The sequence below is a fragment of the Andrographis paniculata genome, unplaced genomic scaffold (assembly GCF_009805555.1).
Source record: "Andrographis paniculata isolate CXL003 unplaced genomic scaffold, ASM980555v1 Contig80END, whole genome shotgun sequence".
Classification (NCBI taxonomy): Eukaryota; Viridiplantae; Streptophyta; class Magnoliopsida; order Lamiales; family Acanthaceae; genus Andrographis; species Andrographis paniculata.
In genome coordinates this window covers 5,183,267-5,255,355 of record NW_026137618.1, presented here as the reverse complement: position 1 = coordinate 5,255,355, position 72,089 = coordinate 5,183,267, and the positions used below count along the sequence as shown (strand labels likewise).

The window sequence follows — 72,089 nt, the reverse complement described above, 5'->3', positions numbered from 1 at the left end:
CAATCCATTGACGGGAGATGGATTAGGCGATTCGTATCCGAAACATTGTGGGGAAACCAACGATCAAAAACCGGAGTTTTCGAACTCGTCTCCGAACCACGGGACATCTCCGACCACGAAATAACGAAATTCCAAAATGATTCACCGTCTATGACGGCGTGATTCGCATTGCACCCAACAAACAAACCGTTCGCGAGCTCAATGACCTGTACGGCTAACAAAGGCTTCGACACCCTTTCGTAGTTCGGGGCTTTGCTCGACGAGAATGTTAAAATAAATTATGAAAACTATAAAACTGCATTATTGATCATTAATATAAAAGGTGTATATATAGGCTGTATAAAACAGACTCTATAGACTAAATTAATATTGTAAGAAACAAGAAACTATCTCGGGCACGTACTTCGGTTCCGAGATGTCGGAAACGGACACACACGCGCGGTAGCGTGAGTGAACTCGACTCTGGAGATTATTGACGATCGGCTCGGCTTGATTCGGCTCGGAAAAAAAGAATCCCTTTTAACAAGACATGAAGATATCAGGACAACCTTAGCCTCCTCCATTTTTGCCTCCAAATGTTGGAATGAAGATTGTGTTGTAAGAGACAAGAGGTTCCTATTAATACATGATGTGCTTGAATTTTATTTATTAAATCTTGTTTGGGTCGAAAACTAAAAACGAAATACTAATATTTAAAAATATTAATTATATATTTTGTTATCTAAAGTATTATTATACTTTAAATTTTGTTCTTACTTGTTAATTTAAAAAAACACAATGCTCTTTTTTAATTCTACACAAAAGAAGTGTTTATATTTAAATTTGTTCTCCATAAGTACACTATTATTAATCAAAACATATATTGTGTATTTGGATTTTTTTTTTTTTTTTTATGTAAAATATAAAAAATTACGTAAATAATATAAGAAAAAAGTGTGTAATATATTAATTTTTAAAAATATATATATATATTGAAAATTTTTGTTAAAAGATAAAAGTATTTGCATGTTATATGTCAACCAATAAAGATAAAAATATATTCCTTCAGTTCCTTTGTTCATCAAAATTATATAATAATTTTTTTGTTTATTAAATTTATGCATGATTTTGTTATAGTAAACAATTTTATTTACTTTTAGTTTTATTATCTATACTGTAACAAATAATAAAAAATTCCCACTATTTTTTTATTTACATCACTATTTTTTTTTATCAAATTTAATAAATTTTCTATAATACCTCACTTGTTATTTATCTTATTTTAATATTAAAATATTATTATTTTTTAGTTTTTATACACAATCACACCTATATAATTTACCGAACAAACAAAAAAAAAAGTATATAATGAAAAATATTTTATATAAAAACATAACAATAATATTGAATGTAATTTGGAGGATTTTCCATTTATTATAAAATACGTACATATTATAAAAATAATGATAAATTGCAAACAAACAAATTTTATTACAACTGATTAGTTTTATATTATTTTTTGTTAATGAATTGGTAATTAACTTAGCAGTAAAAGTGATCATGGTCTCGTTATTGGCATCACGTTTGTTATTTACACAATAAAATTTTGGATAAATTATTTTTTAGTATCTTTTTTATTATTTTAGTGTTGTAAATAAATCATATATGAAAATAGTTTCATAATTAAAAAAAAAAATAACAATTATAGTATTGTCCTTTTGCACCAGAATTGACAACACGCAGGGTGGCAAAAATAAGCACGGTCCGAAAGTCCAGTCCAAACACGGTACAAAAAAATCTTGTTTGGGCCTCCATAATCAGGCTCGATAATTTTCGGGCCGCGCCTGGTCCGGCACGCTAATGAACCGGGCCGTGTCCGAGCTCATGTAGTTCGGGCCGTGTTTGGCCCGACACGATTTTTAAAATTAATACAATTTAACTTTTAATAAATTTGTATATATTAATATTTGAAATAAAAAAAAAATTATAACAGACTCAGTTTCAAAACAGACCGTCCTTGGTTCGGCCTTTTCAGGCCCGATTGCAAATCGGGTTGTGCTGGCCAACACGACTTGGAGTCGGACTGGCCCGGAACGAAAAAAATGGGCTGACCCGACATTAAAAAACCGAGTCGACCCGAATTATTACCCCCAATGGCGCATACGTGACTTGGTGTCGCCCACATAATTTGTTTTAATGACACCTTTTTTTTTCATTTAAAAGAAAATAACATTTGTTTTCTTGGTTCAATTAGACCAAATTGTAATTTTCAGAATTAGCGAGAAAAAAAAATTATTATTTAACACAATATATATATATTGTATTAAATAAAAATATGTAAATGTGTTGTATAAATACATTTTACGTGTCAAAATCAATTGTAGATTATATTATATTTTACTATGACATATATTATTTATACACGTGTTGTATTTAGATTATATTAACATAAAATGAACAATACAAGTAATGGTCGAAGACAACACATTATATAGTTGATTTCATCACATATATTACTTTCATATAACACGATTACATATTTTTATTTAACATTCCATTAATTATTTTTATTTATATTGTGTAATACCCATCTTTTTACTATATATATTATCGTATATATTATCGATACTATATCGAAATTTTAAATTAATCAGCACAGTAACTATTTTCGTTTAATTTGCATATAAAAAATTATACTTATTAAATTCTTAACATGTGTCTTTATCGAAACGCTGTCATAATCCTTAATACATCACTTAACCGTCCAAACAATAAAAAAATACCCATTTATTATTATTATTATTATGATTAAAGCCTCTCTCAAATAATTAATCACACTAATTCATTACTAGAAGAATATCATATAATAAAGGAAAAAAATTATTTTTGATCCCAATATAATCAAAATTCATTAATTTTGGTCTCAATATAAAAATTTGGGTTAATTGTTTTTTAGTCCCGTAATTGGACCCCCTTATCATTTTAGTCTCGTAAGTGGAGTCTGTCGCAAACTAGTCCCATAAGTGAAGAATTTTTGGTGTTTTAGTCCTCCGGCGCCGGAGATGCCCGCGTGGCTCGCCAGAGGTGACGTGTCCGCCAGGTGTCGTTGACCCGGACACGTGGATTTTTATTTATTTTTCATTTTTTAAAATTTTTTTTAAATCTTATTTTAAATTTTATTTGTATTTTTTTTATTTGTTACAATTAAAAAAATTAAAATAATAAAAATAATAAAAAAAATAAATCCACGTGTCCACCAGGTGTCGCTGACCTGGCGGGACACCTGGCGGACACGGCACCTCCGGCGAGCCACGCGGGCGTCTCCGGCGCCGAAGGACTAAAACAGCGAAAATTTTTCACTTATGCGACTAGTTTCCGACAGACTCCACTTACAGGACTAAAATGATAAAGGGGTCCAGTTACGGGACTAAAAAAACAGTTTACCCTAAAAATTTTATTAATTTTAGTCCCAATATATAAAATTTAGTCCCAATATAACCAGAAATGATGAATTTTGATTATATTGGGACTAAAATTGATAAAAATTTTATATTGTGATAAAAAAATGACGAGTTTTAGTTATATTTGGACCAAAATTGATGAGTTTTGGTTATATTATGACCAAAATTGATAAGATTTTAATATTTGGCCCAAATTTAATGAATTTTGGTTATATTGGGACAAAAAAAAATCCATATAATTAATATGAGGCTATATTTTTATTTATTTCTTATATTATTGAACTTTAATAATAGGATAATAAGGTTGACTATATAATATATATATATATGTATTGTTAAGTTGGCGTTTGGGGATAATTCATCCTATTGTAGGGTTATTACAGGGTTATTACAAACTTCACTTTGAAATAAATTTAACAATGATTGTAATTTGAAATTAATTTAAATTTTTATTTAAATAATATTTTAATATATTATTTTAAAAAAAAAAAGTAATATTTTTATTGAAAATATTGTTGATTGAACAATGTAAATTTATATTTGAAATGATAAACAATGAGAATAAAAAACTTGACTTTATTCTTTTATATTTTGATTCTCTATTTCGTATTATGAACTTTTTTTCTTTAAAAAATATAGCATATTATTCATTTTTTATACAAAATATATATAAAAAAAATGGGCATAAATCAATTGCTAATCCATTCAAATCATGTTGTTGATTTAATCTTATTAGTATATATATACTTACATTCACACTTCTAAGATTGAGATTTTTCATTCAATAATTATCTTTTTTCTTTTTTTTTTCAATCTTATCTGTCCTTGTTCGAGATTTTTCAATCTCTATCTCTTTTTTTTTTTTTTTTCGTTTCCTTTTTCTTTTCATCATCTCTCTTATTCATACTTCGTCTTGGTCACTTGATCAATTTTATACTCTTAACTATGTAATATATACACAATTATGATATATGTTGAAATGTTGGTGATTTGGGATCGAATCATACTATGACAATGTTGTTGTTTAACTACCATGTTTCGTCGGTAAATTTAAATTTTATGATTGAAGTGATGTTTACAGAGCTTCGATTTTATATTCTATGTTTGTTACATTTGCTACGTATTTTATCATAATATAGTTTGGATCTAATATAAGCTTTTTTGCCTTATTGTGTTTGTTGAACTTCTTGTTATGTGTTGTATTGGAATAAAGGTAGTGTCAAATTATATTGTTATTCCGTATTATTATTTTATCGTTTTTTTTTTAAAATATCATACGTGGGTTCTTTGTTTTCTTCCCTCCGAAATGAAGAAAATAAAGTGTAAATGAGTATTTAAAACTAACTTGTCACTAAAAGATATAGTCGATATAGAGATCTCGACCTTTAAGAAACATTCTCGGTAAAGATGGTCATTGTTAGTTTAGTTACTATAGTTGTGATTTGAGGTTGGTCAATTTTTAAATTTGATTTAATAATTTTTTTTGGCGAGATGTGCATTTATATACCACCCCCAAATGTTATGAAACTTAGTTTTAAGGTAAAAATTTTCATTTGAAACATTCTTTGTATGGGTTGATGTTAGATTATGAAGTCTAATAACAAATAATCTAAATATAAGGATATGGTCAAAATTTGTTAGTATACAAATAATAAAAAATGGTGATAATGCTAGAGTTTATCTTGATATGTCAGAAATAGATCTCGGGTTTCAATCCTATTATCTTATTTTCTATTGTTTTTTTTTACAATCCCTTGATTAAGAGTATAATGAAATTATTAGTTTGTCAGCACTTCCAAACGTAGATCAATTTCGATATGTAGCCAATAAAGTTCATCAGATGTGAAAACTCTTTGACTTTAAGATGTCAGAGATTACTGTTGTAGCTGATCATATCAAAAAAATTCAATATTATCACATCACAGTTGGCCTTTTAAAAAAAGAATTTGACGACGAGGTGAAAGTCCTAATCTTGCTTTCGAGTCTTCTAGAAAGATGGAAATACATTGTCACAACAAATAGTGCTTCATTAGAAAATGAGACATTAAAATTCAATGTCGTCAGAAATCTGATTTTTAGCGAAAAAAAAAAAATTGCAGAAGGTGAAAGGTGACAAAATCTATCATCTGTGCGAAAAATCAAGCTAAAGGTGATTAAAAAAAAAAGTGAAATTAAAAAGTATAACCGTTCTTCAAGTAGAAGATTGTTATATTCTAAAGCTTAATAGCAAACAACTCAAAAATAACGATATGATTAAAACTTTTTAAGATAACAAGAAACTAGAAATATAGCTAGGGATAGAGTTTCTTGTGATATGTCAGATATAAGTATAGAGTTTCAACCATATATCTATCTTACTTTCTATTATTTTTTGTAATATTTTAATTCAGAGTATAGTGAAATTTTCGCCTTGACAGTGCTTGCAAACATAGATCCGTTTAGATTAAATTGGGTAACAAAATTCTCTTAAATTTTATATTGTTTTATTTGGATCCTTGTGATATTTTTCGTAACATCTAAAGCAAATATTTTGTCAATGGAATGAAAAAAAATAAAAATTCTTCTCTCTTTTTCTATCATTTTTTTATGTCTCTATCGTCCATACTTTACTCGCTTCTATGACAATGGCATCTCTAGCTTTCACTTCATCGATTTTATACTTTCGAACAATATAACACATAACTCTAGTTTTACTAGTGTTGCCATACAAGTTCAGATGTTGATGGTTTGAGATTAGATCGTACTCTCTTTGCGGTGGTATTTTACCGGCATGTTTTATCGTTGAACTTTGAGGCCGAAGTAATATTTACAAACTACAATCTTATAATTTGTGTTTGTTACATTTGCTACGTATTTTAGCATAGTGCACTTTTAATTTGATATAAACTTTATTATCTTGCAGCATGTGTTGAACTGTTGAATTTTTTTTTGTTAAGATGTTATATTGAAAAAAAAGTAGTACTCCCTCCATCCCAAAACTATAGTCTGGGTTGTATTTGACACGAGATTTAAGAAATATTGATATTATATTGGTAATGGATAAAAAGTACGGTGTGAGTGTATTAGTGTAAAAAATAGTGGCAATTCTGTAATAATAATAAAAAAAAAAGTAATGGTAGTTTTATAGTGATACGATTATTTATGAAAATTAGACTATTATTTTGGGACGGACAAAAATGGTAAACAGGACTATTGTATTAAGACGGAGAGAGTATTAGATTATAGTGTTACTATGCATTGTTCTTTGTTTCCTTTTCTTTTCTTTTTTTTTTTTTTTTTTGTCAAAATCGAGTTTGTTCATTTAGTGTTTTTAAGTGGAATGATTTCTCATAAATATTGTTGGGGACTTCTATTTGCGGATAAATAATTAATAATGTGTTTTCCTATTTGTTTGAGTTTCCAGGTGACGGTCATTTTGTGCATCCGATAAATATTAGTCCCTCCATCTATAAACTAATGTCCTACTTTCCTATTTGAGACGTCCAACAACTATTGTCCTATTTCATTTTTTAAACACAAATTTTACATTTTTACCTTCGTTCATTTATTACTTTTAATCTCTACCATACAATTAATGACAAATTTGTCAATTCATAACAAAAAAGACAATCACCTAAAAAATCATACAAATATACTTTAGGACAATAGAAATTGGATTAATGGAGTATTAAAAGATACAATATACACATATTAACATAATACAAATTTTTTTTATTCATAAAAATTCAATCATTCAACACAAATTTTTTTTTTTATTGTTAACACAATTTTTTATATTTCACAAAAAAAAAAAAAAAAAAAAAACCACATTTATATCAACAATACAGAACACTTAATTAAAAAAATCTATAATTATTTCCAAATAATTTATAACTTAAAAAAATATCAAAATAAATTAACATGTCGATTTTATAACTAAAATTACCATTAACCCGAATTTTAAAAAATAAATTAAATAGAAAACAGTTGGGCTTTACACCGAAAGAAAAAAAAAAAAAAAAAGGATGTATTTTTTACCCACTTTTATTTATTTATAGATTTAACTTTATAAAAATAACATAAAAACTAAGACACGTGTCAACATATCTAGAAAGTTCCAAATTGCAAGATAAATATCTTTAATAAAATTATTATATTTATGATTTCCACGTATCCGCCACTCAGGAAAAATATTAATTAAAAATTTTATTTAAAAATTTAAAGCTAAATCTAATTAATAACGTACCATGAGATGCCAACGGTTGACTTTTGTTGTCAAGTCGTTGCTTTATCATAAATAATAATGTTTTTAAAAATAAAATAATTGTTTTATTGCACGAATGATTTTATTTTAATATTTTATTGCGAAGCATGAAAAGAAATTAAATAAATATATATATATATATATATAGATAATGTGACTAACCAAACCAACTTTTGGTATCAAAAATAGTGACGTGGCATTAATTTGATATATAGCTTTTACTGAATAGACACTTTTATAATAAAATATTATAAGCAATTAAATACTGCAAATGTTTTAAATAAAAATTTAAATAAATGTGACACGTCGTATGTCTTATTATTGGTTCGAAAACCGACCAAAAAAGTGGTGACTTTTGTCCACATTTTAATATTTATTATTTATTACAATTGACATGGACTTTATGAATTAATTATTTATTAGGCCCAATCACAATTGCCCACCTAATTAATTAAATAAATAAATAATAGAAAATATCTTCCTAGTGTGTCTAGCATTTATTTGAAGGAAAAAAATTATTTTTAGTTTCAATATAACAAAAATTATCAATTTTATTTTAGTCTTAATATAAAAAATTTGTTAACTTTGATATCAATATAATCAAAATTCATCGTTTTTTTTTTTTCTCAATATAACCAAAACTCATATTTTTTGTCTCAGTATAAAATTTTTATCAATTTTAGTCCCAATATAACCAAAAACTCATCATTTTTGGTCTCAATATAATTAAATCTTATTTTTTTTGGTCCCACCGTCAACAAATCGATGGAAAATGTTGACGTGAAAAGAAATCAAACCTTATATTTATATTCGAAAAAATTGCACAATCTTGCAAGTCCACGTCAGCATTTTCCGTCACACATACCGTATCTGCTACACTGTAGATACGGTATTTTATAGGAAATGTGTAACTAGTAAATAATTAAAAATGTATTAGTGAAAATAATTATCTTATAATATAAATAATTATAAATTAACATTAAGATAACTAATTAGTTTAATTAAAATTTAAAAAAAAATAAAATTAAAAAGTTTAAAATGAAATTAAAATGTATAATCATTTTTCAAAAAAAAAAGTGGCATGATATGTGGGACGCACAGAAACAACAATGTGGACATGGTACGTGGGACGGATGGAGTATTTTTTTGGATTTTGGTTTTTATTTTTTTACCATACAATATTTCGATTTTTTTTTTGTAAGAAATACATTTAAATAAAAAAAATTATTAGAAAAAACCAACTATTTTATTTATAAGAAATAACAAAATAAATAATTAAATACATTAACACATATAAGGAAAAGATCCATGATTTCATACATTTTGAATTATGAAATTAAATGTTACATTGAAATTACATAGATAAATAATATAATAAAAATAACTGCTTGATATAGCTAATCGACTTTAATCGATTTACTAAATATCAATCATGACCTCGAAGATTAAATATAATTAATTTTAATGGTTAACGAATCTACTGATCGTCAACTTTCAATTAATTGTTAATCGACTTTAATCGATTTACTATAGATCAATTAAGATCTAATATATATATATATATATATATATCGACAAATATTGTTTGTATTGAAATATAATTATACGATTCACTTATTTATGAAAGTATGTCATTAAAAGACAAAATATATTTTATTTGTTAGAAAATTTAATTTATATATAAATGATAAAAGTCAATTAATAAATACTCCATAAATTTTCATAAGAGGTTTTAAAAATATAGAATGTACATTCATCTTTCATTTAAGATATTATATTTATGACTTATTTCCTTTTAAGTTATTACTATTTTACAAAATATTCAAAATGGTGAAATATTTTCAAAACACAATTAAACTAATATTTTGAAATTTTGAATTAAATTGAAATAGGAAAAGCATATAAAAATAAAAATAAAAAATACTTGAATATACTACCTCCGTCCCACATTGGATGTCTTGGTCACTGTAGACACGAAAATTTAGGATAAGTATAATTAGTAGATAATTAAGAATGTATTAGTGAAAATAATTAACCTATAATATAAATTATTATAAATTAAGATTAAAATAACTAATTAGTTTAATTAAAATTAAAAAAAATTAAATTATAAAATTTAAAATAAGATTAAGATGAGTAATCATTTTTTAAAAAAGGAAAGTGACAGAAACGACAACATGTACATGGTGAATCAGACGGAAGGATTAATATAATTAAATATTGGATAATATGCTTAAAATAGAATATATATATATATATAATTATTTTTTCAATATAATAAAAAAGTACTCCATCTTTCATATATCATATCACACTTTTCATTTTCGTATTTCCTATATATTATGTCATTTTTTTTTTCTGAAAAGGTATTTTACTTTTTAATCATATTTTAAAATTTTATAATTTATAATTTTTTTTAAATTTTTATTAGACTAATTAGTTATTTTAATATTAATCTATAATTATTTGTATTATATTTTAATTAACTTTACTAATAGATTTTTAATTATTTATTCTATCTGTTCCATATCTATTTATCCATTTACTTTTTGCACGAAGTTTTAAAAATATTAGTATTATATTGATATGTAGTAGAAATGAAGTTAAAAAGACTAAAATATCATTATTAGTATTGTATGATATATATAGGTAATGACATTTGTGTAATACATTGTAAATTGAAAGTGTATTTGTAATATTAGGTAGATAGTACAGTTACTAAAAAAGAAATATATACTTTGTTATATTCTTTCTAAATTTTCGTATTTACAGTAACACTGACATCATATATGGTTTCATTTTCCATTTTTGTTCGTCCCAAAACAAAGGTACTATTTTCTAATTTAGTCATTGTACTATCAACCTAACATAATAAATATCCTTCAAACTTATGATATATTACTCAAACATCACTACATTTATAGATATTTTTGTCTTTTTTACTATAATCCAATAAAATACTAATATTTAAAAATTTACGTGAAAAAACAAACGTTACTTTTGATAGAAAAGGAATATAAAAATAAAATTAAAAATTGCAAGTAAATAGTGGTCTAATAATTGGTCGATATTTATTTATTTTATTTTAAAAGGAAAGTCCAAAAAGCCGAAATAAGAAAAAGAACGAAAAGGTGTCGTCCAAAAGGCACATCAATCACAGCCGTCAAAAAAATCACACGGACGCTAATGATGAGCGGCCACGATTGCATCCTGAAAAACCCCCCGCGCTACTCGCGACCAATCACATCCCTCCACGTCATCGGATTAACGGAAGTTCGGTACACCCAACGGAAGTATTCAAAAATAAATAAAAAAGAAATAAATTAAATATTAATATATAAATATACTTGTGGCTCAGAAGAACGGAGGCGTGCTGACGTGGCATCCGGGAGGGTATATATATGGCGCCATGCGGCGTCGTTTCGTTGAGCTTCCTTCCAAAGAAATCAAAATCATTGCAGTTACCATTGCCAGCGCAGCCTAATCCGTTCTTCTTCAAATCTTTATCTGGTTTCCGGTTTTCGGTATTCGATTCGTGGCGGAAATGGTGAAGGAGCCGGAGATTAAGTTGTTCGGGAGGAAGATTAATGTTTCGCCGGAAATCGGCGGCGCCGGGGAGTGTTCTGAGGGGGAGAGCGACGCCGGCGAGGAGTTTTCCGATCAAAGTTCCGGTGTGAGCGCGGAGAAGAACGATCGAGAGAGCGGTGATGAGGTACAGGCGTTTTGGATTTGATTTTTGATATAATTGTTTATTTTGGAACTCTGTTCTGTTTGTGGCTGAGGAGTTGAATCTGTGTTCATTTGCTGGATTTGGCTATATCTAGGGTTTGTAGTGTTTTGTGTTTGGCCATATTGCTTGGTCTGATTTGGAAATCGAGTTGCTGCTATCCGATTTTTGTATTTTTTTTTTTCTACTTTTTGATTTGACGTTTGTTAGGTCATCGCGATTTGGTTCGTCTCTTCGATTGATGATGTTTTAGATTGAAGCAAATAATGCTTCGTATCTTCCATTGATGATAGCTTCGTAACATAAACCAGACTGTCGATTCCAGTGTTCATTTGCTACCTCTTTTTTGCTACTTTAGGAACAAACTGAATCTACCTAACCTCCAAATTCTCAAAACGATTGGATTTTTGCTACTTTACCTCCACATCTCATTTCACGCTAAACATGAACTCCTAGATTCGTATATACTCATACATTTCTGTGACTTCCTGATTTTCTTCGATTTGAAATGCTTGTTTGGATTTTTACATTTGGAAATTTCTACAATTTTGCTCAATTCTGCTAATACTCCAATTTTTTCTGCTCGATTTTGTCATTCAAGCTCAAAATCAGAGTATACTGATCTCTGTTTATGTTCTTCTCTGTTTTTTCACAATTCAGAACAAACCAGATGCAGAAAAGCATGGCGATGCTCAATCAGAATCCGAAGAACATCCAAAACCTCCCGCCAACAAAGCCGTCATCGGAAACTCATCGGAAAATCATCCGAATTCCGAAAACAAGGCCATCAATGGACACAACAAGGCTCTAAAGAAGCCCGAAAAGATCCTACCCTGCCCGCGCTGCAACAGTTTGGATACAAAGTTCTGCTACTACAACAACTACAACGTTAACCAGCCTCGACACTTTTGTCGCAGCTGCCAGCGCTACTGGACAGCCGGAGGCGCGATGCGCAACGTTCCGGTGGGAGCCGGCCGCCGCAAGACCAAGAATCCCACGCCGCCGTCGCACTGCCACCAGATCGCAATCTCCGAATCTCTCCAGGCCACCCGACTCGACTCCCCCACCGGATTCCACCACCTGAGCTTCAAACCCACCGCCGCCTCCGTCCTCTCCTTCAGCCCCAACTCGCCGCTCTCCGGCGACCGTAAGATCGACGGCAAAGTCCCCGAGAAGTCAGACCCATGTCTCCCCGGAATTCCATGGCATTTCCCCTCAGTCTCAGCTCCGGCCATTTACTACCCAGCGCCTTATCCTTGGAATGTGCCGTGGCTGTCGATGCTGCCTCCGGCGACAAATCCGACGGGGTCGAGCTCCGATTCCGGCTCCGGGTCTCCGCTCGGAAAGCATTCGAGAAGCGGCGAACCGATCAAATCAAAGACAACTTCCGCAGAAAGCTCGATCGTGGTTCCGAAAACTCTGCGGATCGACGATCCTGAGGAAGCTGCGAAGAGCCCGATTTGGGACACCCTCGGAATCAAATTCGATTACGACGCATCGAGCCGGGAAGGCCTTTTCAAGGCGCTACAACCGAAGGAAAACGAGAAGAAACAAATCGTCACGGTGTCGACGGTGAATTTGAATTCGCCGCTACTTCAGGCGAATCCCGCCGCGCTGTCTCGATCCATTAGCTTCCGAGAAACTGCCTGATCGTCATCGTCGTTTCCCATTTTACCGTCAGACCACAAACTTTTCTCGAATGCTCGTCCTTACTATTGCTTATTATCGATCATTATTGCTCGAACTTAACTACGCTCGCCGGATGTCTATTTTCCGGCGAGTTTGATTGTGAGACGGGCGCCCCGAAACCGATGGTGAAATCGTCGATTTTCTTGTTCTTGTAACATTTTGTGTTATGTTCTAGATCTCTCTTCATGTTGTACATATTTGGTAGAAAACTACATGGTATTTTGTTGACATGAATAGGGTGAATGATTTGAAAGTGAAATTTGTTGTAGGAAGCTTACATGTTTGGATAGGGTTTTTCGAAAGCTCGACTCAGTTTGGCTCGAGTGAAACTGAAAAACGAATCGAAGAATTTTCATAATGAATAGGAATTATCTTTTAATCGAGCTAATATATACGGTTTGATTAGGTACTTTGACGAATTATGTTTGTTTTGATAATAATTCGATAAAAGTGCAATTTCTAATTTGAATAATAGAGTTACCTTCTAATCGAGCTAATCGACTTAGATTGATAAGATAATTTAATATATTTTCACTAAAAAGTGTCGTCTCAACAAGAATTCATAAAAGTACTTGAATAACTTTTAACCTAAATATGAATTATCTTTTAATCGAGCTAATTGATTTCGCTTGATAAGATGATTTAATAAAATTTCAGATAAGATATTCGTTTCGGTAATAATTTGTAAAAGTACTTAGATAACTTTCAAATTAAATAGAAATTATCGTTTAATCGAGCTAATAGGCTTGGTTTAATAAGATACTTAAATAAATTTTTAATTAAAATACTATTTTCGACAATAATTTGAAAAAAGTGCTTGAATAATGTTCAAACCAAATAGTAATTATCCTTTTATCGAGCTAATAAGTTTGGCTTGATAGGATACTTTAATAAATTTTCAATTCGTAATTCAAAAAAGTATTTGAATAACTTTCAAACTGAATAGTAATTACCTTTTAATCGAGCTAAAAGGATTGATTTGATAAAATGCATTGATATATTTTTTGTTGAGTAGACTCGTTTCGACGATAATTTGATAAAAATGCAATTTTAAAACCACTCAAGCCATTTTCAAAATGAATAGAAATTACTTTATAATCGAGCTAATAGACCTGACCTGAGATACTTTAATAAACTTTTAGTTGAGCAAGTTCATCTCAATATTAATTCGATAAAAATGCAATTCGAAAATTATTCAAATAATTTCAAACTCAATAAGAATTGCTTTCTAATCGAGTATGTTTGTTTGGATAATAATTCGATAAAATTGATGAAGCCAAAGAGTTTATTATTTAAAATTCGATTTGATTTTTATTTAAAAGAATAATTTGAATGTAATATTTTATAAAAAAAATTATTATATAGTAAAAAATTTAAAAGCATATATTCATAATTCTTTTATAACCCTAATATATATATATATATATATATTATATAAATGGTATAAATATTGATTGGAAAATGATTAATTGTAAGGGTATTTAAATGTATTCAAATAATGTAACACTAGCCACTTGATTTGGAAAAGTAAATTTATTATAAATTTCTAAAATTCCAATATGAGTGAGTATTCAAACTATTTAAATTAGTCAACATTTGAATTATTTTTCTTTGCTAAATTAGTAAGGTGGATTTATTCATAAATCTAAATATATATTACTTCTTCCGTCCGTCATGCAAATATGTGTTTATTTGATCGGGCACGAATTTTACACTAAAAAAAAATATATTTGTAACAGAATTTCGTCCCTAAAGTTCACGTAGCTAACGTAATTCCATTACTAATTCCATCTTTAATGTCATTAGTAACGGAAAAAGTAGATTTAGCGATAATAGGGTGATGGTACAATGTAAAATTTATTCCTTTCCTTATTGAAATTTATGTCAGATTTGACTAAATACAAATTTTAAAAAATAGTAAAAATAAAAAAGAAATTATAAGAAATTAAAAATATACTAAAAAGTAGTATTTTATTTATTCCAAATATGGTGCAATATTTATTTTCAGCATGAGAATTTAGGTAAGTAGTATTAAATAAAATAATTTGGAAATTAAAGTGTTGAATAGAGATTAAATATATTTAATTATTTTATATTTTAAAAATATTATAAAATATTTGATGCAAAAAAAAAGAAAAAAATGTTTGAGGGTGTTAAGACGAAAGAGTATTTGTTACTAAAATAGTATTTGTTACTAAAAACAAGACAATTTTTTTTTTTATAACAATCAAAATTAAAAAAAAAAAAAAAAAAAAAAACATAAAATTGGATTGACAGAACAAATGTCATTAATGGACCATATATAATTTTAATTAATATAATATATGATGTATTAATTAAAATTGCGTGTTAATTATTTATATTTTTATAATATAAATAATTATAAATTAAAATTAGATAACTAATTAGTTTAATTAAAAATTAAAAAATTTAAAATGAAACTAAAATTTTTAATATTTTAAAAAATAAAATAAATAACTTAAAATAGAAGATAAACAATAATACTGTCTCCGTCGTTCAAATCTATGTTCACTTTCTTTTTCGATTGTCATTGAAAAATATTCTCATTTTTTTTAAAGTAAAAAATCATTCCACTTTTGTACTGTTTTTTTACTATTAAAAAAAATTAACAATTATTACATATTTTTATTAAAATTCGTATCCGATCAAATGAGCACACATATTTGCATGACGGATGGAGCAATAATAATAATAATAATAATAATAATAATAATAATAATAAGGTGGGCCTCAAACTGAGATATTCTTTTGTTGCTACAAATCACATCCACACATTTTATAAAATTGTGTTCATGTATTAGTTGTTTGTTTCTGTTTATAATCTTCTTATAATAATAATAATAATAATAATAATAATAATAATAACCATTAATGGGACATCCCTAAGTTTTATTTCTTTTTCCCATATTAAGCATGACAAATAATTGGGTAAGGAAGATATATTTCAGCCACACACACACACACACACAAAAAAAAAAAAAAAAAAAAAAAAAAAAAAAAATCCTAATTAGAAAAAATGTTGGGCTACAAATTTGAGGATAATAGTTAAGCATATAAATACAATGTAGTTTGGTATTACATGTGGATAATTTTAAAAATTAATGTTCAGTCACATTCTTTAACTGAAATTTTGCAGTAATCATCTATAATATATAGAAACAGCGCATGTTCTTATTATATACAGCACATATTGTGTGTAATAGAAGTATAAGTGGTTTGTTCAGAATTATATGTGCGTTGTACAAGAATATGTTATGTGTTAAAATTAATTGTTGTGTATGTTAATTTATGCATTGTATTTGTATTATATTAATATAAGGGGTGTGCCGCGGAAATAATAAAATGTGTTGTTTGTTATTACATGGTGTACTGTTAGTTTATGTGTTGTATTTGTATTACTCCCTCCGTCCCACTTCTTATGTCCACCTTTTCATTTCCGTCTGTCTCACTTATTTTGTCACTTTCCCTTTTTTTTTTCTGAAAAGAATTATACACTTTAATCTTATTTTAAAAAGTTTGATTTATAATTTTTTAATTTTAATTATACTAATCAATTATTTTAATTTTAATCTATAATTATTTTTATTATACGATAATTATTTTAATTAATATATTTTTTAATTATTTACTAATTGTATCCCTCCTAAATTCTCGTGTATGTAGTAAAGTGGACAAAATATCCGGGACGAAGAGAGTATATTAATATAAAGAATGTGTTGTCTGAAGTAATATATTGTGCTATTTGTTACTACATAGTGTGTTATATACATATTTCATATGAACTAATATAAGGGTGCGTTTGTTTGGCAGATTTCGTAGGATTTCTACTATTCACTAAATTTTTATTTCCAAAAATATAAAATTAAATATTTATTTTTCATTTTTTTTTTATGTAGTATTATACTAAAAATTAATTTTAGCATCACATCACACTTATTTATATCACATCATATAACTTTGCAGTTCAAAATTTTTACTATTCAAATTTGAACTCAAAATTTAAACTTCCAAACAAACACACCCTAAATAAATAAAATCATTTTTATTACCATGTTTGATGTTTATAGATGTATACTTTTTTGTTTCAAATTTTTATACATTTAATAGTGTTGGTTATGGTTTTGATTAATTCTAGTTAAAGCGGTAAAACGAACTGAATAGCTCGCGAGCCAAGTTCGATCCGACTGGTTAATAGCTCGACACGATTTGTTTATAAAGATAAACGATCCGAGCTTAACCTCAAAAATTATTTTTTATATAAACGAGTCAAGTTCAAGATTGGCTTGCGAATAGTTCAATTAAGCTTGTCAGTAATAATATATTTATATTATTTATATATTAATATAATATATAATCTTTTATATTTATATTTATTAATAAATTTTAAATATTTTATTAAAATAAATTATGAATAAAATTAAACATATTTAATTTTATATATTAAAATAAATATAAAATTCAAACTGCTCAAACTCGAGTCGCTCGAGTTTGAATTTGAGCTAATGAGACGAGCTAAAGCCGCTATTTGGCTCAATTCTTAACGAGACGAATCTGTACCGTTAACAAATTCGAATCGAGCTTGAACAATCAATACTCGAGGTCGCTCGACTCGTTGAACAACTCTAACTCTAATCAACATATGAAGTCGGCTTATATTTTAAATATGTATGTTAATATACTTTTTCTGCTGAGATTACTAGTATTACGTATTGGATAAACTATTGTCATATATAGTTAATTTATATAATTTATTTATATTATATTAACATGCATTTATAATGTATTACGTATTATATTATATTTATAATGTATTTATATTATATCAACATACATTTTATTTTATTTTATTTTATACCTCATGTGATATAGATATACTTATATACCATCAACATGGTGCAGATTAATCTCAATTAGCATAACTGCAGCTAATTTTCATACTACAAAGTGTAATTTAATCCCAAATGTCATATTTCCGAAAACATTTAATTCAATATTTTTTGGAATTGAAAAAAGTATTGACTCTTGTTACTTCAATTTAGTTTTACTTTATTTATTATGAAAACCTTGCAGTTTTTTTTTAATGTTTTTTCTTAAATAAAAAATAATCATCGTCCAGTAAAATTATGTAGGTTTAGTAATATATGAAGACTAAGATATAATGGTAGTATTAATTTTTGATGTGTGACGGGTAAAATGTAAAGAGAGGGTATTATAAAAAAAAATATTAGAGGATTGATAAAAACAATAGTGATGTAAATATTAAAAAAAAAAAGAAAAAAAAATAGTAAATTAATTATTATTTGTTAAAATAATAATAATAAAATTATGGGTTGATAAAATTGTCCGTAAGCTTAACGGATGACTCAAAATAAAATAATGACATAATTTTAATAGACGAGCAATGAAGTACATTATTTGTACTTACAAAACGTGACACCTAAATTCATTGTTTGCTTGTAGGCTTACTAAAATATTTTGGATGGTGTAGACTTAATATCTTTTTTAGTAAATAATAGAAGATCGGATGCTAATAATAATTTATGGGCATTTGGTACAGACAATGAAATTGCAAATAGAGAAAAAAAATTCGTAAAGAATAAGAATTAATTTTTTTGTTTGATAAAATGGATTATTCAATTGAAACACTACAAGAAAATAGTACATTTGTAACGGAATTTCGTTACTAAAGTTCACGTAGCTAACGTAATTTCATCTCTAATTCCGTCTCTAATATCATTAGTAACGGAAAAAATGAATTTAGTAACGAAAAAACTTCGTTACAAAATTGATAATTTCTTGTAGTGAAAATTATCAAAAAATATAGCTATTTTGATAGATTGATCAAGAATAAAACAAAGTAGAATTTTAACGAATGGGAATCCATGAAAAATATTTTTTGCGACTTTTTTGTTTATTTAATAAATTAGATACAATTTAGTGATTTTTAAGTATCGCAAAAATTAAATAGTTGAATAATAAATTAGCCGTGATATTTTGTAAGATTGAAATAACATACTCCCTCCGTCCCACAACTATAGTTTTAATTGGATCGGACACGAGATTTAAGAAATATTGATATTATATTGATAGTTGGTAAAAATATAGGTAAAATACTTTTTTCTTATGAGTGTATTAGTGTAAAAAATAGTGGCAATTGTGTAATAAAAATAAAAAAGCATGAGTAGTTTTACGGTGATATGACTATTTATGGAAATAATACTATTGTTTTGGGACGGACAAAAATGGCAAACAAAACTATTATATTAAGACAGAAGGAGTAATTTTTTTTAAAATATAATACTATTAAATAGTTAAAATATAATAAAAAAAAATACCGCATCAATATTTATTTATCTCAATATTTCTGGATATGAAAATAAAATTGTTTTTTTTTTCTTTAACGTAAGAACCACAGCCGAATGTGCGCATTGGATAAGTCACAAGTTCACTCCCCATACCACTAGGTCATTTCTTACCGGGCAACTTGTTTCTTTGATATCACTTGTATATGAGGGAGTGTTAAGACATTTTAGTAATTTAATTTATAGTTTATATTAGATTTTTAATATTAGATTGTGTCGTCTATCGAATCTCTTTCATGCCGGACTCTATTTCATTACGAACAATATGCTATTTTGTTAGTTTCCGCAAAATAATTTTACATTGAACAATGTAATAAGAAAAACAAACCTTAAATTTAAGGAACAAACCCTTAACCTAGTTTCAATATCAGTTCTCAGACAAAACCCTCCATTGATCGATCCATCCAAATTCTTCACATTCACCACAACATTATCCATCCATCCTTACACAAAATACATACATACATACAATATACGTGTATATATATATCATTACAATATATAGATATATATGTATCCTGGGAAGATCCGAACAGATAAGATTAGATCATCATTAATATCCGCGAATCGAATTGATGATGGTGTTGTGCCATGGATCCGAAACGTGCTGAACCAGGTTGTCGAACGGCCCTTTCCCCGTCACGTTGTGCTGCACTACGAACCCGAGAAATGCCAACATTGCGAGCCTCCCTGTCGAGAAAAAAGAAAAAATAAAATCGTCACAAAACCCTACTGAGAATTCGACGACAAAACAATATTTTTTTATTTCCGTAAGCGAATTTTATTGCAATTGGAATTGGCCCATATGAAATTATTCGAATTTACAACACTAATTACTCTTAAAAAAAATCTAGTACTCGGCGTTTTGACATTGAAGATTGAACACATGAATTTAACTTAATCATTCATTTAAAAAAAAAAACATTTGATTTTGATAGAAATTTTCGAATAATTAGTAGTATTTTAAAATTAAACATGAATATGTAATTTTATCCATACATTTATTTACATGTTTTGAAATTTTGACACCATTTATTAATAGTATTTTTTTTAAAAAAAAAAAACATCAAACATGTTTACTATTTTCAAAGAAAGTTCAAAACTTCCAACATTTTGATTTAAAAAAGTAAATTATAAAATAATAGATGTCCTAAATTCGAACACAAAAATTTAGTTAAAATCTTCATATTTGAACATCAACTAATAGTTACTAGTCGATGTCCTAAAATCAAACATCGTTTATAAAAATTTTGGTTGCTGATTTGGACAAATCAGTATATATTATATGGGTGACCAGTATATGTTTATACATATTTCAGCATATATTGTGCTTGTATTATAAATATACTGAAATAATATATAAATACATGATGGTCACTCCTATAGTATATGTTGAACTAATCAAATTAGTACCCCGGATCAGCAGCATATCCATGTCCAAAAGTTTTAAAATAGAAATATAACTCAGGCGTTCACTAAATTAAAACATAAAACTTTTTCCTCGAAAATATATCGATAAAAAAAAAATTAAAAATAATTGTACCGTTAGCCAACTCCTTCTCCTTCGCCTCCAACGTTGGCTCGAAGTTGAGGGGGTTAAAAATGCTGCCGGGGTAGCCGCACTCGTGCGGCGGTAGGCTATAGTTCTTAAAAATTGGGTCCTGATTTACGCAACCCGGGTTCTTGATGTCCTGCCACCGTCGAATCTCGACGTAGTGGAAAAGGATGAACTCGACCACGAAAAGCGTCGACGACGACGCAAAGTACTCGGATTTCCCGGCGTCGTACCACTTGGGGACATTGATGATCCCGAGAGACGTGAAAACTTCCGGCAGCAACATTCCGGCGACTCCCAACATCGCCCATCGGCCGTTCACGAGCTCCGCCTGAATATACCATTTTAAATTTTCCGGGTCCTCGGCTAGCCCTAACGGATCGAACCCGTTGTCGCCGGGTAGGCTGCGTTGGATCGAATTTGAAGATAAATCATTATGCAAATTCGTTTGACTTTTGCACCCGAATTAAAAAAAAAAAAAAAAAATTAAGTATTTTATAGATATTAAGTGTAATAAAGTAATATAATATTTATTTTATCCTTGAAAAATAACGTGAAAGTAAAAAATAAAAGTATTTTGATATGTATTTAAGAGTTACTTTTTAAAAATATATATATATTTTGATTAAACATACTAAAATGAAAAATAAGAAATTTAGTAATAGCTGAAAATAATATAATTTTTTTTTTTTGGAAATAACATCACATTCAAATTACTGTTTGAATATATTATTTCAACAAAAATATACTACATACTTTCACAAAATATCAAATCAAAATATTATTTGAATCATATACAAATCAAAGCCAAATACACGTAAGTTTGTTTGATTTTGATTTGTAATTAAATTTTTTATTTAAATTTTAATTTTAATAAAATTTTAATTTACATTTTATGAGATGAAAAAAATGTATTTACGACTAAATAGTATTGATTTTTATTTAAAATGCTAATAATGCACACAACATACTAATTTATATTCTTTTACATTGATTCTCATATTTATTTTCTTTTTTTTGGAAAATAATTACATATTTTAAATTTTTTAATTTATTTTTTTTAATTTTAATTAAACTAATTAGTTATTTTAATTTTAATTTATAATAATTTATATTATAGGTTAACTATTTTCACTAATATATTCTTAATTATCTACTAATTATATTTATCTTAAATTCTTATTCCAATGTGGGACGAGAGAGGCCGTATTTAATTAAATTCTACAGTTACGAAATTTAAATATTTATAAATGGAAAAAATACAAAAAAAAAAAAAGAAAAAAAAGATAGATTTATTTGACAACTTTTTTTTTTTTTTTTGCTGAAAATTCAAAATATATCAAATTTTAATATTTAATATTTTTATATACATATTATATTATTAAATTATTATATTTACCTGCCGTCGAGGTAGGCGGGGCTGGGCAGTCCGGGCAGCCATTCGCCTTTCTTGGCCTCCACTTTGAACTGCGACGGAGCTGCGGCCTGTCTGACCGAGACTGACCGGTTGAGTTTTCCGGCGGCGGCGGAGCCTGTAAGGAACCGTGGCCGGAATGCGGCGACGGGGGACTGAGCGGCGGCGACTGCGGCGGTGGCGGCCATGTTTTCCGGCGGCGGCGGCGGTGGTGGTGGAATTTGGGGGGTGAATAGAAGATGATTGGTTTTGAGGGTTGTTGCAATTTTGTATTCGTCGTCTATGGCGGATTTGTGGTGGTGATTCGAGGGTGGATCTGGGCCGTTGGTTTGGGAGATATTTGGAAATGGAGGGCTGAGATTGAAGGGAATCTGGGGATCTTATCGTCTTTATCCTTTCAGATATCCGCAAAATCTGTTTCTCTTATGACGTTGGGCTTTCTTAGATCATGTGGGCCCCTCTACTATTGCCACGTGGCAATAATGGTACCCTATTTGTATTTTTGCGTATCTGGAATATTTTATTTTTTTTCAGTTCTATTAAAAAAATATTCCAGTGCAGAGGAGTTAAATCTTAATTAGTTTATATGAATTATAAATAAATATATATATTTTTATATAAATGTATTATATAAAATTTTATCTTTATAAAATAATATAATTCTTCATTTCAAAAGTATAGATTTATTGTGTTGGACATAAATTTTAAAAATATTGATATTATATTGATTGTTGGTAAAAAATATCAATAAATAACTTTTTTTTTTTTTACCCTTATGAATATATTAGTGCAAAAAGTAGTGACAATTGTGTAATAATAATGAAAAAGTAAGAATAGTTTTATGGTGATATAGTTATTTATGGAATTGAGACTATTATATTGGAACAGATGGAGTATATTATATTCTCTCTGTCCTAAACGAAATTGGCTATTTGGGGTTTTGTAGTAAATTAAAAAATAATAATATTTTATTCGTTATTAGAAGTGTGTAAGAGATTTTGACATTTTTACTCTTTAACTTTTTGTGTAAAGTAATTGTATATGTAATGATATATTTGTAATCTAAATAAAAATTAAAGGGTATTATGATATTAGTATATGATTATTTTTTTTTAAAATAAGAAATGAATACTTCCGAGTGTGACAGACGAAAATGGTAAAAAGAATACTTTAAGTTGAGACGGATGGAGTATATATTTTTGTGAAAATATAATTTTAAATTTTTTTGATCATATATAATTTTTAATTTTAAAAATAATAATAACACAATTTATATATAATAATAATAATAATAATAATAATAATAATAATAATATAACTATTATAATTAACTTATTAAATTATACTACTTAAATACCGTATCTTTAACTACAAGGTCATCTTATACGATAGTGAGAGAATACTTCCCACCTTGTTTAAATTTATAATTAAATAGTTAAACACAATTTTTTACTCTCTCTTATACATTTTAATTTTATTTTAAAATTTTTAATTTATTTTTTTAATTTAATTAAACTAATTAGATATTTTAATTTTAATTTTAATTTATAATTATTTATATTTTAAAATAATTATTTTTACTAATATTTTTTAAATTATTTACTAATTATATTTATCCTAAATTTTTGTGTCTACAGTGACCCAGACATCCGTGGGACGGAGCGAGTATTAAAATTTGTAATAATTGTAATTACAATTATTAAATGATATAGAAAAAAAATGATATATTTTTTTAAATGATAATATAGAAAAAAAAATGATATATTCTTTTTAAATGATCATATTCTTTCCTTTCCTTAAAGAACTATCAAAATATTTTTTACACTTAATTTTATGTTTATTAGTATTATAGTGGTATCTAATAGGAATAAAGTTAAAAAAATAAATTTAATGTTATTAGTGATGTATGATATAAAGATAATTACATTTGTGTATTCCCTCATGTTCAAATCAAACGGCCTTTTGGGGTTTTGTAGTCAATTAGTCAGTGGAAATGTCTAAGTTTTTTTATATTTTTGCACTTTGATTTTACGTATAAAGTAATATAATAGTATGCATGTAATTTTAATAAAAGTCAAGGTTATTTTGGTCATGACTAAATAGTAAATACTATATCTTATTCTGGAAATTGGTTGGGTAAGAAAGGTTGGGTGAAAAAAACAGCATGCGGGGTGTCAATTAGTCATGACCATGACTAAAAGTCACCTTTTGATCTGATTTTTTTTTTTTAAGGAAAAGTCGATCGCGTCTTCGTAAAAAACCAGCAATTATTTTCCAAAAGACCTACACCAAACCGTGCAAAACCATCAAAATCGTTATTTGCAATTAAACAATAAAAATAAATAAAATTATTTAAAGCAATTAAATGATTTTGGTTGTCTCCCAAAAAGCGCTTTTCTTTATAGTTTTAAGTTAGACTTCGTCTCGCATCAATTCTGAACATTAAAATCGGCAACATGTGCCGACTTTATAGGATCAAGTGAGGGTCCCTCGTGGTATGATTTGAAGCGATGTCTATTGGCCACACACTTTTTTTCGGCTTAAAATTTTAATTCTCCTCATGGCACTTTTTCGCGGCCAACAATGGTGATCCCTTGGGAATCCATCTCAATTTTTCAACAATCTTTTTTCTTCTCTTACTATCTCCAGTTGGTCTTTTCTCTAACTGTTTTGTCAAAATAATTGTTCGTTTATTCTCGTTACCAACTTCATCTGTTTTCTACACCACATAATTAATAATAGTAATTGCATATAACGATCCAGATTCAACATGACAATTGATGGGATTAAAAATATTGAAATGAAATTCTTCTTATCAAACTCCAAGGTGAGTGTGCCCTTTTTAACATCCATCTTTACTCATGCAGTGCACATAAAAGGTCTTCCTAACAAAAAAGACGGTGGATTAAAGCAATGTGCATCATGCATATCCAAAATATAAAAATCAACAGGAAAAATTAAGTCATTCACTTGAACTAATACATCTTCTATCATACCATCATGATAAACATTGGTTCGATCAGCAAGTTGAATAATAATTCCTATTTTTTTAGAGACCCTAGATTTAAGGAGTCGTATATTGATCGTGTCATGACATTAATAGCAGGTCATAGATCTAGCATAGCCTTGGTTATCTCAGTTTTTCCGATCTTACAAGGGATAGAAAACATACCTAAATCATCTGTTTTAGGTGGTACCTTTCTTTTGAGAACAGCAGAAACGTTCTCACCCGCTATAATGTACTCATCCCCTCGCAAATTTCTCTTGTTGGTGCACAATTCTTTCAAAAAATTTGCATATTTGGGGATTTGGTTGATAGCTTCTAGGAGCGGGACATTAAGTTCCACCTTCTTGAATATCTCTATCATCTCTTTTCGCTTATTTGTCTTTTGTGGTTTTTTCAACCTGTCAAGAAAAGGAGCCGATTTAGTTTCAATAGGAAGAACAGAATTATGATGTACCTTTTCGTGGATCTCAGTTTTCTTTCCAATCTCATTTTCAATTTCTTCTTCGTTTTGCTCATTTGAGATGGGAGTTGGACCATCCATTTGCTTCCCACTAGGTCGGGAAGGATATTCAATCATCGTGTCAATGCAGATAGTGATGGCGCTGACATTTGTTGGATTTGGCTCAGGCTGAGCGGGCCACTTTCTCCTTTCACGTAGTTGTCTTACCTCATCTGACACTTGATTGATCTGACCTTGTAATTTGTCAATCTCATTTCTTGTAGGAACTTTTCGTCTCTTGTTGGAACTGCAGGGTAGTGATAGCCATAGACTTCACCAAATCTTCCAAAGACGGACTGGAATTGCTTGTGGGTGCTTGGGGCGGCTGTTTCTCATAGAAACGACGTTGTTGAATATGCTGCATAGCTCCGAATGGTTGAGGAGCATTACTCTACTGTGCATTTCCATAGCGCAAGTTCGGATGATCTCTCCAGCCTGGATTGTAGGTGTTGGAGTACGGGTTGTACACTAGAGGTCCATTTATACCATAATTTGCAGCATTTACATACACTGTATAGCCTTCTTGGAGGGTCGGACATGCATCCGTAGGGTGTCCTGCACTTATGCATATTCCACACGCTTTGACTTGGACACTCGAGTTAGATTTTTCCACGACTATCTTACGAACAAAGTTCGTCAACTCAGAAAGTTGTTGCTGCATCGATTGGATAGAATGGTCGTTAATGTTTCCACTCGTGTGTCCAACATCCCTCGAGTCAAATTGCTGCGTGTTTTCAGCCATTTTCGCAATAAGATCCCAAGCTTGTGCTTGCGTCTTATCCACTAGAGCTCCACCACTTGCGACATCGATGATGTTTCTGTCCATAAATGACAAACCATCATAAAAAATATTGAATCAACAATTGAGGGGGAATTTGATGTTGTGGACATTTAATGATAAGCTTATTAAATTGATCACAATATTCATGGAGCGTTTCACTTGATTGTTGTTTGATGCCACATATTTCCTTTCTTAGAATCGCAGCTCTGGAAGTTGGAAAGTACTTCTCCAAAAATTTCTTCTTCATGTCATTCCACGTGTCAATGCTTCCAGGTGGGAGATAGTAGATCCAATCATTTGCAGCATCTTTGAGCGAGAATGGAAAGGCTCTGAGTTTGATTTGTTCGTTAGTAACACCCGATTGTTTCATGCTGGAGCACACGATGTCGAACTCTTGCAAGTGTTTGTGAGGTTCTTCACCTGCAAGTCCATGAAAAAAAAATAGTAAATAAATTAAACCATATTTTAGTTCAAAAGTAATAGTGTTATTCAGAGTTGGAAAGTTAATGCATAAAGGCTGTTGCGCCAAGTTGGGAGCAGCCAACTCTCTTAGAGTGCGGGTATCCTCAGCCATGATAGTCTCTTGATCACTTTTAGAGTCGCTAGAGCTAAAGATTCTAAGGTAGTTTAAAGATTCTGCCAGCTTTGCAACTTGAGCAGCTTTTTGTTGTTTGACTTCCTTTCGCTCAACTTTCTCGATCTCAAGATTAAATATTAGTTCACCTGTACGAGAAGAACGGGGCATAAACATGAGGATAAATTAAAATAGCACAAAAGAGTAAAACAAAGCGTCAATCCCCGGCAATGGTGCCAAACATTGACCTGTCGCGCGGTCAATCAAATAATTCACCTATTCCGTGATCACAATTTAATATAATATAAGGGAATAGATCGTCTCCACAGGGATTGCGTGATTCACTCTTTCGCGTTCTAATGCAGTAAATAAAGGAGTGGGGGAATTTTCTTTTATTATCTAATGAAGACAAAATAACAAAATAATTAAATTAACGGAGAACAAGCTATCAATGGGATGTCTGGCTCAAGGGATGATGCAATTATGGTACTTGTGTTTTATCATTGATTCAATAAAAATGTTCTTATTAAAGTATCAGTAAATTGGTTATAGTTATCAACAAGTTTTGACAACCAATTTTTCCTTACAGTGTAGGTAATTAAGGTACGCCTATTAACTACCCCTAATTAAGCTAATAAACCTAGGTGCGCCCATAAGTAATATTGCCTAATCGCATTCTAATATAGAAAAACTCAATTCAAAACAGTTACTACCTAAGAGGAGCAATTATGTTTGATTGTCTAACCCCGGGAAGGAACTATTCAACCCGATTGTCACCTATTCAAGTGCGAATAAAATTACGGATATCCTACTTGAATTGACTTTAGATTATCAGACCAATTTAAATATCGGTACCAAAATATCCAATCAATCTAAAAATCACAATCATTATTTTCAGGATTAAACAAATATTAATAATAAAAAGAACTTTTATAAAGAATATCAGGAATCTCTAAAACATAAGAACCAAAACATTATCATCCCTAAACCATAAAAGTATTTACTCCATAATCAAATAACAAAGAACAATATAGAAAGATAAAGTCATAGTGGGATTGAAAATCTTCTATGTCGATTTGCTCCTGCACGATTAATGAGTCTGCCAGTCTTCTGCTCATGTGCGTATCTGCTCTGGCCGTTCTCCATTTTTTTTTTGCGTGTGACTACACCCCCTTTTATTTAATTTTTGCCCTAATTATTTTGTAGCTGGGCTTTTGAGCGTTTAATTAAATTCTCATGTTAGAAGGGTATAGTTAGTCGTGGCCATGACTAATGATGCTTATTTTTTTTCTTTTATTTTTCTCCAAATTCACCAAATTTGTCTTTTCTTTCATTCATGTCGGAAATCAACAATATACATAGAAATTAGGTAAAATCCTATCAAAATCAACCGAATATTGCATATGATATGAACGTAAAACGCATGCGATTTCTAACTATTGATATAATAGTATGTGCGTAATTTGAGTAAAAGTTAAAGTTATTTTTTATATTAGATAAATAGTACAATTACTCAAAAATAAAATAAATATATTATTATCGTACAGACTAACATACAAAAATAAATAATTTGTTAAAAGACATATGAAATATTAGTTTTATGATAAAAAAAAACATAAATTTAAATGATATAGAATGTATATATATAATATAAAAATCAAAATATTAATAATTTGATACCAAATATTATCTTTTTATTCTTAACACAAAATATAATTAAAATTTAAAATAATAAACAACTAATAAAATATGAATAAACACTCATGATAGTATTATACTAATACTCATGTTTAGTGAAATAATATGAAAAAATATTATTTTATTTAACTCTAGAAAATTGGATAAATAATATAAAAATTATATATATATAAAATATATTAAATTTTTTTCAAAATGTAATTTTTGAAAATTATCATTTTTATTAAATGAATACACCTTCAATATTTACAAAGTTGGTAATCCAAAAATATGGAATTTCAACAATCTTCAGGGACTGCATTGCAAAATATACATTTCCAAATCCTGAACTCACAAAACCCTAGCCTAACAAGCCGCCGAATCTCCTCTCACCAAAGCCCTAATCTCGTGGCGCTATAAAGCGCGATCTTGCGGACAATCCTCAAGCTTTTACAGGTAAGGCTTCGTTAATCTCTATAAACCTGTTTTTGTTTGCGATTAAGTTTATCCCTTTTTCATTCTCTCCTAAATTCTTTGATGTTCAAGACATTTCTTTACTGCGATCCGTGTATGAACTTTATTGTGTTTTTTGGGATTTAGCTTGTGCGCAGATGATGATTCGTGATATATTCCGCACTCCTTGTGGAGATTGATGATATAATTATAAATTTGGAAATCAGAATCTCTGATGCATTTGTGCTTCTTAGCACTAGATCGATTTTCTTTTTTTAATTTCTTGTTCTTACACATGTTCTTAGCTTTAGTTTCGATTTGTTGCTTCGTGATTGTGTTTGTGTGATTTTGATTGTGCAAATGATGAGGAAACAGACAGGGACATCAGATCTTTTATTGGAGAAAGATGACTTAGTCTAATGGGAATCTCTCTGATGCATTTGTTGCTTGGAAAGATTCGATCTATTCCAAAATTAATATTTTTTATACAAGTTTTTCATATTTTAATTTTGTTTGTTTAATTTGATCCTAACTTTTGTTGCTTCGATTGTTGAGACGTATTGGGAAAGGTTGATCTACTGCCAAATTGATTTCGATCTGATCCAAGTTTTTGATTTGTTAAGTTGGTTTATTAATGATTCAAGTCTGTTCTTTGATTTGGTTCGTTTAATTTGATCCAAAATTTTGTTGCTTTGAATTTTGAGACATACGGGGAAAGCTTGATCTATTCCCACATTGATTCGATTCGATCCAAGTTTTAAATATATTAAATTGGTTTGTTTATGATTCAATGCCATTCTTGATTTGGTTCTCTTAATTTGGAGCTTCGATTGTTGAGACATACAGGGAAAGATTTATTTATTACCAAATTGGTTTGACTCAATTTTTTCATAATTTATTTTGGTTCGTTTATGATTTGAATTTGTTCTTTAAATGTTGTGTGCTATGTTTAGCTTGAACCTAAAGTAGTTTGAGCAATCTCGATTAACTTGAACAAGCCTAACTTGGCGATCAAGCTAAACATTGAGGGCGAATCATTAGGTTCTACATTTTGTATATTCTTTTTGTATTTTACGGAAAGATAATTTTATCTCGGTATTAAAGAAAAAAATTGTGGGACGAATCATGCCTAGCAATTGATTTTGGTTTGTTGATTTCCGAAATGTGATTTTATGGAGCTTAAGTAAGCCTAATTTAGCTGATCCCTTGAACAAATTGTATGTTCTACGCTTACTTTGTTGTTTATTTGTTGCGGATTGTTTTTATATTTGATTTTTTTTGTTGAATGTGATTATTGAATGAAAATGGGTTTTGGACGGAAATATATATTTTGTCCGATGGATTGCATAGTACCAATGTAACTTCCAAGGCACAAAAGAACACTCTTAAGCTAAATATTCAGTGATTATAGGTTTAAGGCTTTGATAGATGTTTTAAGTTTTAGAGTTTTTAAAAAATTTAAGAATAATACAAAATTTGAGTATTCGATGTTATGTTTTTATGAGTTGATAGATATTCGATATGTTTTTGAAAAGATTACAAAAGAATAGATATTTGATATGATAGGTTTTGAAAAAGAGTTAAGGTTGGCGTCAAATTTTCTGCTACTTCCGTCCGAAAGAAGAGAAATGTTTACTTTATATACGTAGATTTTTGAATATTAGTATACATTGGTTTATAGTAAAAAAGAACAAAAATGTTTCTATCATATTGTTATGGACGGAGGGAGTATAAAAGGGAGTATACATTGGTTTACGATGCTTTCTTGTCATATATAATCGTATTCATATGATTGTGTTACCGGTTCTTTTTTTACGATTCTAATTTTGCCAATATTTTGTGTGAGAAAATTGGTGATTTTTTTTTTCTAGGCATAAACTTACTATTAGGGTGTGTTCGGTATAAAGAATTGACAACAGATAAATATACATGTTTTTATTTTTGTCGTTTGTTTGAAATGAATGTTGTTGTGTGTATATATATATATATATATATATTTATCGTTATTTATACTATTTAATTTTTATAATTTTTTCAAATTATATTTTTTAAATTTACAAAAATCACATTTAAGTGAGATAAAAAATAATAAAAATAATATATTGAATTGGGATGGAATCATGGAAGAAATATTTTGTAAAATTTGTTAAATAGTAAAATATTGAGCATTTGTTGTGTTTTATTAAAAAAAAATAAAAATACTTACTCTGGTACCATAAGAAATGATACTATTTTTCAATTTTGTCTATGGCAAAACAAGAGGATTGTTTACTAATTTAATAATAATACTACTTATCTAATATAATAAATATATTTATAATTTATAATATATTATACAAATATTATTTTTGTCAGTTTTACTAAAAATCACTCCCTTCGTCCCATAAATATAGTTTTAATTGGGTTGGACACGAGATTCAAAAAATATTATTATTATATTCGTAGTTGGTAAAAAGTATGGATAAAAATTTTTTTGTTCTTGTGAGTGTATTAATATAAAAAATAATGGCAATTGTGTAATAAAAATGAAAAAATAGAAGTAGTTTTACAGAGTTATAGAGTTATTTATGAAAATAAGACTATTATTTTGAGACAGATAAAAATGGTTAACAAGATTATTGTATTGGGAATGAAGGAGTAATATAATACTAATAATAAAAAAATTTACGTACAGAAAACGAATGATATTCTTATTACATGACGGAAGAACTATTTATTTGCTATTTTCATAAAAATTACTATTAATAAATATTGATAAAAATTTTAAATAACATATGCTCCTTCCGTCCATCAACAATCTATCCATTTTTTTATTTTAGTTCGTCCTATAACAAAGTATCTATTTTTTCTTATAGTAATTATACCATATATTTAATATTACAAATACTCTTTAAATTTACAATATATTACACAAATGCGATTATCTTTATATCATACAATACTAATAGGGTTAATTTAGTTTTTTTACCTTTATTTTTATTTTTATTTTAATATAATACTAATATTTATAAAATTCGGCACAAAAAAATAAATAGATATATAGATATGGAACGGAGGAGAATGTGAATTGAATTAAAAAATTTTAAACGTTTTAAATTAGAAATAATAATTAAAAATTATTATTATTAATTTATTATTGTGGGGCAAGTGGAGATGACATCCTCGTCAGCTCCACCGCATACGATGATGTGCAAAGTTAGGAAATCATTTCCCTTTTTAACCATCCATTATTGTTGTTACTATTTATAATCGTGTGTGTTTTTAATGTTTTCTATATTTGTCTTTTCTATTTTAATCTGGTAAAATTGCACAAATTTTACATTTAATTTTATGAAATTGTGCTAAATTTTTTATATTTTTAAAATTGAATTAGATTTCTTTCTAGTTTTATAAACTTTGTCTCATATTTTTATTTAATAATTTTTTATATGCATGAACTCAAACTGCAAAAAAATTTCATTTTTTTTTAAACAATAATTATAAATATACTCGTTATTTATAATTTAACCTCAATGTGCAGTAAATTATACTCAGACATAGTTGTTTTCTATTATTATTATTATTATTTTATTATTATTGTTATGTTGAATCTAAATACGAGGTTTGAATATATTTGTAATTTTTTAAGTTTAAAAATAGAGATTTTGAAATTCATTTGCAGTTTAGATGCAAGTAGATCAAATATCGTTAGATAGGACGGCCGAGGGGGTTGGACGTATAGCTTATAAAATCACGAAGGAGTTTGACACAATTTTAAAAGTACGAAGAATTTGAAGTAATTTTATAAAACAATAGGTAAATTTTGTACAATTTAGCTTTTTAATTCTTCATTTACTTAAAAATAATATTCCTTCCGTCTCATAGTTAGATATCCATTTGTTTTTTGCACGTAGTTTTAGAAATATTAATATTATATTGGGATGTAATAGGAATAAAATGGAAATGACTAAAATAACCTTATTAGTAGTGTGATATAAATGTAATGACATTTGTGTAATATATTGTAAGTTGTAAGGATATTTGTAATGTTAGGTAAATAGTACAGTTACTAAAAAAAATGAATACTTTGCTATAAGACGGACTAAAATGAAAAAATAGATACTTTGTTATTGTTTTTTGACGTAAAAGTAACGATGTGATGATAAATTTTTGAAATATTTAATTGAACAAATCAAAATTAAAATATGTTCACTTTGTGAGTTGACTGAGGTAATATCTTTTTTATTTGGTAAGTATGAACTCACAAAATTGATAAAGTATCTTATAATTTCCCAGGCAACGAATAATACTACGATATTAAATTATTAGTTCATTTAAAAATTTAAATTTAAAAGAATACGAAAATCAACCAATAGTCTATCTATATTTCCTGGAATACATAATTTACTTTAATATAAAGTTATAAGAATTTTATAATCAAGAAATTGAAACTAAAATTCAACTAAACATAAATAAACAAATTGCAGGGCCTTCCCAAAATAGTCGGAGCCCTACTTCTTAAAAAATAAATATATAATTACACATACAATTTCTTTTTAATAATAATAATAATAATAAAAATAATAATGATAATAATAATTATCATTATTATTTTTATTATTATTATTATTAAAAAGAATAATAATTCGATAGAATATAATTTTCCGGTATCAAATCGAGCGAGGCCAATGAAGCCATCTCTTCGTCGTCAAGACCTTTTGCCGGTCCGAGGCTGCATCGATCCGTCCCATGTTTAGCCAATGCATCCTTAAATTTACCGATCTATAAAAAAATAAATATGTTATGTATCGAACCAAATAATTTTAATTTTAATTTTATTTAAAAAAATATTTTATTATCTAGAGAATATATTATTATTTTTATTTTAAAATATCATAAAGTTTTTATTTACATGTCAAGCCTTTCCCTTTTTTTTATCCTTTAAATATAAAATTTTAAACCATTTTAACCAAACATAAGAATAAAATAAAATAAAATAAAATAGCTAAAATTATAATAACTAAGACCAATAAAAAGTCATAGAAAATAAGATAGTATTATTATTTAGTAGATAATAAAATTCTATATAATACAAATAAATAAAAAAAATATATTTATTACTTTATAGTTAACTTACAACTAATACTCCCTCCATTCCATTGGAAGGGTGACGATTACTTTTTGCACATAAATTTTTTAATATTTGTATTATATTGAATTGTAGTAAAAAAAATAAACATGTCCATATTAGTATGGTATAATATAAAAGTAATGACATTTATATAATATATTGTGAGTTTGAATAATATTTATTATGTTAGGTAGATAGTACAATTATTAAATTATATTTTATTATTATTTTATAATATTAAATATGTATAATATATAAAAATTAAATATATTAAAATATAATTAATAATTTTAAGTTTTTTTTTATATTAGAATATAATATTTTTTAATAAAATATTAAATATATATAACAAAAAATATATCAAATGTTATATTTCGGATTTCGGATTGATTCGGATTTTAAGTATACCGATCCGATCCGATTTAAAAATTCAAAATTTGTCAAAAATTTAACCCGAACCAATGCGAATATCCAGAAAATCTTAACTAAATTTTAAATTTCGATTTGATTTGAATCAAATATTTAAATTTCGAATATTTTGCTCATCATGAATAAAAAAAAAAAAAAAAAAAAAAAAAAAAGTCGAGCGACGGAGGGAGCTCTATAATTAAAAAAATTATTATTAATATTAATGGATATTATTAAATTTTTTTAAACATGTTTTAAACTTAGAATAATTTGAGCAAACTTACTGTAGCATTTGTACAGCTGAAGCTACAGAGTCTCCCCTGAGATCCTCTGTACAATTTGAAGAATGGCAGCACGCGGACATGGAGGCCACGACATAGCTTCCCCTGCCGATCTTCATTAATATTCACGAAAATCGCCGACGGATTCGCCGCCGCCATCTCGCAGATCTGCGCACAATCGATTTCATTTCTCCGGTAAGAAAAACAATCAAATTACATTGTAAGAACATATATATATATAATGCCTTGGGTTGCAGAGCTCTGCAGCCGCCGCACGCGGCGGAGTAGAAGCTTAGGACAACCAGAGCGTCGCCGGCGGTCCGAAGCAGATTCACGAGGTGGCGCGGCGACTCGATTTCCGCCATGTTTGGGGTAAGAAAATTCTGATCCTGAAAAATTTCCGACAAAAAAATTAGGGCAAATTGAGGAATTGTGATTTGAGGAAAAGTAAATTTGAACTGGTGATTCAATTCGTACGATTATTGGCTCTAATTTGGGGGTTTTGATCCTCAAATGTTTGATTTCGCGGTGATCGGAGAAATCTAGGGTTCCGATCGAAGAACAAACCCTAGATTGGGGTCCACGTGGCTTCACCCGATTGGCTGAGAAATTGGCCTTCAGATTCATACAAGACATTATCGTTCTTTGTTTCAATTTTTTTCAGACGAATCCAAATAGAAACCCCCAAATCAAGAACCCTAATTTTTTTGATTAGAAAAGAATGGATTTATGAATGAGGTTGGAAGCAGTCTAAAAAGGCAACAGTTGGGGGGTGGGGTGGGGTCGGGGGGTGTGTGAGCTGAAGATTTGCCTTTATCCAATTGGCTGATGTGCTTGAGATTTGATCTGGCCCATTTTACCGGTGGTCGGAATCTGGAATCCGGTGAGATGGACGGCTGAGATTTGATCTGGGGTTTGCGCTGACGATACGCCGCGCGTGGTCGCTGAGTGGATGTGTGCGGAAGTCCCGGGAGTGAAGATCCAATTTCGTTGAGTGAGTGGTTGAGATGCTTTTGGTGTATGAACTCCCGGGACCTCGGTATTTAAGTTTCCAATAAGGATGTGGATAGATAAAGGTTTTAGATTTTTTATTTTTTGGATAAACTAATAATTATTTTTTCGTTAATTTTTTTAATTTATTTATCATTTAGGAAAGGGATTTTAATTTTTCCTTCTGAATAATTGACATTGGAATCTATTTATGGAAAATAAAATTTATTAAGATGTACAAAATTATTTTTGAAAGGATGTTAATTTTCATTCTCATTAATTATTTGTCAAAATTGTGTCATCGTTCGTTAAATATCCGACCAAAATTTTATTATTATTTCTTAATATCTGTCTAATCAAACAAACATAATTTAATCGACAAAAAGGTGTAATGAAGGAAGTATAGACAAAGTCTGACTTCACTGTCACAAGCACACTTTATACGCTTAAGACCATAAGTGGATTATTATGCATATGCTGTATTTCGAATTTTGCATTGTATTTATTTTTTTTTAAATTATAAACAAAATATATTAAATTATATTTTTTCGGAAAGTAATTATTTTATTATTTTTATTTGTCCAAATATAAAATATCGATATATTTTCTTAGAAAATATAAACCAATTATATATTAAAAATATTCTCTAATTTATATTATATATTAATATTATACATTATATATATTGTAGTTTTGTAATAATAATTATGAAAAATTGTTAAATAAAGATAAATAGTAAATATAATATTTTTATAAAAAATAATTAAACAATAAAAATAAGCAATTGGAGACACTAATAAACAAACTTTTATCATATATATATATATATATTTAATTTAAATAGCGTAGAATATTCTTAAATTAGAATATAATAGTATTATTTTACAAATCGGTCCCGAATGGTAGTTGCAGTTTGCAGATGAGCCCATTGGTTTGTTTGTAAACCGTTGGCTATCCATTGCCTTTAGTTTTCCAAGACAATTACTTTCCCCTTTTTTTTTTTTTTTAATCCTTTTTTTATCCTTTTGATTATCCTTTTATTGAATTGTTTTTTTTTTTTTTTTTTTTTTCAAACATTTATTATGATTATGATTATTATTATTAATTAATCAATTTTGCTATTTTGGTCCATCCAAAACCCATATGTTCGATTTAATTTTTTAGTAATTATGTTTTACTCCCTTCGTCCCAAAAGAGTTGTCTTGTTTTTCTATTTTTGTCTGTCTCAAAACAATTGTCCTGGTTTCTTATTTAGTAACCGTGGTCTCTACTTTATAACAAAATTATTCGTACTTTTCCAAACTATCCCTAATTATTATTCTAACCTACTTTTTAAAATTTTTCAAAAAGCGAGGACATTTTAGTCTTTTACATTCTATTTTATATCCACTAGACGCCTCTTCTGGGACGGAGGGAGTATATTATATATTGGCTCCGTAGTGTTTTTGGATGAAATAATTTTTGATGAGTAGTAGTGTAAGAAATTGTGTAAAAAATATAAAATATATTATTTTAATTTGGATATTTGATTTTTTTGATTTTTTTTAATGACTTTTTGATTTTTTATAATCAACATTTTGACTTTTTATAAAATATTTTGTATCTTGATTGTTATAAAATATTATCATTATTATTTATCAAATTTATCTTTATCAGGAGTAAATATTGTAAATTTGACTATTCACACCTATTTTGATTATATATATATAAAATATTAATATTTAAAAATTTACGTAGAAAAAGATGAACTGATAAATATATATTGGACGAGGGGAGTATTGGTATTAAATTAAAGTTCTGTTCTATTAAGCTTTATTCATATTGTGATTTTTTATTCTTTGTTCATTTATTTTCTGAGTATATATATATATATGATGAGTTCGCATTCTCGTCCAAAAATATCTTTTTTTGTCTTTTTGAAAATTGTCTTGCTAAATTTATGTCTATTTCATTTATAATAAATAATTTTATTAATTTATAATTTTATTATCCATATTTAAATAAATAATAACTAATTTATTACTATATTTTTTATTTATCCATCACATTATTACCAAATTTTTAATAATTTTTTCATAAAAACCCTAATTTATTATTATTAATTTCTATTTTATCCATCACACTTTAACATTAAAATGCTATTATTTTTTTTATTAAAATATAATAGTCTCTATATTCAAGCAAACTTATATGAGTTTTTCGAATAGAGAGAGTATTAAATACAAGTTTTTAAATATAGGGTCACTTTGTGTCGATAATATAAAAAAATAATAATATTTTATGTTAAATTATTGATATTCAGTGAATATAAAATATATAGTATATTGTATTAATATATGTATATTATATTTTTTATTTAATATTTATGACCAATTGTGTCACAAAAAACACTAGTGAATAAATCCATAGTTTAGTAAAAAGGATATCAAATAAAATACTACTACAACACTAGACCAATGATTCAAATATATATATATATATATCATAGCTAAATTGACAATAATACAAAAAAATTTATATGGAAAGACAACTTGAAATTTTATTGTACATTGATATTTATGAAATGAATATACTTCCTCCGTCCTATTGAAAGGTTATCATTTTTTATTTTCGTCCGTCCCAAAACACAGTTACCATTTCCTAATTTAGTAATTGTACTACCTACCTAACATAATAAATACATTTTAAACTTACAATATATTACACAAATGCCATTACTTTTATATTACACCATACTAATACGGGTATTTTTGTCTTTTTACTACAATCCAATATAATACTAATATTAAAAAATCTACGTGCAAAAAAAAAAAAATGCCACCGTTCCAATGGGACAAAGGGAGTATAAGAATTTCCAATTTACTTAATTAAAAGAAAAATCTAATAATATGCATGTCTATACATCACAAATATCGTATAAATTGAATAGTAAAAAAAGTAAAAAGAAACGCATAATAAACAAACCCCATATATATAATTTAAACACACATATATATATATATCACTTAAGTCACATTAACAATATGTCTTGTTTTACAAGTAAATGAGAATCTACGACAATTACATACCGGCTAAAATATTCTTAAAGAAATATTTAGAGTATCGGTTCCATAGCCGCATTCAATGAAGAACTTTCTTTTAAGCGCTACCATCATTTTTTTTTTGGATGATATATATTAGATATACTTTATTGAAGTATAGTTTCTAAAATAGTAAAAATATTTTTAAATTTATTTATAACTAAATATATATTACATCATAACTCAGATTACAGCCAAATAATTTTTCACTACTCAACAATAAAATCAAACTTTACATTACAATTGTCGACTTATATTCAAATACATCATTGCTCATATCATAAGCAATAGTTCATTCAAAAGTTCGATATTAAGAAACATAACTTTGTGAATACGGTATCTATTAAAATCTATTCTTTTTTGAGTTTCTAGATCAAATGAAAGGTGTTCTCCGAGGTACTCCTTTCCTACGATGCTTGGTACCTCCAACGTTCTTCGATACCTCAACATTTTTTATTCTTTGTGAAATGTATGGTTCATGTGAATTTGCTCTCTCTTCGGAAACCTGTTGAATATGAAAGTTAAAAAAAAGTTGAACAAAGTACATTAAATAGAATGCTTACATGTTTGATCATAACCATATCCCTTATATCGATTAAATTAAAAATTTACACATGACTATAGTTAAAATGTTACCGTATTTTAGGCAAACGTTCAATTGTATGTTGTTAGTAAACTATATATGGTTTATGTAATAGCCGCATATATAAATAAAATATTTTAATATAAAATTTATCACAAAATTCACAATCATTTGAAAAACCATGTGTAGAAATCCTAATATGTTAGGATTTTATGCTAACCTAATAAGGATAGTATACATTTTCTTTTTTAATAACAAAATTTAAAACTATGGAATACTTTTTATACGAATAAATATAACATTTTGAAACTTTATTTCTCTATATTATGAAGGAAAATGTTATATCACCTAGCATAGGAGAGTGCAAAACCGAAACCGAGAAATTATTTTTCGTGTGCAAACTTTGCAAACCCCACTCTTATCGCTGAGTGAACGGGAGCCGTTGTGAGGTAGAGGAAGTACAAATATAACCCAATTATTGTTACTTTTGTAAGGCTGTATTTGTATGACACAAACAACAATAAAGCTTTCATTAATGAATTCAAACACGACATAAGATTAAAATTGTATGATACAACTAACACGCGTTGATAGTTATGAAGCAACAAAATTACAATAGAATAAAATTAGGTCATATATAGAATGCTTCTTGATGTAAATAAAATGATTATCCTCAAAGTATCCATAATGATATAATAATTATTCAACCAGTTTTAAAGTGGCGTAACAACTAAATTTTAATAAAATCATACCGAAAAAGTTTTTTTTTTTTTTTTTTTGTAAAAAATAATATTAAATCAATCAAATATCTACGGTATCTAAACTGCTATAAATGCAAAACTATTTCTATGTAAAATTAACAGTAAATTTTTTATACCTTAATTTTTGAGCAATCAATTAGAGCCTCTAGCTCACTTAGCGGAACAACTTCTTGATGCAAATGTTTTTGCACCTTGAGTATGCTATGGCCGTTGTGGTGGCCCCTTTTCACACAACATTTGCAACTTGCTGCATCACATGTTATGCAATATATGTTCAAATAAATCTCATGGGTCGGACACCTTTTAAAAAAGTTCTTTTTCAGAAAGCGAGTCACCTACTCCCGATCTATGCTTTGAATTTCATCGTCAACCTACAATATCAACTCAATTAGAAAATCTTTAAAACTAAAAAAGTATTGTATGATTGAGAAAAATATATTTTTCATTATCCTTACACTAACAATGTACGTTACTTCTGATGTAAATGAAAATATGACTATGAATATATATATATATATATATATATTATACCTTCTCCACAATATCGAATGATGAAGAACTCATTTTTTAAGCACTATGCCGAATTTTCTTTGAAATGTGTTGCTCGGAATAAACTGAATGGTCATAGTAGGTAATTATAATAAGGGGATGAAAAAACTCATAAATGTCTACAGATTTACTTTTATTAAATATAAGTAGTAAGTCTCATGTAAAATGAGTAAACAATTTAAGTAGCATTCATCTTTTTAAAATCATACATAATGAACATACTATATAATAGAATGAAATAATTTTGATTCTATATTTAGCAGAATTTGGAATTATAATTTTATTTCCTTTTAATGAATTGCAATTGTTTGCAAATTTTGAAATTCAAAATTCAAAATAAGCACCTTCTTTAATTTTTATTGACAACTAAGTAGTCATTAAAATATTGGTTAGTGTAACAAATTATTTTTACTTCGTGAATAGATTTAAAATCTAAAGTATTTAATTTACAATGCATTAATACATAGTGTTTCAGTTGATTTTTTTTTTTTAATTTTTTATGAATTTCAATAAAAATATATTATTTCATGTTACGATAGACTCTATCTAAATAATATTTAAACCAAACCCAAATCCAAGACAAGTGAAAATTAATTGAAAAATCTATTTGATTTTTCTACTTGATAGAAATTTATTGAATAGCATTCTTATTTTAGAGTTGTTTTAGTTTTATATTTTAAATTTCAAATCTATGAAATAAATCTTACACAATTCATTTATGTATTTGAATTAAATCTAAAAATATTATAAATGTAATTTATGTTTCATAAAAATAGCATATCTGCAATTTTATCTATGTATCATTAAGGAGAAAATACTGAGATCTTCAATACCATAGAGCAACAAAAAAAAAAAATTGATAATGATTACCAAGAGCTTCCACTACAAGAAATTATCAATTTTGTAATGAGATTTTTTCGTTACTAAATTCATTTTTTCTGTTACTAATGATATTAGAGACGAAATTAGAGATGAAATTATGTTAGCTACGTGAACTTTAGAAACGAATTTTTTTGTAATGTTTGGTTAATATGATGATTGAAGATTTATCAGTACTACGTTGACCGCCTCAATCAGTATATGAAAAATACTATATATATATATATATAACATATGATATATAGTTTATAAAGTATTAGTATATGTGAGGTGTAGATTTATATCTATTGTCCTATCGGGTATATATTATAGTGCTATCAATACGGTGCTGATTATATTAAATTGGCACCATAGCCGTCGCCGATTACCTAGCATTTTTTTTCCACGTGGACAGCTCTATAATGAGCCTCTTTGTTACATCGGTTAGGCTATATAATTGACACAAGCAGCAATAAAATAAATTTTATGTTAGTATATTAAAATAGTATAAGGAAAGTAAATACGATTATAATTATTAACACATGTTAATTGTTATAAAACAAACCAATAATGAAAAAACTTACATACACATTCTTTTTTTTTTTTTTATGACGTGGAACCCGCAGCTGCTATCCGAAAGTGCGCACTGGGTAAACCCCCGGCCGGATCTAATACTCTGCAAACTAAGACCTAATACACATTCTTGTTAGATGAATAGATTGCTCATTAATTAAAAAAAAATGATTATCCAACAAGTATTCATAATGTTTTATTGATTACAAAATTATAATTTTGTTTCAAGTTATATGACTAACGAATGTGTATATCTAAAGAAGTTCAAACCATACCGAAAAGGTTTAAGTGAACAATATTAATTGATTCATAAATATATCATACATAAGCTACTCTAAATGCAAGGTCATTCATATGGAAAGGTAATTCAATTTTTTTATTTTTATTTTTATTTATTTATTTTTAAATCGAACTTGTAATTTTGTGCAATCCATAAGAGCCTTTGACCTACTTACAAGATTAACCTTTTGATGCACATGTATGTGCACCGTACGTGTGTATTTTATGGCTGTCGTAGTAACCGTTTATGATACAATACTTTCAGATTGACATATATATTCCAACTCTCGCAATACCCATTTAAACCATTCATATTTACATATTGCAAGTCTTGCAATATCCATTTGATTGAAGTATAATTTTTTAAATATTAACAATATATTTTAAATTAACTTTTATCCAATATATATTAAATCATAACTCAACTTACAACAAAACAAAATTTCATTACTCAGCAGTAAAAATCGAAATTCCAATTACAACTCTCAACTTGTATCCATATGAACCCTTGATCGTATCATAAGCAATAGTTCATTCAACCAGGTTGATATTAAAAAACATAACTTTATGAATATGGTATCTATTAAAGCCTAAATTTTTTTGAGTTTCTAGATCAACAGAAAGGTGCCCTTCAAGGCACTCCTTTTCTACGATGCTTCGTACCAGCAACATTCTTCAATAGCTCCATATTTTTTCTTCTTTATAAAGTATTTGAAACACGCGAATGTGCTCTTTCAGCCGAGACCTATTGAATATGAAAGTTAGAAAATAGTTTGACAAATAATATCAAATAGAATAATGCTACATGTTTGATCATAACCATATCCCCCCTACAAGGATTAAATACACAATCTACATATGACTATATTTAAAATGTTACTCAACATATTATAAGCACATGTTCAATTGTTTGTTGTTAGTAAACTATATATCGTTTATGAAATAGCCATATATACATAAAATAATTTAATATAAAATTTATCACAAAAATTCAAAACATAATAAAAACCATATGTACAGAGATCCTAATATGTAAGTATTTTATGCTAACCAAATAAGGATTATATATATATACATATTTTTTTATCAACAAAAAGATAAACTATGGAATACAGTTTTATACTTAATAAATGTCACATTCTGCGACTTTATTCTCTCTATATGTTATGAAGGAAAATGTAATATCACCTGGCATAGGAGAGAGCAAAACCGAAATCGAGAAATCAATTTTCTTTTGCAAACTTCACAAATGCCACTCTTATTGCCGAGTGAACGGGAGCCATTGTGGGGTAGAGGGAGTACAGATATAACGCAATTGTTGTTACTTTTATAAGGCTGTATTTGCATGACACAAACAACAATAAAGCTTTCACTCATGAAATAAAACCGGACATAAGATTTAAATAGAATGCTCATTGATGGAAATAAAATGATTATCCAAAAAGTATCCATAATAATAGAATAATTATTTAACTAGTTTTAAAGTGGTGTGACAACAAAATTTAAATAAAAGTATATCGAAAAAGTTTTTTGTAAAAAATAATATTAACTCAGTCAAATATCTAGTGTATCCGAACTATTATAAATGCAAAATTACTTATATGTAAAGTTAACAGTAAATTTATTGTACCTTAATTTTTGAGGAATCAATTAGAGCCTCTAGTTCACGTAATGGAACAACTTCTTGATGCAAATGTTTATGCACCTTGAGTATCGTATGACCGTTGTGGTGGCCACTTTTCACACAATGCTTACAAGCTACCGCATCACATGTTAGGCAATATTTGTTCAAATAAATCTCATGGGTTGGACACCTTTTAAAAAAATTCTTTTTCAAAAAGCGAATGACCCACTCCCGATCCATGCCTTAAATTTCATCGTCAACCTACAATATTAACTCAATCAGCAAATCCTTAGAACTAAAAAAGTATTGTATGATTAAAACAAATATCTAATTTTCATTATCCTTACCCTAACAATGTATGTTACTTCTGATGTAACTGACAATATGTATATATATATATATATCATACCTTCTCAACAATTTCGAATGATGAAGAACTCATCTTTTATGCACTATGGTGAGTTTCCTTTGAAATGTGTTGCTTTGAATAAGCTGAATGGTCATTAGAGGTATTTATAATAAGGGGATGAAATATCTACAGATTTACTTTTATTAAGAATAATTAGTAAGTTCTATACAAAATGAGTAAGCAATTTATGTGGCAGTCATGTCTTTTAAATCATACATAATGAACATTCTATATATTAGAATAAGGAATAATTTTCATTCTATTTTGAGCAGAATTTCGAATTATAATTGTTTCCTTTTAATAAATACTAATATTGTTACTATTAATATATTGTATTTAAATAGATTCCATATATTAAGCACTGCATTTTAATTACATTCATCAAGTATAATAATTTGTTACACTAACTAATTTTTTAATGACTACTTAATTATCCATAAAAAATTAAACAAGGTGTTTGTTTCTAGATTTGAATTTCAAATTTCGCAAAAAATTGAAATTTAATAAAAGGAAACAACTATAATTCAAAATTCTGCTCAAAATAGAATGAAAATTATCCCTTATTCTAACATATAGAATGTTCATTATGTATGATTTAAAAGACATGACTGCCACATAAATTGCTTACTCATTTTGGATAGGGCTTACTAATTATTCTTAATAAAAGTAAATCGGCAGATATTTCATCCCCTTATTATTAATACCTACTAAGACCATTCAGTTTATTCAAAGCAGCACATTTCAAAGCAAATTCACCATAGTTCATAAAATATGAGTTCTTCATCATTCGAAATTGTCGAGAAGGTATGATATATATATATATACATATTGAAATTTACATCAGAAGTAACATTCATTGTTAGTGTAAGGATAATGAGAAATATATATTTGTTTTAATAATACAATGCTTTTTTAGTTCTAAAGATTTGCTGATTGAGTTAATATTGTAGGTTGACGATGAAATTCAAGGCATGAATCGGGAGTGGGTCATTCGCTTTTTGAAAAAGAATTTTTTTAAAAGGTGTCCAACCCATGAGATTTATTTGAACAAATATTGCCTAACATGTGATGCGGTAACTTGTAAGTATTGTTTGAAAAGTGGCCACCACAACGGCCATACGATACTCACGGTGCATAAGCATTTGCATCAAGAAGTTGTTCCGTTACGTGAGCTAGAGGCCCTAATAGATTGCTCTAAAATTAAGGTACAATAAATTTTATTGCTAACTTTACATATAAGTAATCTTGCATTTATATTAGTTCAGATACGGTAGATATTTGATTGAGTTAATATTATTTTTCACAAAAAAGAAAAAACTTTTTCGGTATGCTTTTATTAAAATTTAGTTACCGCCTCTTTAAAAGTAGTTAAATAATTATTATATATGCTTTGAGGATATTCATTTTAGTAATTTTATTTTATCGTTGTTGTGTTGCTTCATAACAATCAACACGTGTTAGTTTTTATCATACTATTTAGATCTTATGTCCTATTTTAATTCATTAATAAAAACTTTGTTGTTGTTTGTGCCATGCAAATACAGCCTTACAAAAGTAACAATAATCAGGTTATATCTGTAATCCCTCTACCCCACAACGGCTCCGGTTCACTCAGCGAGAAGAGTGGAGTTTGCAAAGTTTGCAAAAGAAAATTGATATCTAAATTTCAGTTTTGCTCTCTCCTATGTCAGGTGATATTAAATTTTCCTTTTATAATATAGAGAATAAAGTCTCAAAATGTGATTAGGAATTTAGATCTCTATACATAAGGTTTTTATTATGTTTGTGAATTTTCTGATAACTTTTATATTAAATTATTTTATGTATATATATATATGGCTATTACATTCACGATATATAGTTTACTAACAACATACAATTGAACATGTGCTTATAATTAATATGTTGAGTACCATTTTAAATATAGTCACGTGTAATTTTGTATTTAATCCTTGTAGGGGATATGGTTATGATCAAACATGCATGTAGCATTATTCTGTTTGATGTTATTTGTCCAACTAATTTCTAATTTTCATATTCAACAGGTCTCGTCTGAGAGAGCAAATTTGCGTGTTTCAAATAAATCCCAAAAAAGAAAAAATATGGGGTTATTGAAGCATCGGAGAAAAGGAGTGCCTCGGAGGGCACCTTTCTCTTGATCTAGAAACTAAAAAGAAAATTTGGCTTTAATAGATACGGTGTTCATAAAGTTATGTTTCTTAATATCAACCTTGTTGAATGAACTATTGTTTATGATATGATCAAGGGTTCGGATGGATACAAGTTGAGAGTTGTAATTGAAATTTCGATTTTACTGTTGAGTAATAAAATGTTGTATAGTTGTAAGTTGGGTTATGGTTTAATATGTATTTGGATAAAAATTAATTTAAAATATATTTTTAATATTTTAAAAATTATGCTTCAATCAAGTATGTAAAAAGTAAAATATTATATAATCAAAATAAATAAATATATTATGTTTATACATAATTAAAATAAACTATTTTATTAAAAAAAAGGAATTTTAAATGTATATAATTATATTTCTTTATTTACGAAAGATATAGAAATAGAGTATTGTAAGTGAGTCCTATTTTTTTTTTTATAAAAAAAACATTAGAAATCAATGATAAAAATATATATATATATATGTGAAAATAACATCGCATTTGTTACAAAAGTACCACTTCTTATTTTGGCATATGTTACTAACTTTTCTGGGTATCGGAACTCGAGGACGACCCAAATATGGAATGCAGCACACTGCTGCTGCAGACTTTTTGTATTGTCTATTTGTGCCCCTTTTGCACAGGTTTTGTCAAGATATGGACTGTCAAACATAGGAGAACGTTCATGACAAAACAAAATAATGTTGCAGGTTTGTGGTGGCGCATTTAATACCAACGCTGGTTAGTCAAACACTGCATTGAGACAGTGTGTTTGTTTGTATAAACAGACTAGGAAACAGTCTTGTGAAGTGAGAGTGAAAAACAGAGTGAAAAATCTAGTGAGAGAAAGAGTGTATTTTCTCTCAATCTTTTCGTTTTCACTACTCCTTGATCTGAAAAAGAATATGAGCTCTCATGGAAATTTGAAGCTCATCTGAAGAAAGAAGAAATGGATTTCAAGAGGAAAAAAAGATCAACTTTTACCCGTTTACTCTCGGTTACACTGGTAGTCTGCTAGGATTATAACTGGGGTTTAATCCCTAATTTCTTGTACATTGCGATGTAAAGAAGACTGTAGGTGAGGATAACTTTGGGGCCGTATTTGTTAAGTCATTGAGTCTCTTGTATACCTGGTGATAGGTTTAGTAGACGTCTCCTGGATTGGAATCCCCAAATGTAGGTAGTTACACAAAACTGGTTAACAAATCTTGTGTGTTGTTTGTTTTATGTTTGCAAGTATTTGTGACACACATAAGAATTATAACCACAGAACAATACCACTTGTTTCCGAAGTGTAAATCCCTTATGGTTTTTTATTTCCGCTGCCATTAGACTCGGAGGAGTTGGCCTTTTACGTGTATGTGTTCCAGCTCACGTCTTTCCTCGTTCCCAACAGAATTGTTTGTTTGAATTAATTGAATTGATCACCATTGTCCCTATGGCGACCTGTTTGTTTATGTTAGGCCTTAAAGTCTATCATAAAAGACTATTTGTACATTTTTTTTTATGTGTTTCTTATATTTTTCAAAGAAGTAGTGTTATTTTATAATATTTAGTATTATGCTTTATATAGCACTTATTATATATGTATATTCGTACAAAAATCATCATAATATGTAAATTAAAGCATTTTTGTCAATGTATTACTATTTGAGATGATCCAAGCACAAGGAAAAATCCTAGTGAAAAAAAAAAAAAAAAGACATTTCAAGTGAAGTCTAGCTTATTTTCCTAATTTAAGCAACCATAATTTCAAGAAGTAAGCAATCTGTCAAGCAATCAAAGGTAGGTCATATTTTTGATAAAACAAATGTGAAATATATAATAAATTTCATATAAATTGTTTCAAAACACTTATATTTTCTTCAACTCAAAATGTTTTCCTTGTTTATTTTTGGTGTCGTGTTTTTGGTGATATAATTTTGATAGTTTTTTTGCCTATTTCCCCCCATTTTGCTCTTACTTTTTGTATGCAATTATTTTATAGATTGTATTTAATTACAAGGGTGAAAGATAAATATATATATATATATACATAAAGAAAAGTCGCAAAATCTTTGGGGCATCTCAGATGAAAGATAATAGCAAAATGTAATACACTAATATACAAATATATATTGCCCATATATGAATACCAATAACATAAAATCTAAGAAGTTATTGAACAAAGATGTCTAGTGTCATTTTAAATATAGAGCTAAGTGAATCTTTCGTGATAAATGCTTACAAGGGTTGGTTATGGTTGAATGCATTGAATTATATTCGATATTCGCTTGTTCAAGCTATTTTAAATTTGATATTCAAAAAATGTAAGAGGAGTGAATAAATTATATTCCACAGAAAAGGGAAATTGTGAACCAATTGGGAGAGGAAATATGCCTTGGAGGGTGCCTTTCTTTTGATTGATAAGATTATTATTTGTTATTAATCTTATGATTCTAGAAAACAATATTTGTTTCAATGATGCCATCATTTTTTGGATTTAAAGATTTTTTCATTGCATGCCAACAATGAAATTCATGAGATCATAGATTGAGAATTGGTTACTCACTTTCTAGTAATATATTATTTCAACAATGTCCACTCCATCTGATTGACTTGAATGGGTATTGTGTGACATGCTATATGTAAATCTAAAAACATTGTATCAAAAATGTTTACCACTACGGCCATACAATACTTGTGGTGCATATATATGTGCGCAATAAAGTCACAGTCACGGGTCCAATCCTCGCACCATGTGGGATTCGGTTAGAGACTCTTATTGATTGCACAAAATTATAGGTTAGATAAAATTTTGACCCATCGTTTCATGTGAATGAACTTGTGCTTATAGTAGTTTATAAATGATAGATATTTGAATAATTTAATATTGTTTTTCCAAAACTTTTATTTTTGCATTCATTTTAATTAGGTATACACATTCAATAGCCATATAACATGAAAACCAAAGGAAATTTCATAATTATTATACTATTATAAATAGTTTGAGGATAATCGATTCATCTACATTAATACGCAATCTATTCATCTAACAATAATGTTTATGTAATTTTTTCACTTATCGTTTTTCTTCATAACAATCAACACGTGTTAGTAATTATAATCGTATTTACTTTGCTTGTCCTACATATATGAATATACTAACACGAACTCTTATGTTTCCTGTCTCAATTATTATAGCTTAAATATATGCAACAAGGAAGTTCATTATATTTCAAACTCGTATACCACACAACGGCTTTGGTTCACTCAGCGAGAATTGTGCGGCTTGACATGCGGCAAAAAGAAAGCTAAACAATTTTTTTTTTTTTTTTTTTTTTTACTTTCTATATTATATGAAAGTTCTTATTACTTTATCCTTTATAATATAGGCGATATAGTGGCACAAATGTTATATTTTAATTTTAGGTTACTTTAAATACATCAAATTAAATGAAGTGTGTTATGTTTATTGTATAATTTACTCATGTTAATAAAGGTAAAAAATGTTTGTGAATATATAATAAGTGTGAAACATGTGTCCTATCAATATTCAAAGTCTGAATCTAATTGTGAGTATATGAAACATGTGTCTTATCTAGTGAAATAGGTTTTATAATGTACTTAATTGTTAGCACTACGCCGGATTTAGCCTATGCAATTAGTTGTTTAAGTAGGTTTATGTCGAACTGGGGTTTAGAACATTGGCATGCATTAAAATGATATTATATACTTAATTGGCACAATAAATTTTGGTCTTGTCTTTGGTAAACATACTGAAAATATTAAGTTAGAAAGTTTTGTGGATTCAAATTATGCAAATGATAGAGATAGTATGAAAAGTACAAATTCATGATTTGTATCTTGTATGAAAAATATTATAGACAGTGATACTTTTGATTAGTCTTGTACTACTTAGAGTAGTTGGTAGGCTAAATTAATGTTTTAAGACTAACATTATGTATCTTTCTTTTGTGCAGGTAAAATAATCCAAAAATATGGACAATGATGAACACCGCAACTCGGACAAAAAATCAGGTGGATGATTTGTTTGATTTTTAAGTCCATTGGATCTACCACAAAATAAGACACAAATATACACTCAATTATGCTGCCCAAGTGATACCTTGGCCTTGGCCCACATTTCAAGCCCACGACCCATCTCAAGCCCTCGACCCATATCTCCTACGCTCACCTGCGACCCTTAACTCGGTTAGGATCCGCGTCCCTTGTGAGATAAAGCTCCAGCCATCCGATCTAGGGATTTAATCTCAGCCGTCCGTTGTGTTTTGACCTATGTATATATCGTGAGGGAGAGGGGCCGCCGCTGATCCATTCTATAATTTCACCCTCTCTCTGTATCGCGCTCTCTCTCTAGACTATGTCTCTCACACACACTCTTTTCCGACGACTTTTTCTGGCGGTTCCGCTGTGGTGCCTTCCTACTATTTTATGTGGAGTTCCTTGGCATGATTTTCCCCTTTTATTTTGTTTTTTCGAGCTACAAAGGGCTCGTGCAACATGGTAGGCTTGTGGTTTTGTTCCTGTATGCCTTATTTCAATCTGTGGGAGTTATTTTTTGCCTTGTTTTGTGGCTTTTGAGACGGTGTTCTTGTGTTCGTCGCTAGTTGGTGTGTATTGTGTTGATTTTGTGTTTTCAAATTGGTTTTGGGGCTGAGCCTAATACCAAACCATAGTTTAAAGTTTGTTTACTCTTATTCAATAATTTCTTAATAAAATCTCGATTTCATTTCTTAATTTTCTTAACATATACTAATATATAGAATGTGCTATTTAACTCATTACTCATTTTATACAGAATTTTAAATATTCCTAATAAAAGTAGATTTGCAAATATTTATGAGATTCTTATATGTACTCTAAAATAGTCATATTTCTATCTCATTAGTATTTTATGTCATCTATTTATTATAAAAATATCTGCTGTACAATCATCAATCATTTTATGCAAAATAGACGCATTTTAAAAGAAAATTAGCATAGTGCCTAAAAATTGAGTTCTTCAACCTTCAATGTTGCGGAGATGGTATGATATAATTTTTACCTATATAATTTTGTAAATTTAATTTCCATAGATTATAAATTTATTTTGTAAAGTAAGATACATTGTTAATGGAGTATGATGAAAACATATATTTGTTTTAATAATATAATAAACTTTGGACTTTTAACATTTTGTTATTTGAGTTGATATTGTAGATTGATAATGAAACTCATCAAGGCATAGATCCAGAATGGGTCAATCGATTTTTGGAAAATAATTTTTTTCAACCGTGTTCGACCAATGATAAGTTTGATTTGAATAGATATTGAGTGACATGTGACATGGTAATTCGCAAACATTGTATGAAGAATGGCCATCAAGATGCGCACACAATACTCACGGCATAGGCATTTGCATCAAGATGTTGCTTGTTTGAGTGAGCTGGAAATGCTTATTGATTGTTCAAAGATCAAAGTACAAAAAATTTTGTTGGTGTCTTTACGTATAAATTATCATGTATTTATTGACAACAACATAATTTTGTGTACCTTGATCTTTGAACTATCAATAAGCATTTCCGATTATCTTAAAGGAACAACATCTTGATGCAAATGTCTATGCACCGTGAGTATTGTGTGGGCATTGTGATGGCCATTCTTCACACAGTGTTTGCAAATGACCATATTACATGTCACACAATATCTATTCAAATCAAATTTGTCATGGGTCGAACATGGTTGAAAAAATTTCTTTTCCAAAAATCTATTGACCCATTCTGGATCTTTGCCATGATGAATTTCATTATCAACCTACAACATAAACTCAAACAACAAAATGTTAGAACTTTAAAATTTATCGTACTATTAAAATATATGTTTTCATCATACTCCATTAACATTGTATCTTACTTTACAAAATAAATGATAATCTATGACAATTAAATTTACAAAATTATAAAGGTAAAAAATTATATCATACCATCTCCGCAACATTGAAGGTTGAAGAACTCATATTTTAGGCACCGTGCTGATTTTCTTTGAAATGAGTCTATTTTGCATAAATTGAATGGTGATTATATAGTAGGAATTTATAATAAATAGGATGATAGAAACTACTAATAAGACAAAAATATGACTTTTATAGAGTACAGATAAGAAACTCATAAATATTTGCAAATCTACTTTTATTAGGAATATTTAATATTGTGTATAAAATGAGTAGCAAGTTAAATAGCACATTCTATGTATTAGTATATATTAAGAAATTTAAAAAACAAAATCGAGATTTTATTAAGAAAATTAATGAATAAAGGTAAAAAAAACTTTGAACTATGGTTTGGTTTTGAGGCTCAACTCCCAAACCAACTTAAAAACACAAAATCGACACAATGCACACCAACTACCGACGAACACAAGAACACCGGCCTGAAATCCACAAAACAAGACAAAAAATAACGCCCACTTATCAAAACCAGGCATACATAAACAAAACCACAAGCCTACCGCATTGCATGAGCCCCTTGCAGTTTGAAAAAACAAAACAAGGGAAAATCATGCCAAGGAACTCCACATAAATTAGTAGGAAGGCACATCCACGGAAACGCCAGGAAAACTCACCGGAAAAGAGTGCGTATGAGAGAAGGAGAAGAGAGGTAGTGTGATACCCCTCGGAGTTGGGCCGTTGATTGGCGAACTCCCGTGGATGAGCCGATGCTAGGCCATCCGAAGTTGATTAAAGGTTAAATAGATTTAATAAACTACTCATGTCAATAATGTGCACATTCCTTTTTGGAAGCGCTACTCAAAGAACTATAGAGTAATTTGAGGATGGGTGATCCTTTTAGAAGTCTCTCAGGGTGCACGTGAGTGAAGACAAAAGCGCGTTTGAAGGACTCGTGTTGGCTTGTGAGGCCATTCTACGAACCTGACATGCTCGAGAGAGATATAGTGATATAGAGAGAGTGAAATTATAGAATGGATCAGCGACGGCGCCTCTCCCACACAATATATACATAGGTCAAAACGCAACGGACGACCGAGATTAAATCCCTAGATCAGACGGATGGTGCTTCATCTCACAAGGGACGCGGATCCTAACCGAGTCAAGGGTTGCTGGTGAGGGAAGGAGACATGGGTCGAGGGCTTGAGATGTGGGCCAGGGCTAAGGCATCACTTGGGTAGCATAATTGATTGTGTATTTGTGTCTTATTTTGGGGTGGATCCAATGGACTTAAAAATCCAACAAATACTCCATCTGTTTTTCCATCCGAGTGGTTGGGTTCATCATCATCGCCTATATTTTTGGATTATTTTACCTGCACAAAAGAAAGATACATAATGTTAGTCTTAAAATATTAACTTAGCCTACCAACTACTCTAAGCAGTACAAGGCTAATCAAAAATATCACAACATATATTTTTCATACAACATACAAATTTATTTATAGACAAAACTTTAATACTCATATCAATTGGGTTATATTCAGAAGGAATTTTCTCCAATTTTAATATATCTTTATATACAATATCACGTATGAAATGGAATAGCACATCAATATGTTTGGTTGTGTCATGAAATACAGGATTTTTACACAGTTGAATTCCGGACTGACTGTCTGAAAAAAACAGTAACAATATGTTGCAAATAACCTAATTCATTGATTAAACCTTTCAACCATAATGCTTCTTTTAAGGCCTGAGTTATTGCTACATATTCGAATTCTATTAAAGACAATGCTACAAGGTGTTGCAATTGAGATTTCCAACTTATACAAGTTCCACACAGGGTAAAGATATACGAAGTAGTACTTTTCCTACTATCTCTATCATTTGCACGGTTTGAATCTACAAAACTCTCTAACTTAATGATAACCGAAAAATGTACATTTGTTATTGTATATTAATTCGCAGGGAATTTTATTCGAAAATCAATGAGTAGAGTTTTTATAGAAGAATGGTCAGATATAGCAATTATGTGGTTGTAGACCCTGGATAGTTATCACAATTATTTATACTCATTTTACTGGTGAGTTTCCAGGTCGAACACAGGGATTTAAAGTCATGAATTTCAATATTAAAAATCTTGGAGAAGCGACGAAGAAACAAAAGGGGAGCCCGCTTCGAGCGGAGAACCTTCAACTACTGAAAGCAGTAAATAAAGCAGTAAATATGAACGGGGGTGAGCGAAGCGAAAGTGATAGGAGTGGGATGCGAACGAGCGGCCTGATATATGTATATGTACATGAGCGAAGTAGAGTGAAAGAGAGGCGTTGTGTCTGAGCTGTGCGTTACTAAATGGATAGAATTCCATGGATGCAGCGAGCGAATGATGAAATTGTGTTATCGGAAGCATATATGTATTTTACGAAAATGATGACAGAAAGATGTTGTAATTATATAAACTCGATTATAAAGAACTTATCACACTGGTATTTTGGCCTGGGGGGGATTTACAACAAGACTTCAATGACGCCCAGAATTAAGACATTATAAGAAAGAAACCCTACTGTCACTAGGAATTTCTGCGACCTAATAGACCCCCGTCTATATCCCGTTAATTTTCCCAATTTCTGCCTCATTAGTGGCTTTACCCCCTGATGTTGGTACTCTTTTATCAGAATCAAATTTAGCACAGTAATTAAGTAGGTCGACAAGGCTCCCGCGTACTTAACTACGTTGAACTACCTTGAGACCGCTTTTGGCGCATCACAAGGCTTAATTAATTAATTCGTCTCTCGCTCTATACCAGTGATATGAAATTCTCTAAATTGATTTATATAAGTATGGAAAATTGTGGAAGGATTTAAATTGAAGAAGAGTGATATTTCTTTATATACTATGAAAACTGCGAAAAGGATTAGACTACAAAGCTGTAAATGAAAGCAGTAAGCTAGTCTAAGAAAGCATTAAAGACGTGGCCAAGGGAGGGGAATACGCCCACTCCCTTGGCCTTTCCTGTGGAGAACTCCCTTACAGGGTTGGAGCTCTCGGAAACAGGAAGACAATGAACGCTGTGTATATTCTGATAATCGTCCAAGAATTCGATCTCCTGTGTATTTTTACATACAGATATCTGGCCCTATTTATAGCAGCTGTAACAGGACGGTTGCAAGAAGCTGTTGGGTAGTTCCAACCGCTGGGCAGTTAGGCGGTTGCAGGTGGTTATTCTGTTGAAGCAGTTGCTGGCCATAACTCCCAGGGTGTCCGCTTCGCTTGCATTGATGGCACAGATCTTCCTCGCTTGCTGGAGAGCAGGAGGGCATCAGCGTAGCACGGCTCGCTTGAGCTAGCTGGAATTGGAATAGCTGTACCGCTGCATTTGAAGTACTTAGTTGAAGTTTGGTGATAGTCTGCAGCGGCGGGTATCTGGACTGTCGCTTGCAAGCGGGAGAGGCTATCGCTTGCGGCTATAAAGGTGGCCGCTTGCCTCTCATGCCTTAGTGTTTTCAAGGTGTGTTTTGGGCGCTTGCGAGCGAAGGCGGCTGTCGCTTGCGGCGTCTGCCTTAGCTTTTCTGGCTCCAGAATACCGCTTAAGAGGGCAAAAATCGTTAATAATCTCAACAATGAATTCTGGGTCATGCCTGGTGATATAAATCAATATTGTATGCCGATTACGAATTATTTTGATGGTTCTTATGCAAAAATTCAAGTAACACACATTTTTGTCAAGCTAAGAATATGCTCATATTTGGAGTCATCACTTAATCTTTTCAGTATGTTTACCAAAGACAAGACCAACATTTATATTGTCAACTAAGTATCTAAAGACCCATTTTAAAGCATGCCAATGTTGCGGGTTCGACATAAACCTACTTAAACACCTAATTGCATAGGCTAAATCATGCCTAGTGCTAACAATTAAGTACATTATAGAACCTATTTCATTACATAAGGCTCATATTTTATATATTCACAATCGGATTCAGACTTTGGACATTAATCTTTACTTGGCACAAAATTAGAAGCCATAGCAACAAATACTAATTTAGCATCACTCACGGAAATTTTTTTAATAATTTTTGAAATATAGGTTCACTGGTTCAAAAACAGTTTGAATTTTATTTATTTTGAGTGATACTCATTCCTAAAATCACTTTAGCATCACCCAAAAGTTTTATGTCAAAATTATCATACAAACATTTAGTCACTTGATCAATTAGCTTTAAACATGGACTAATAATCAACATATCATCAACATAAATGAGAAGAAAAATCGGTTGATTTTTGACAGTCTTAAAATACAAACAGTAATCAAATTTACTTTTAGTAAATTCAAGATTTTTCATATAATTATCAAGTTTGATATTACATTGTCTAGATGACTGTTTTGAACTATACAAAGATTTATTTAACAAACAAACATGATTTATTTTGTTTTTATCAACAAAACCTTCAAATGGTTTCAAATAAATTTTCTCATTTAATTCACCATGTGAAAAAATTGTTTTAGCATCTAATTAATTCAATTCTCGATCATAAAATGCAACTAAAGCTAACATGACTCTAACAGGGGCAAAAATTTCATTATAGTCTATTCCATTTTTTTAAGTACAAGATTAGGCTACTAATCTTGCCTTAAACCTAATTTCATAATCTTTTTGTTTAACTTTATAAACTAATTTACAATCAACAAGAGAACAATTATGAGATTTATGGACTAAATACCAAAGTTTTGTTATCATACAATGAATTTATTTCTTCTTTCATAGCTATTAACCATTGAGTTTTATTTTCAGAATTAATGGCGTCCCGAAATGTCTTTGGTTCATTACCATCTAAATTCTCAAATATCAATCGAATGTAGTGGACATCATTTGAAAAATATATTTCTGGAAAGTGAGTAACCATCTCCCAATCTATGATCCGATGAATTTGTAACATGTCCGGAAGCTGACACGCCCGGCGTCTAGGCTACGCCCGCACTAAGGCCCAGACCAGCAGTCCCATGTGCACAACATGCCCAAGATATATCATATGGTATGGGAGAAGTATGCGGAACACGTACCTGCACCAAGAAATATGCCATGAATCAGCCGTACAGAACAAGGGCTCGCACACATGGGACGGACTATGACTGAGAACCTGAGGTGAAACCCGTGACAATACCCCCACTTCAAGTCACCAAATGCCCTCGTGCGACAGTACTCAAGTGCACCGACGTTGTTTCTTGCACCGTCAGCATGCCTCCATGCGTCAGTCCGTCGACCCTTTCCTGCATACCTACATTATTTGTGCTCACCAAGTGCCAGAGAAGTTTTCCATAGCTGACCCACATGCAACCCACATTCTGCCGCTCGTCTCTGCACACCCTCCGGGACACCCTTTATTGACGAGGGGAGAGTTGAATATTATCCCAAATTGGATATGATGTGGGAACTCCCATGAAGGGCCCCTTCACCTATCATCAATTGATTTTATGTTGGAAGTCCGGATCCTTTTTTAATGTGGTATCAGAGCTTAGAGCTATGGTGTCCGTATTGGGTATCGATCATGTATGAATTTTTGAGATTATCATCTCGATGGAGAGTGTTGAATATTTTTCCACATTGGATATGACGGGAGAACTTCCCTAGCTTATAAGGGTGAAGAGCCCCTCCATCTATCACCAATTGGTTTTAAGTTGGAAACACGAATCCTTTCTTAACAAAATTTCATTATTATCATGCAATGAACAAAACTTTATATGTCGAAAAATGATCATATGATTAAACCAAGTATCGTTTTCTACAATCATAAGATTGATAACAAATAATAAACTTCTTAATCAAAAGAAAGGCACCCGTAAATTTTTCTTTTCTAGTGCAATGTATCCGCAACCTGAGTTTAGTCACTCCTCTGAAAGATTTTGACTATCAAATTAAAAATAGTTTGATTAAGACAATATCAAATATAATTCAATGAAACGAACCTTAACCAACCCATGTAAGCATTTATGACAAAAGTTGCACTTAGCTCTGTACATTAAAAATGTCACTCAACATCTTTAAATCACTTGTTATATTGTATGTTATTGGTAATAGAGTATAATATGGTATTACATTTGTCCTAAAAAAAATTCTTTTAATTATATTTAATTTGGCATGCCCCAAAACTTTTGCAACATCTATTTTTATATATATTTAGATATATTTTTCTTTTGATCTTCTAAATACAATCTGTTAAGAAAAAAAAAAAAAAACCCAACCTTTTTTTCTATTTTTGCAACTAATACAAAATGTACTTACTCCATCAGAAGTGTAGTTCAACACTAAAAAGGAAGCATGCAAGTAGACTGTGATAGATTACTGCATGATCATTTGTTGGGCTCAAAATTGATCAGAGTCCAAGCCTAAAGGACAAATTCGAGCTGTCTCATAGAGACTCAAAACGTACTTCAGAAAGTTTGCATATCATTAAATGACCTCGATTCCATTGCCACCAATTTGAGACAAAAACCAGTCTGGGTTTGACTAGGTCAGAGTTGGTTAGGGTAAAATTTGAATTGATTTTTTAGTGAAAGAAACAAGTGTGTTTTCTCTCTATTCATTTTCTTCCATACCTTTCTGTTTTGGAGAAGAAATTCAAGCTTTCTTGGAGTTGTGAAACTGTTGAGATGAAAGAGAAAGAGGATGACCAACGGAGAAGATGACCAACTCCTAAGCAAGCTTACTCTCAGTTAGATAGGTTGTATGCTGCGGTGTAATGTTCAATTTCTTGTGCTTGGCTAAGCAAGAAAAGCAAGAGAGAGGAAAGTTGTGGTATATATGTTAGGTGTACCAAGTGTGTGTAAAACACAGGTAATAGGTTTTAGTGGATGATTCTTGGATTGGTATTCTCAAATGTAGATCTAGGTCAACAAACATTGTGTGGGTATTTTGTTTATGTCCACGTAAAACATAGTTTGCCTATTGTGGTTTGTCTTGCCACCTAATTTTCAGACTATTAAATTTGACCGGTGGTTTACCCAGAGTGCATTTGAAGATTAACGGTTGCGGATTCTCGCATCATTTAAATAAATAAAAAAAAAAAGTGCTCTCACGAGGCACCCATTTCCTACAATGCTCTGTGCCTCAAACATTCTCCTTAAATCCATTGGGGGGGGGGGGGGGAGGAGTTAAAGATATAAATCTCTTATTGTTACTTTTGTAAGCCTATAAATGTGTGGTTGGAAAAACATTAAAGCTCTCATCAATTAACATGGTTGTTATAACGAAATATACACATATATATATATATTATTTTTAGATGAATAGCTTGCACATTTAGATTAAAGTATTATCATTAAACTATCCATCATAGTATAATAATCAAGTGACATGATAACAAAATTTTAATATCCAATTAAAATGGAAGCAAACCAAAGACATTTTGGTGAAAAATATAAACTCGGTCAAATATCTATTGTATGTATTTAAATAATTACTGATACATTCTAGATGTAAAGACAACAACAAAATTTATTCTACCTTACTTTTGGAACAATCAATTAGAGTCTCCAACTCACTTAAAGGTACATCGTCTTGATACAAATGTCTATGCACCTTGAAAATTGTATGCCCGTTGTGGTGGCCATTTTTCATACAATACTTGTATTTATCGCATCACATGCTACACAATATCTATTCAATCAAACTCATGGGTCGATCACAATTGAAAATAACTCTTTTCCAAAAGTCGACTGACCCATTGTGCATCTATCCCTTGATGAATTTTATTATCAACCTACAACATCAATTCAAACAAAAAAAATGTTAGAGCTCCAAACATGATCGTATGATTTAAAGAAATACTCCCTCTCGTCCCAATTCAATTGTCCTACTTTATCATTTATGTCCGTCTCAAGACAATAGTATTATTTCTATAAATAATCATAACACCGTAAAACAACATCTACTTTTATTATTATTATTATTATTATTATTATTATTATTATTATTATGACACAAAAGCGACCATTTTTTACATTTAAATAAAATGATTATCGTCAAATTATATCCATAATGATATAATAATTATTTAACAATTTCTCAAGTGGTGTGAATACTAAATTTAAATAAAAGCAAATTGAAAAAGTTTTTTTTGAAAAATAATATTAACTCAATCAAATATATACTGCATCTGAACTACTATAAATGCAACACCACTTATTTGTAAAGTTTACAGTAAAATTTATTGTACCTTAATTTTTGAGCAATCAATTAGAGCCTCTAACTCACTTAAAGGAACGATCTCTTTATGCAAATGTTTATGCACCTTGAGTATCATATGGCCGTTGTGGTGGTCACTTTTCACTTAAAGGAACGATCTCTTTATGCAAATGTTTATGCACCTTGAGTATCATATGGCCGTTGTGGTGGCCACTTTTCACCCTATACTTGCAAGTCATTGCGTCACATGCTACACAATATTTGTTCAAATAAATATCATGGGTTGAACATGATTGAAAAAAATTCTTTCTCAAAAAGCGATTGACCCATTCTTGATTTGTGCCTCGAATTTCAGCTTCAACCTACAATATCAACTCAATTAGAAAATCTTTAGAATTAAAAAAGTATTGTATATATAATTAAAACAAATATGTTTTTTTCATTATCCTTACACTAACAGTGTGTCTTACTGCTAAGGTAAATGAAAAAATATATATACAAATATATATCATACCTTTTCCACAATACTGAATAGTGAAGAACTCATCTTTTAAGCACTCGGTGAATGTTCTTTAAAATGTTGCTGCTTTGATTAAATTGAATGGTTATTGTGCTGTAGATATTTATAATAATGGGAAGAAGATGCTCATAAAAATTTACAGATGCACTCTTATTAAAAATAATTAGTAAGTCCTATATAAATTGAGTAAGCAATTAAATAGAATTATTTTTATTAAATCATACATAATGAACATACTATATATTAGAATGAATAATTTTGATTCTATAATAGCAGAATTTGGAATTATAATTGTTTCATATTAGAGTCGTTTGATATAGGGAATGAAATTGCAAACAAAAATAACAGAAGCGAGTAGAATTTAAGAGAAATGAATTAAAGAAAAAATGGGAATTAAATGAAGAAGGTCATAAAAATTTACAGATCCACTTTATTAAAAATAATTAGTAAGTTCTGTATAAAATGAATAAGCAATTTAAATAGAATTCATGTTTTTTAAATTATGCATAGCGAACATACTATATATTAGAATGAATAATTTTGATTCTATAATTAGCAGAATTTGGAATTATAATTTTTTCCTATTAGAGTTGTTTATAAGAAGAAAATTGCAGAGAAAATGAATTAAGTAGAGAATTAGAATGAATTGTTTTCTTTAGTAAAATAAAGAATTCAGTTGATAAATATAAAAATATATATATATATATAACGATTGGGATACAGTCAGTAAATTTTTTTGAGTGATAATCTATTTAAAAAAATATTTTTGATGATTTTTTTTGTTTGAGTAATAAATTAGATATAATATTTTTTTAAGATCACATTAGTATAATTTGAAAAAATATATAGATAGATAGCTTAGATATTTGAATAATAAATTCAATGCCATATTTGTAATATATAAATAATGTAAGTTAAATTAAATTATAACAATTAAATAATAATAATAATAAATAAACACAATGAAATTTCTCATTATGCATTTCTCTTCCTCTATTAAGAATAATTAGTAAGTCCTATATAAAATGAGTAAGCAATTTAAATAGAATTCCTGTTTTTTAAATCATACATAATCAACATACTATATATTAAAATGAATAATTTTGATTCTATAATTAGCAGAATTTGAAATTATAATTGTTTCCTATCAGAGTCCCTTGGTATAGAGAATGAAATTGCAGACAAAAATAATAGTATAAAATAGAATTGTTAAAAAATGAAATAAGTAGAGATCTTTATAATCTGTTATCTTTCAGTATATCTTGAAATTAGATTTGTTTACTTAAACAAGAAAAAAAAAAAAAAAAAAAAAAACTAAATAGTTTGCAACCTTTAAAAAACTGAGAAGGCAACTCCAATGGGAATAAACTTTGCACACAAAAAATAATCTAGTCAAAAGTTTGATAAAAAAAAATATTTGTAGACTAACACCACATTTATTACAATTTGTTTTCCTAAAAAAAAGTTTAAAAAAAAACACGAGAAATCAATGTGTTTCTTTGTGGATTTTAATTTTTAGGTTTGAATTTTTGAATAGTAAAAAGTTGAATTGGAACAGTTGTTTAATGTGATATAAATAGAAGTTGATATGATATTTTGAATGTAAAATAAATTTGTAGTATAATATAGAAAAAAAAAAAGTAATTTTTTTATGTGATATTTTAAAAAAAAAATCTGAATAGCAAAAACCTACGGTAAACCCACAAAAAAAAAAAACAACCCTAATGTTTATTTCTTGACCGATGAGTCAATTGTGATCAAGCAAATTCAAAGCAAACACTATGATATCTTAAGCAATATTTCATTCAACAAGGTTGATATTGAGAAATATAACTTTGTGAATATCGCACCTTTTATAGTATAACTTTTTTAAGCATACAATAATGAGCAAGAAAGTTTTCGAATCAAAACAAAGGCGCCCTTCGAGGCACTCCTTTTCTACGATGCTTGGTTCCTCCAGCATTCTCCAATTGCTCCAAACTTCTCTGCTCGGATACCTGATAAACGTGAAAGTTAGAAATATATTTACGGGAAAAAAGTAAATTAAAATACGATGTGCGGAACCATATCCATCTCCAATAAGGATTAAATACAAAATCCGCGCTCTAAATTTGAAATGTCAATCAACATATTATGTGAACCTGTTTGATTGTATGCTGCTGGAGAACTATATATGTTACATGTAATTTCCATAGATACCAATAAATATGTATTTTAGTATTCATTTGCGAAATTCACAATCACATTAGAAAAACATATGTACAGAAATCCTAATACTTCATTTTATCAACAAAAAAGTAAACTATGCAATAGACTTAAATGAAAAGTAAATGTAAAGGAAAAATTAATATCACCTTGCAAGTGAGCGAGCATAACCGAAATTTAGGATTCAGCCTTCGTTTGCAAACATTGCAAACCCCACTGTTCTCGTTGACTGAACTCGAGCCAATATGAGGGAGAGGATTTACAGATATAACCCATTTATTGTTACTTCTATAAGGCTGCAATTACGCGAGACAAATAACAGTAGAGCTCTTAAGTCATTGATAAAATAGGACGCTAAAAGTAAACAATATCTTAATAACTAACACGTGTTGATTGTAGTGAAACACAACGCTAACAAAAGGATAAAATAAAATTACACGTCACTTCTAGATTAACAAAATCTCATATATAGATGTATATAAAAATTTTATCCTCTAAGTATCCACGACGACTATAGTTATTATTTGGACTAGTATAAAAGAATATTAACTCGTTCAAATATCAAAGTATCCATAATGACTATAGTTATTATATGTAAAGACAAAAACAAAATTTCTTGTACCTTGATCTTTGAACAATCAATTAGAGTTTCCAGCTCACTCAATGGAATAACATCTTGATGTAAATGTCTATGCACCGTAAGTATTGTGTGGGCATTGTGATGGCCATTCTTCACACAATGTTTGCAAATGACCATATTACATGTTACACAATATCTATTCAAATCAAATTTGTCATGGGTCGAACATGGTTGAAAAAAATTCTTTTCCAAAAATCTATTGACCCATTCTGGATCTATGCCATGATGAATTTCATTTTCAACCTACAACATCAATTCAAACAACAAAATGTTAGAACTTCAAAATTTATCATATTATTAAAAAATATGTGTTTTCACCTTACTCCATTAACAATGTATTTTACTTTACAAAATAAATGATAATCTATGACAACTAAATTTACAAAATTATAAAGGTAAAAAAATTATATCATACCATCTCTACAACATTATATGTTGAAGAACTCATTTTTTAGGCACTCTGCTAATTTTTCTTTGAAATGCGTCTATTTTGCATAAACTGAATAGTGATTATATAGCAGGTATTTATAATAAATAGGATAATAGAAAATACTATTGTGAAAGAAATATGATTATTTTAGAGTACAGATAAGAAACTAATAAATATATTCAAATCTACTTTTATTAGGAATGATTAGTAAGTTGTGTATAAAATGAGTAACAAGTTAAATACACATTCTATATATTAGTATAAATTTTTGAAATTTAAATTTTAAGAAAACATCTTATTTAATTTTAACTGATGATTAAATAGTCAACTATAAAATTTGGTAGTGTAACTAATTATTTATTTTAACTGCAAAGTTAATATGTGGAGTGTATCTAAATATTCAGTATATTGATGGTAACAATATTAGTGGTTACGAAGTCATCAATGCAATGCTATTATTACCTATCTCATTAATGAATTATTTGCTTATTTTTTTCAAAATATTTGTCTATATTGTGAATTATTTAAATATATTAATTTATACTATTGATGCAATTTTATTGGATAGTATAATCCTTTGTAGGATTTTTAGGTTTGTAAATTTTAATTTTAAGATTTATCATATACAGAAGTATATATGTTTCTTTCAAAATGATATTACTTGATGATTCAAAGTATAATTTGACAACAACAAAAAAATAATAATAATACTATTAGTATTTAACATGTATCGAATTTGGATTGAAATATAATGTTTGTGCAACTACATATACTACAAGAAAATAGTATAGTTGTAACGGAATTCCGTTACTAAAGTTCACGTAGCTAACGTAATTCCATCTCTAATTCCGTCTCTAATATTATTAGTAACGGAAAAAATGAAATTAGTAACGAAAAAACTTCGTTACAAAATTGATAATTTATTGTAGTGATATATATATATATATGTTTTTCTAGACTATAAATGAAATGGTAAAATGACATCGCATATGATGAATGAAATTCGATATTGATCGATCAAACTTTCTATTGCAAGCACGGTCTCTTCTCACTAAGCTAAATCAGAGCCTTAATGGGATGGTAAAGGCTGAATATGGGGCTAAGGGTTCAAGTCTATGTAATTTTATTTTTTCTTGTTTAGTTTAAATTCTTATGTAAAATATTCGGATTCCAAACATTTCTTACTTTTATTAACATGAGAAAATTATACTATACACACTTCGTTTAATTTTATGTATTTAAATAAACCTAAAATCAAAATATAACAATTTTGCGACTATATCGCCTATATCATAAAGGAAAAAGTAATGAGAACTTGCATATAATATAGAAAAAAAAAAAAGTTGTTTAGCTTTCCTTTTGCCGTGTGTCAAGCTCCACAGTTCACGCGGAGTGAACCAAAGCCATTGTGTGGTATAGGAGTTTGAGATGTAACGGACTTCTTTGTTGCATATAGCTAAGCTATAATAATTGAGACAAGCAACATAAGATTTTGTGTTAGTATATTCATATATATACGACAAGCAAAGTAAATATGATTATAACTACTAACACGTGTTGATTGTGATAAAGAAAAACGATAAGTGAAAAAAAATTACATAAACATTATTGTTAGATGATAGATTGCACATTAATGTAGATAAATTGATTATACTCAAAGTATTCCTAGTAGTATATTAGTTATGAAATTTCCATTGTTTTTCATGTTATATGACTATTGAGTATGTATATCTAATTAAAACAAAAGCAATAAAGAAAAGTTTTGGGCAAACAATATTAAATTCTTCAAATATCTATCATATATAAACTACTATAAGCACAAGTTCATTCACATGGAAAGATTGCTCAAAATTTTATCTAACCTATAATTTTGTGCAATCAATAAGTCTCTAACCCAACTTCACATGGAATGGCCTAATAGTGTGAGGATTGGAATTGTAACCGAGAGCTCTCAATGAACATGTATGTGCGGCCGTAGTGGTAACCATTTTTTATACAATGCTTTTAGATTTACATATAGCATGTCACACAATACTCATTCAAGTCAATCAGATAGAGTGGACATTGTTGAAATAATATATTACTAGAAAGTGAGTAACCAATTCTCAATCTATGATCTGATGAATTTCATTATTAGCATGCAATGAAAAAATCTTTAAATCTCGAAAAATGATTACATGATTAGAAAAATAGAATCATAAGATTAATAAAAAAATAACAATCTTATCAATCAGAAGAAAGGCACCCTCCAAGATGTATGTATTCACTTCCCTTAATAACCAATTCTCAATCTATGATCCGATGAATTTCATTATTAGCACGCAATGAAAAAATCTTTAAATCTCATAAAATGATGACATGATTAAAACAAATATTGTTTCATAGAATCATAAGATTAATAACAAATAACAATCTTATCAATCAAAGAAAGGCACCCTCCAAGATGAATGTATTCACTTCCCTTACATTTATTAAATATCAAATTTAAAAATAGCTTGAGCAACTCTATATAGGGATGTCAATCAACACATTGTATGTACATGCTTAATTGTATATTGTCGATACACTACAAAAAATTTGAAATTTAGCTACAAAAAATTTCAGAGCAAAATGTAATAATTCATAAAAAAAAAAACATTTTTGCGGCGAAACTTATTTCGTCGCCTATACCACGTTACTAAAGTTCTTTGGCGACAAATATGAGTTTCGTAACAAAAAAACAAGTTTTTTGCAATGAAAGTTAAGAAAAAAGAGACATAACTATGAAAATATGATTTTGTAGCTAAAGTTCTTTAGCTATAAAATTAAAATTCATAACAAAAGAGTTTTAGCAACAAAATATCTATGATTATTTTAACCTAATAATTTTAGCTATGAAAAATAATTTTGTAGCTAAAACCTTTTTACTATAAAAATATAAATTTCTAGTAAAAACATTTTAGCGACGAAATTAAATTTGTAGTACATAATTTATTTTTGCAATGAAATTAATTTTTGTTACTAAATGATACGTTTTAACTACAAAAATATTTCATAGCTACATATATTGTAGCTAATCAGATAATTTTTTGTAGTGATATTATAAAGATAAATGTAATATCGCGTTTCATATGAAGGGGAAAAACCATCGAGAATTCAGCTTTCTTTCGTAAACATGGCAAGATCCACTTTTCCCACCGTGTGAATCTGATACAGTGTTGTGGGGAGGAGCTAATGTATAGCCCATTTATTGTTACTTTTGTAGGACTGTAATTCCATGAAAGAAACAACAATAAAGCTCTCATTAATCAATTAAAATCGAACACAAAATGTAAAATATATCATAACTTACACATGCTAGTTGTTATAATGCAAATTATATGAAAACTAAATTTGAGTATCTAACTAAAAGGAAAACAAACCGAAAAATATTTGGTGAAAAATATAAACACATTCAAATATCTATTTTGGCTAAACTACTATAATTATAATAAGGTTTATATGTAGAGACAAAAAACAAAATTTATTATACCTTAATTTTCGAACAATCAATTAGAGTCTCCAGCTCACTTAAAGGAACACCGTCTTAATGCAAATGTCTGTGGATCTTGAAAATTCCATGGCTGTTGTGGTGGCCATTTTTCATAAAATACTTGCATATTACGCATCATATGTTACACAATATCTATTCAAATCAGACTCGTGAGTTGGAATTTGTTGGAAAATTTTCTTTTACCATCTCCACAACATTGAATGGTGAAGAACTCATATATATATATATATATATATATACACAAATCCTAAATCATACTCTCTCCGTTTCACTAACCGTGTCCATCGATCTTTCTATTTCCGTCTGTCTCACTTATTCTGTTATTTTTTATTTTTATTTTTTTTGAAAAATAGTATACACTTTAATCTCATTTAAAAATTTATAATTTAATTTTGTAAATTTTAATTATACTAATTAGTTATCTTAATTTTAATTTTAATTTATTTTTATTAAATAATAATTATATTTACTAATACATACATAATTATTTACTAATTATATTTCTACCGTAAATGGGACACCATATCTGGGACGGAAGAAGTACTAATATATTTTGAAATTAAATTTGTTTACTTCAAAACACCTGTAAACTTTGAAATGAAAAGGCAACCCCTTGTAGTATTTAAAATTTTGGTGAATATTAATTGGTCATTTATAGTATTTGGCAATGTAACAAGCAACTATTGCGTCTACATAATTACAATATTTTTTTTATGATGTGGGAACCCACAACCGCTACCCGGAAATACGCACTGGATAAACTCTCGACGAACCTAATACCCTGCAAATTAGGGCCGACAGACAAGTCACACTAGGCGAACCATGTGTGGTAGATGACCTGAGGCGTCGGGGGTTTGAACCATTACAATATTGTTTATATGTAAAGACAACAGCAAAATTTGTTCAACTTTACTTTTTCAACAATCAATTAGAGTCTTCAACTCATTTAAAGGTACATCGTCCTGATGCAAATATCCATGTACCTTGAAAATTGTATACCCGTTGTGGTGGCCATTTTTCATACAATACTTGCATATTATATTGCATCGCATGCTATACAATATCTATATAAATCAAACTGATCATGGGTCAAACACGGTTGAATAAAACTCTTTTCCAAAAATCGATTGACTCATTCTTGATCTATGCCTTGATGAATTTCATTATCAACCTACAACATCAATTCAAACAACAAAATGTTAGAACTCCAAAAATTATTGTCTGATTAAAAGAAATGCTCTCACCGTCCCAATTTTATAGTTCAGTTTTATCATTTTTCATCCATCCGAAAATAATAGTCTTATTTCTATAAATAGTTATATCATCGTAAAACTACTTCTATTTTTTTTATTAATATTACAAAAAAAACTTTACTACTTTTTACACTTAAATTTAAACAAACTTACAAAGGCAGAAAAATAGTTTATCCATACTTTCTACTCACTACTAATATAATATCAATATTCAATAAATTCAGTGCTCAAAAGAACAAGCTCATTCTTTTGCGATGGATGTATTATATGTTTTCATTAACTTTCACTAACAATGTATCTTACTTGAAAAAAGAATAAATGATAATCTATAATAATTGATTTACAATAATATAAATGAATAAGAATTATATCATACCATCTCCGCAACATTGAATGGTGAAGAACTCATCTTTTGTGTAACCCTTATTCCACTGCACATACAATTGTATCTATATAAGTTATTGCAAAATTCACAATCGTATTAAAAAAAACATATGTACACAAATCCTAATATGTTAGGATTTTATGCCAAAATAAGGATAATACATAATTCTTCTTATAAACAATTAAGTAAATTATGGAATTCACTTTACACAATATGTTTCAGGTGTTTCTATTGAAATATATAAACTATAAATGTATTTTAGACCTAATGTAAATAACACATTTTTTAGACTATATACTGTCTATATAATTATAAAGAAAATGTAATACAATTCAACCTCGTATTTGCAGATTATTAGGTTAGATTGAAGATTACCCAAAATGTGCTCGAATATATAATAGGAACTGCGGATATCCATGTCATAAAAAAATAAATTAATATCAAAATCAAAATTGAGAATTTGGCTTTCTTTTGCAAACATAGCAAACTCCACTTTTCTCGTTCAGTGTACCAAAGCCGATGTGGAGAAGAGGATTTAAAGATATAAGCCACTTATTGTTATTAAGGCTATAATTGAGACAAAAAGAACAATAAAAGTTCTTATTAATTAATTAACATAGGACTAGAAAAATAAATAATATCATAACAAATAACAAGTGTGGTAGTTCTAACAATAAATAAATATATAAAAGAAACTTCTGCATTATTTTTAGATGAATTGGCTCATTGATATGTAAATTAAATTATTATTCTTAAATTGCCCATAATAAATCATTATTTAACTAGTTTTCAAGTGGTGTAACAAGTAAATTTAAAAATCTAAATAAAATGAGAAAAAACCAAATTATTAATGTCAAAAATTACTTCATATATTTTAATTAAAAAATATAAATACTGTAAATATTTTTTCTTTTTAAGAAAACAAGTATTATTACACTTTAGATACTAGGTAACAAAATGCTAAAAGTTTTTTTCAGTTTACAAAAATAAAATAAAATAATCATTAAAAAATAAAAATATCCTGAATGTTTTTCAAAGTATAAGTTGGAACAAGCAAAAAGTCAAACTCATTTTTTTGTTATTTTTTTGCAATGAACAAGCACTGACACGATATTGCAGCTACCCATAACGCAGATCTGACAAAAAGCGGGTTTGACCCATCGAATTTTAAATGCCGAGAGACAAAAGGACTTGTCCTATATGGAAGAGATGGAGACGTGACTATGGAGTGTTTTATACCTCCTACATGGCATTAAATGGTTTTGAACATGTTGCTCCAAAAGTTGTCATAATCAACTTTGTCCTTTGTGTAGTGTGTATATATTTTGTTTGTATATTTGTGTTTGTAGATCTCACACAACGATTAGAACACTTGTGAATGTATTCTTTCCACCTTTGACTGAGTGTTGAGAGGTTCTTCAATTGAGGTTTGAAGAGACGAAAAAAAGGTTTCTTTGAGTCAAAGCCAAAGGAAATAACCATCCGATATGCAACCTTATTCTTAGTTTGGTTGCTGGTCTGCTGATGTCGTTACGGAGTAGTAACAACCAGTTCATTGTAGTTTGTAAAACTAAATGGAGTTTTGGTAGAAGATAAGTTGGGTAGTTTGGGTTCGTGTCTTATACGGTGTAAACCAAGTGTTTGTTTTAGTTAAGACTCCTGGATTTGAATCCATCAAGTTAGAAAACCAAACTGGGTAAACAAACATGGTATGTGTTGTTCTTCTTTGCACTCACTCGCCCATTGATCTATGCACGAACACACTATGGTTACAACCACAAGGCAAACACGCCTTCAAAACTGTGTCGACCACCCACGATTTTATATTTCCGCTATGTATAAAATTCGGAGACGTTGGACCTCTTTTGGGACCGATCGAATATCCAACATCTGATATC

The 72,089-nt window shown here is 28.9% G+C and overlaps 4 protein-coding genes, 1 long non-coding RNA gene and 1 other non-coding gene across 9 annotated transcripts; 3 read left to right on the top strand and 3 right to left on the bottom strand.

The window, feature by feature from the left end:
* The first annotated feature begins 11,116 nt into the window (after nt 1-11,116).
* On the top strand, nt 11,117-13,352 carry LOC127240834 (cyclic dof factor 1-like). Its single transcript, XM_051259662.1, has 2 exons — nt 11,117-11,395; nt 12,071-13,352. Exons 1-2 carry the CDS (start codon nt 11,228-11,230, stop codon nt 13,058-13,060), a joined length of 1,158 nt encoding a protein of 385 aa, XP_051115619.1. The 5' UTR covers nt 11,117-11,227; the 3' UTR covers nt 13,061-13,352.
* Nucleotides 13,353-19,796: 6,444 nt separating this feature from the next.
* On the bottom strand, nt 19,797-22,831 carry LOC127241086 (chlorophyll a-b binding protein P4, chloroplastic). Its single transcript, XM_051259976.1, has 3 exons — nt 22,437-22,831; nt 21,026-21,441; nt 19,797-20,172 (listed from the first exon to the last, which is right to left on the bottom strand). Exons 1-3 carry the CDS (start codon nt 22,637-22,639, stop codon nt 20,036-20,038), a joined length of 756 nt encoding a protein of 251 aa, XP_051115933.1. The 5' UTR covers nt 22,640-22,831; the 3' UTR covers nt 19,797-20,035.
* Nucleotides 22,832-29,340: 6,509 nt separating this feature from the next.
* Nucleotides 29,341-30,105, top strand: LOC127240858 (uncharacterized). Its single transcript, XR_007836393.1, has 2 exons — nt 29,341-29,445; nt 29,590-30,105. It is a non-coding gene; the product is annotated as an uncharacterized LOC127240858 (long non-coding RNA).
* LOC127241147 (small nucleolar RNA R44/J54/Z268 family) lies at nt 29,796-29,883 on the top strand. Its single transcript, XR_007836476.1, has one exon. It is a non-coding gene; the product is annotated as a small nucleolar RNA R44/J54/Z268 family (small nucleolar RNA).
* Nucleotides 30,106-33,828: 3,723 nt separating the features above from the next.
* Nucleotides 33,829-35,877, bottom strand: LOC127240837 (thioredoxin-like 1-2, chloroplastic). Of its 4 annotated transcripts, none has more exons than XM_051259664.1 (5): nt 35,719-35,877; nt 35,487-35,630; nt 35,245-35,409; nt 34,068-34,203; nt 33,829-33,997 (listed from the first exon to the last, which is right to left on the bottom strand). In XM_051259664.1, exons 1-5 carry the CDS (start codon nt 35,875-35,877, stop codon nt 33,978-33,980), a joined length of 624 nt encoding a protein of 207 aa, XP_051115621.1. In that variant the 3' UTR covers nt 33,829-33,977. The 4 variants fall into 4 exon arrangements, with proteins under 4 accessions (XP_051115621.1, XP_051115623.1, XP_051115620.1 ...); XM_051259666.1 differs by having other exon boundaries at nt 33,829-33,994; XM_051259663.1 differs by having other exon boundaries at nt 33,963-34,009.
* A 27,773-nt stretch (nt 35,878-63,650) lies between these two features.
* Nucleotides 63,651-64,708, bottom strand: LOC127241003 (protein RGF1 INDUCIBLE TRANSCRIPTION FACTOR 1-like). Its single transcript, XM_051259879.1, has 3 exons — nt 64,574-64,708; nt 64,101-64,247; nt 63,651-63,743 (listed from the first exon to the last, which is right to left on the bottom strand). The coding sequence occupies exons 1-3, from the start codon at nt 64,706-64,708 to the stop codon at nt 63,651-63,653; spliced, it is 375 nt and encodes a 124-aa protein (XP_051115836.1).
* Nucleotides 64,709-72,089: the final 7,381 nt, after the last annotated feature.

What these genes read in the sequence shown, in the direction of transcription:
- LOC127240834 (XM_051259662.1), top strand. Translation starts at nt 11,228, where the DNA reads ATGGTGAAGGAGCCGGAGATTAAGTTGTTCGGGAGGAAGATTAATGTT. An exon ending in ATCGAGAGAGCGGTGATGAG is followed by an intron (nt 11,396 to 12,070) that starts GTACAGGCGTTT and finishes TTCACAATTCAG; the next exon opens with AACAAACCAGATGCAGAAAA.
- LOC127241086 (XM_051259976.1), bottom strand. Translation starts at nt 22,639, where the DNA reads ATGGCCGCCACCGCCGCAGTCGCCGCCGCTCAGTCCCCCGTCGCCGCA. An exon ending in CCCGCCTACCTCGACGGCAG is followed by an intron (nt 21,442 to 22,436) that starts GTAAATATAATA and finishes GATCCAACGCAG; the next exon opens with CCTACCCGGCGACAACGGGT. An exon ending in GGAGAAGGAGTTGGCTAACG is followed by an intron (nt 20,173 to 21,025) that starts GTACAATTATTT and finishes TTTTCTCGACAG; the next exon opens with GGAGGCTCGCAATGTTGGCA.
- LOC127240837 (XM_051259663.1), bottom strand. Translation starts at nt 35,877, where the DNA reads ATGTCTTGTATGAATCTGAAGGCCAATTTCTCAGCCAATCGGGTGAAG. An exon ending in CCAAATTAGAGCCAATAATC is followed by an intron (nt 35,631 to 35,718) that starts GTACGAATTGAA and finishes GAAATTTTTCAG; the next exon opens with GATCAGAATTTTCTTACCCC. An exon ending in TCAGCTGTACAAATGCTACA is followed by an intron (nt 34,204 to 35,244) that starts GTAAGTTTGCTC and finishes ATTTTTTTATAG; the next exon opens with ATCGGTAAATTTAAGGATGC.
- LOC127241003 (XM_051259879.1), bottom strand. Translation starts at nt 64,708, where the DNA reads ATGGTCATTTGCAAACATTGTGTGAAGAATGGCCATCACAATGCCCAC. An exon ending in TTGATTGTTCAAAGATCAAG is followed by an intron (nt 64,248 to 64,573) that starts GTACAAGAAATT and finishes GCGTAATTGCAG; the next exon opens with CCTTATAGAAGTAACAATAA. An exon ending in TATGCTCGCTCACTTGCAAG is followed by an intron (nt 63,744 to 64,100) that starts GTGATATTAATT and finishes CACGTTTATCAG; the next exon opens with GTATCCGAGCAGAGAAGTTT.